Raw genomic sequence first — 72,089 nt, 5'->3', positions numbered from 1 at the left:
TATAAAGTAGAAAAATGACAAGAAGAAGGACTGAAAGATTACCTGTAGACAGATGATTCAGACATCCCACTTACTGAACAAAGCAAATTTTGATTCAAGTTTCTGCTGCAGAATGAGCATACCAGGTTGGGTCACATCCATGAACCCTAAAAGTGCTCTAGACAAAAAGCCATTGTCTCCTCCATGGGTAAATGCCTTTCCTGAAAACTTTGCAGCAGAAATCTTGGCTACCTTGGATGCTAAGGCAATCCTTCTACTGAAAATGAATAACATTAAATAATAAAGTGTTATTTGAAACATATAAACCAACATTGCATAGAGGATGCTGGGTGTAAACAATTTGAAACATATCTTTAATTTAAGTGCTAATTATCACAAAGTATTCTTAGCATAAATATTATTCATCTCTTTTGCTAATTCCAGATTTATTTTTTTTTTTTTGCTTTAGTTACTGAAAAACAGTCTGCTTATTTTTGATATTGTCATGTCCAGAACTGAACCCCAAAGTTTTCTGGCTCCAAAAGGTCCCAAAAAAATAGGGCCTTTCTGCCCATAATGTAAAATCACTGTAAACTCCATTTACTTCTTTCTTTTTAGCTAAACTGAACAGTTCTAGTGTTAAAATTCATATCAGCACTAAAGCAGCACAATTTCTTTTCTTGATGTGCAAAGAGGACCTCTCTGCCTTCAGTCTGGAAGAACTTCCATGGCTTCACTTGGTGAATGACTCTTGATCTTGTATGGTTTAATCAGAAAATTGCTTCTCTTGAGAAGGCTCTGCTCTATGAAGGATGCATCTACATGTGCACCAGCTTCTCAGCTGTAAAATCTATAAAATAATGTCATGGTGTTATAACAATCTACTGTGAGGACAATTTCTCTACTATTTTGAATTTGGATGAGTACTGCTACAAAAACCATTAGAGAAATTTAATCATAAAATATCTGGACTTGTAAGTCTGCCATCCAGTGTTTAGCATAAACTTTCTCCCTACCACTGACTTTTTCATTGTTTGGTCTATTTATTTTTTCTCTTGAGTTTGACCAAATAGAATTAACTCCTTTCTGTCTTCTGCAGGCATTCTGAATTGCTCTTATTCTTCTGTTTGACTATTTCTCTGTCTCTTTCAAATTTCATGTTATCTGCAAATATCATTAACATTGCAGATTTACTTTTTATTTGCAAAACACGCAGGATTAAAAATACAATGTTCTTGAAGGAGAACACATAAAATAATAACTTCCAGTGAAAAAAATTAACTCAATTCACAATATAACAATGACTTAAAATATTTCTGGTACTGCATAAGAATCCTGGACATACATAAACTTTTGAGAGAAACATCCAGAACTGGGTAGAGTACACAGACCCATTTCTTACCTGGCAATATCTGATTCCTCAAGGATAAATCTAGTCAAGCACATCTTGCTGACATCCTCTGGAATTCTGGGGTTATACACTAACCATCTGTTAAAATTATTTCATTGCATAAGAATATCCAAAGCTTCTAGGGAGTAAGACATTAAATTTATCAGCACAACTGTTCAAAGAATTTAAGGACAGAAATTCTGCAAATAATGAAAGCACATCATTTATTAGGGAAACAAATGTCATTTGTTGAAGCTGGGTTTTCTATCAAAGCCTATGGCTCTTAGATACCAAACTAAGCACTGAAAATCTTATTTTTGAAATGGACTTCAAAGGGCCTTTGTCTTGTGTCCCAAACTGGTAAGGCAGAAATAAGAGCACCAAACAAAATTAGTTTCAAATGTTTGTTGGAAACTTCTTATATGACTTCGAAATATTATTTTACATTTCTGATGTACAAAGCTTATTGTCCCTGCATGATTTGTGTTGTCATTTGAATCCAAAATGCAAGCTGGAAACATAAGGAACAAAATAAATTTTGGATTAAAGTAAATTAGAGACAAAGATTACTTTTGCTTCTTTTTCCACTACCTTAGTTCCACAAGTATATTGCATAGTGATGACTTTTTTTCTCCTGTTGTTAACTAGGTAAACACAATGTAGTATATGGGGTCATTTTGCAATGAAATAATGGCACAAAAATGTAAACTAGAATCTGCTCACAGAGCTGTACTGATCTTTGTTAAATTGTGGGTGTATTTGACCTTGCTAGATATTTGTGACATCCTCTCATCTCACTCTGCACAGTTAACTTTGAAGCGGTCCTAGACACAATGTCATCTGATGGCAATTAAATGAGATCAAACATTCAGAAAGTAATAGTGCACATGGATACCGTGATAACCCTTACAACATATTCATTGCTATCTAATAAGCAGTGTGGAGGAAATATAACAAAATTCTGAGAAAAAAAATCTTGTTCTGACTGATGCTGCTGCTCATGTCCTCTGCTTGATGCTCTTTCGTTTTTTAAGTACTGCTCTATCAATGCTTCAGGTTGAAAAAAAACATGCTCCTTTTAATTATTTCAGAGTTATTTCACTTTTGATCAAACAAGACAGAAGTGAGTTTAATTGCTTTAATGCTTCAAGTTTTAGAAGATTAGCTCTGGAAGCATCTAAATGCACATCCTTTCCTGTTTTTCCCTTGCTCCCTGTGAAGAAGGAGTTATCTGCCAGCCTCAACTAGCAATAAATTAAGGTACTCCCATACTGTCACAACAGTTCTGAAGATTGCTTCTTCACCACATTGTTCTAAAAAGAGAGTAAACAGGTGCATATGAGTGAAACAGGATATTTTAATAAATAATGAAAAACTGTATGTATTTCTCAAGTTGAACAAGGTTGCTCTTGAACAATTTATCATCAAAAACATTGTAATTATTGGTGTACAGAAGTATGTCTGCTTGCTTCTGGAACATAGAGCAACACAGACAATAAGTAAAATGTAGAGTAATATTACACAGCACAAACTTTGATCATTCCTCCTTCTCTGCTATGGGCTCTCTGCCTTGGGGAACACCATTTTCTGATGCCAAAATGACATCTACATACACTTGCCCATATCCTGGCATTCAAAGTATAGAGCCTACCACCATCAGAGTTTTCCCCTTGTTCTGGTGAACACAGGTGACCTGGGTATGGTTGTTTCTCTTCTTGCTGGGAAGCTTCCATCAAGAATTTTAGCCAGAATAATTTTGTGTTACAACAAAATGAAACGTGACTAATACTCTCACCTTTCCAGATCTGGAGAAGCTCTGGGTTCATCTTCTCCGTGCACACTTCTGCCATGCTCTTCCTTTGCCTCTTCTCATGTTTGTTCAAGGATTTCCCATTGGTGCTCTATTTTATCTTGATAAGGCACCAGATCTCTTGGTTTAGATAATTCCTTCACCTGTGTGACAGCTGCAGCTCAATTACAGCTGTCTCAGGGGACTGTGCGTCTCCACTCAGCTCCAAGCTGCCTCTCAGCCACCTCTGATGATGTCTCTCTTCTGTCTCTTTTTTCTCACCCATAAGGTGCTGAATTTCCCTGCCACTATCTGGTTAAAGCAGATTCAGCTTTATTTTCTGCCAATACAAAGAATGAGCTTGCCACTCTTACCAGATGCTCAATCTGTCCTTGAACCAAGGACACATGCTCTGAATTTCAATCATACACAGGTTGATTTGACTTCTGAGGGGCATGAAAATGTGGACAAAACCAATAATTATATCATCCATAATGCTTCCTGTTTTGTCATGGTGCTTTAACTAGTGATTTGATATAAATTATATTTAATTTGCTTTATTTGCATGAGACAAAGGATTTCATTGAGAGAAGGAGATGCTTTGATTAAGCTCATATTAAGCAAACACATTAACTATTAACTAATAGTACTTAATTTTATTTTTTCTTCCATTGAAAACAGTATTAAAGTAAAAAAAGGTCTCATGTGACAAAAATAATTTCTCCAGATTAGCCTTTTTAAATGATAAAATATTTTGACAACACACTCAAAATTTTCTTACACTTCAGTGACAGGCTACAGCTTCCTAACAAGGTAGCTGACTCTGCTGTATATTTTTAACAAATTCAGAAGATTGCTAATTGGTGCCCATACATTTAGGAAAAGCAGGTAAGACACTCAGCATGATTACAAGCCAGTTAATTTAACATGGAAAAATTCTCATTTAAGTCCAATGCTGCTATATAATTACAGCCAGGGATGATGATTTTATACAAAGCAGACCTTATGGACCAAATCTTATTTACTTGTGTGATAAGGTCAAAATTTTCTTTAAAAAAAGATATCTGTGAGGATTTATTTAAACTTTTATAAGGCATTTGACTTATGCATAACCAACTGATCATCTGATCTAAAATTCAACACTATGCTTTATAATAAAGCCCATGATAAGTGAACTAAAAGGGGCCCACGAACCCCTAGAAATAGTCATGAAAGGGAAAAAAAGATGGAACTCAAGTAATTTAAATATGATCCCTCAGGATTGACACTGGATTTTGGAATGTATTACATTTTTATAAACTATTTTGAAATAAGGCTAATGCAATCTTAGAACAATTACAGCTGACAAAAACAGGCGGGATGATAAAGAGCAAAGATGGAAGAGTTATATAGAATGATCTGAAGTAATTCAGCACATGAAACAATTAAGCCCACAAAATATTTTAATAAAATCACATTCACATTATACCCATAGAAAGAAAAGTGCAAATCCTGCCTGCAGAGTGAAGGGTGTATTGGCAAAGCAGTGACTTAAAATTAATCTGGAGTTAAAATGGACAAACAAATGATAAAGAGAATTATCTTATCATTAGTCTCAATAGTACAGACACAAGGAAGGTTATCATATTCCTTCAGTACATGAGCCTGAGAAAAATTCAGTGCATTTATTGATTGCACTGAAATGGAAATGATGCTTCCAGTTCTGGTGCCCACATTTGGAAAGTCATGGCACAAAACTGAATATACAACCATGAATAAATTTAAGCCATATTGCCTACCTTCTCAAGAAGAGACCTACTAGGATGCTGAGTCATTCCAGGAAAACCAGGAAGCAAAGGAATACAGGTCAAGTTGAACACATTCAAATTGGAAACTCAACTAATTTTCAACTGCAAGAGTGATGAAGCACCAAGACCTTCAAATCAAGACAGAGTACATCTTTGGAAGAAAGTCACAGACATTTTACAGCCCTCGGTTCTATCAATTCATTATAGCTTAATGAACAACCTGTCAAAAGTAATAGGAAACCAGCTTGAAGCTCATTGTCATCTGATGACATCTCCCATTGAGCTAAGGGCCACAAAAAGAAAACCATGACATTTACCAAGTTTTCAAACCTTTAAAGTAACACTTGAAATTGAAACAGATGGTTCCCTTCAGCTTAACCCATTCTTTTCCCTGCCTTGGGACACTTATTTGCAAAGAGCTTTAAGGAAAGACCACAGCATAAATGACACACAAACTCTATTCTGCGTATAAGAAAAATAGATTAGGCCAGATTTTCTATTATCATAAATCATTGAAATCACTCCTTTTTGGCTCAGTCTCACAGGAAAGGAGGAAATTCCAAAAAGCAGGGATTTGACAGACATGATTTTCCCATAACCGAGAAGAAGAATGAACATATCGCTCAAATAATTGCAAGATGATTCAAAAATATTTTGTGATGCTGTTGAAATGGCTTGGAAAGGCTTTTCAGGTTAGAAAGTGTGAAAGAAGCTACAAAAATTTTAAAATGTGCATAGGATCTATAAATTCAACCAAAAAAATCCAACTCAGTTTACTGCTTCTCATTTCTGTTAAGCTGAGATTACATCAGAGTCATCCCACACTGATGTTTAACTTGTACCTTAAAAAATGCAGAAGTAAAAATCCTCTCAACATTCCATTTTGGTCTATTTAATTCTTACATAATTTGTTTATTCCAAGGAAGGATCTAAGAAGGATCACTGTAAAGAGCCAGTAAGGGTGAAAAAGTAGTCTCTCCTTTCAGAAGATAACATTTCCTAGGAGAAATCAGCTGAAGCTTACATATCTTGTCACTGGAATGTTGTTCCAACAGCATTAAGGTATTAGAAATGAGTCACTGGCAATTCCAGAGAGCAACATGTAGGCTTGGGGGGAAAAGAGAACTACAAAAATTTAATCATGGTGTTAAATCAGCTCCATTGAGGATCCACAAAACCTTGCTGAGAAAGCCATCCATTAAGAATGCAGGGCAGTGGTTCCAAATCTTGTTTCCCTGGCTGTCTTGTTTTCCCTGAGTTTTGATAAATGACAGACAGCAGCCTCATAGTCACCAGACAAGCACCCTCAGGTGAATCCTAAAAACCTTCACAGATTTCTAGAAAATCAGCTCTTCTGACCAGCCTCTAACCTGTTGCTCCCATCTCTTGGTTGCCATCTCCTTATGACAAACTATGGCAGTACTAGGGCAAGCCTGGGAGCAAGTGAGGAATAAAGGTCTTGAGAATTTCAGTTTTCTCCCCACTGCCTATCATCAGGCTCTTTTTAACCAACACTTCTTGTTCCTAATTTCCATCAGTAGCAGGCATAATTTTTGAATCTTACAAAAAATGTTTCTTCCCATCCTTAATGTTCCCTGCTGGTTTTAGCTGTAGCTAGGCATTTTAATTTATAATTTTGTACCTAAGTACCCAAGCAATGCTTTTGCATTCTTCTTTTGTTGTTTTTCTTTATTGATGTCCACCTTTTCCTAGATAAAACCTTGGAGAAACCTTTCCTTAGTTCAGCCTCTAAGGGAAATTAAACACATAGCTACATAAAGAATGTTGAAACAACAAACCATGTTCAGCAGACAGACATGAATACACAGACTAAAATAGAAGCTTTCCTTTGCTGGAGTTTTCTTTTTTTTAATAGCCCTTTCAAGTCCCCTTTACAGGGGTTAGCTGCAGGAGCACAGAATTCAGATTAGGAAAAAGCACCATTACCAGACTCATCCTCTATCTGACAAGTGTTAACAGGAGAACTTTCAAAGTCAGACAAGCCCACTAAGGGCAACCAAAGGAGCACATGAGGTTTGAGAAACCAGCATCCTCCATTCAGATATATGAAGGGTGCCTTCTTTCTTAAAGCAAATAGCTTTTTGTGCTTTTTTCCTTCCCACAGTCTTTTTTATTTTAATCTCCTCTGATACATCAGGAGATTTTCTCATTATCTATTACCCTTCTTTTGATCCTATTAAGCTTCTGGCAGCAGTGATATCAAGAGACAGTAAGGTTCAGAGGTTAATTGTGTCTTGTATTTAAAAATTATTTCCCTTTTCCATTTTAACTGTGTTCATTTTTAAATAATGCTAAAATAGAAAGTGAAAAAATCTATAGCACAGTTTAAAATAAAAATGAAAGAAGAGAGAGTTAAATTATTGCACTCAAATAATTCTTTCCTGTAAGCCCTGAGGGAAACCTGATGTCATTGAGAACTTAATGTAAATTGCTACTGTTAAGGTTTGATTAAAAAGAAAATTTAAAAAATAAGTCATTTCATCAGCTCCTCAGCTGGTGTGAATCAGTTCAGTTCTTTGGGAGGTTTTGAGCATGAAGTGATTTATATCACCTGAAGATCATGCCCTTTGATCTTTAAATATCTAATAATTTTTATGAATCTCCTGCAGCCTTCTTTTTTAAATCATGGTGTACAGAACCAGACTTTCTATTTCACCTGTGGCTTCACCTCCTGCTTCCTGTCCCTCATCTTCTTGTTCATAAATCCCAGAATTAGATTTATCCCTCTTTTGCAGATCCTTATTTACTTTGTGATCTATTATAAGATCATCACCCAGTAACTCAACATGTTGTATTTTTAATGCTCCCTGCCTGCCTACAAACACACATCTACTCCCATGTATTGAGCACCTGAATTTAACTAAATTTCATCTCACTGATTTCAAATCACTCATGCAACTAATCAAGACAATTTTGAATTGTAATTGTGTCTCTCCCTTTCATTTTTTTCCTCCAGGAACCACCTCCTGCCAGCCAGAGACTGTCTTTTTTAGCTCCAAACTTCTGCATCAAAACAATTTCATTCAAGCAATGTAACAAGTGGCACAGCACTGGCCTACTGCTGGCTATAGAGCCACCTTAGGATTTATTACACCAAAGCTCAAACACAGATTGATTTCCTCTTTCATAATATACATATCACTGCATTGTGTATACTAACACATATATATATATAAAACATAAGGACCATCATCTGTCTATATAAAACAGAATGTTTTATTATTTAGCATGGTTGAATTGGATGATCTCAAATGTCTTTTACAATTAAATTAAAAATTAGCCCAGCTGAAACCAGCATAGCACCTCATGTTTACACAACTTTATTATTCTTAATGTATTTTCCTGTCTTATTATAAATATCAGAGAATCAGTTAAGTTGGAAGGGACCCACAGGGATCATCAAGTTGTACTCCTGGCCCTGCACAGCTCCATCCCCAAGAATCATTCCATGTGCCCAGGAGTATTGACCAAACTCTTCTTGAACTCTGTCAGGCTCAGTGCTGTGACCACTTCTCTGGGGAGCCTGTTCCACTCCCCAGTCACCCTCTGAGCAAAAAGCTTTTTCTAATATTCTACCTGAACCTTTACTGACACATCTTCAGGCCATTCCCTGGGGTCCTGTCACTGTCACCACAGAGCAGAGATCAGTGTCTGTCCTTCCTCTTCTCCTCATGAGGAAGTGGTAACTGCGGTGAGGTCTCCTCTCAGTCTCCTCTCCTCCTGGCTGAACAGACTAAGTGACCTCAGCCACTCCTCACACGGCTTCCCCTCAAGGCCCTTCATCATCTTGGTTGCCCTCCTTTGGACACTCTGTAATAATTTAATGTCTTTTTTGTATGGTGGTGCCCAAAATTGCCCCCAGGGCTCAAGGTGGATATGTCATGCTATGTGTCAGTGCTTGCTCATGCATAAGCCTGGGCTGATGCGAAGGATGCTTCCATATGGAGGAAGATTGTATTGCAGCTACACTCCTCTTCTCTGAAAGAAACAGTTTTATGCCTTCCATTTGCTTTTGACAGCTAATGAGTCAAAGGAGAATTGCTCAAAGCTACCTGACTTATGTTAAAAAAAAACCTTAAAAAGAACTGAGCATACCCAGATCTCAACTCTGCCTAAACACCTCCTACTTGTTCAGGGAAAATGCAGAAATGGTTGACACACTCAGTAACAAAAGGTACAGTCTATTTTCAGTGTCAGACAGCCAACAACCAGGACTAATCTTGTGGACATATACTATGCAATGCAGGCAGCAATTATTTCTTTCAGAAGGAACACAAGTGCTGTCCTGCTTTTCATCCTCTCTAAAAACCATTGGTTGTGCTCACCTACTGGGATTTATCTTACCTCCCTTTCTCTTCAACACCCACTTGTAGAAGGAAACACAAGCATATTGGTTTCTCTGTCACGAACATACAGCTGTTTCACCATTTGACTCTCTGTAACATGTAAACATGGCTCTCTGTAACATGTCACAGTCCTTGGCAGAAATTAGTTACTGTGCAAAGAGGAGCAAAACTTCTCCTGACCCTGCAGAAGGTCTGTCAATAATCCAGAGAGTAAAGTACTTCAAAGAAGCAGCTGGAGCATAACCTGTTTCTTTCATCAGAAACATCAGTGCCCTATTCGTAAGAATAGACCACTGATTAAGCTTTGACAAGTCAAAGGAGAAAACACACATAAAAGCTATTTCCCATCAGGGCACACATTTAGGAACAGTATTTGCAGCCAAAGCTGATTGCCTGTTGACAAAATTACAAAACACATCTGGATTTTCCAAAATTAAGCCCATAATCTACTAAGTACAGAGATGCAGTGCTGGGATGGATGAGTAATGGCAGCAAAGGTGTTCAAAGGAACCTGAAACTGATCAAGGCTTGGTCCTGTACCTCGAAAAAGTTAAGAGAAAATAACTCATGGCCTTTGCAGGGCCTTAATAAAGAGTCCTTTTTTTGGAGGAGAAAAGAGGTGATCAAAGTGTCCAAGTCCAGCTGTGATGCACTGGTATGGCTCCTTGGACCTGCCTCCAGGTCGACAGTGGTATGTGATAGATTAGCATTGGCACTTTCTTTTATGAACATCAAATGCCATTTATATGGCTTAGTATTTCTTATTATTATTAAAGTTAGAATCTCTCTACCTAAAAGTCACTCTTGCTAGATTGCTGTCCAGGGAAGTTCCTTCTCCATTTGCCCAGAAGAGATGTTGCTACTGCTTGGTTGGCTGTTCTTACAGTAGCCAACACCAACACTACTCATTTTCTTTTACTTTCGTCTTCAAACTAATGCTGCTGAGTCTTTTTATGGACATTTCCTAAGCTTTAGCAGCATTGCAATATGACACAGTATCATTAATAAAATGAGATAGAAAACACACGGTAGTACAAACGGAAGGACCCCTCTTAATCCAAAGAATAAATATTTTCTGAGGAAAGCATCAATGTTTAAACAGAGAGAGTGCTTCAGTGACTGAGACACCACGCAAATCAGCTTTGCAATCTGACACCCCGTGTCAGATGCAAATTGATGCTAAATATCTGGTGGCAAAGAGCAAGAAAGATGACAAGCTTTTTTATTTGGGAACTTGAGCTACAAGTAATTACCTGCCTGAGACACATTTTAAAAGTGTCACTGGCTGTGTTCAGCTGGCATCTTGCTGATTGTCCTTTCTTGTTCAATGCACATAAGGTACATTTATTATTATTATATTTACTGAGACACTTCAAGTTGGTTATTCATTTAGTTTTATAGTATTCTTTTGCTGGCACAAGGTTAAAAAACATCTTTAAAACACCTTTTTCTATCATAATGATAATTTTACCTCCAAAAGCTGGCACAGCAAGGAAACAAACAAAAAAAAGAATATAAAAAGGAGTTCACAAAGGCATTTAATTGCACCATAAAGACACTTCTCCACATAGGGACCCCCATGGACATACATTTGTACCAGTGCAAAGCATTTTCATGATTTGTTTTGTCCACTACAGTCACAGGGATTCCAAGAAGCCTTTAAAAATAAAGATTTTGATAGCTGTTTATCAGAAGGCATTCAGGAATTACAAGCTTACCAGAAGAGGAAAGCTGGCAAAAAGTACCATTATTTCCCACCTACTTCAACACCTAGAACACCACAGACATTTTTAAAAAGTATGGCAATGTTTCAGAGGGAAGGGGGAAAAAAAGATGCAACATTAAATACCCACCTTCTTAATAATAATTTGCATTTCAGTTTGACGAAAAATGACTTGACTGGTCTCTTTCATGTGATTAGGGCAATTATCAAAATAATGCCACTTGTGATGGAGTTACTTCACTTGGAAATACACTTCAGATGCTCATGTTTATTCAGAAGAACCTAGAGAGAAGTAAATGCAGGTTATCTTTTAAAGGGAGAAATACAAGAAGAATTCGAAAGAAAGATTCAGCACCCAATTGTCTACATCATCTAAGGAAATGCAAGGCAGCCAAGCAGCGCAGCTGGAGAAGCAGCCCCGGCGCCGCTGGACCCGGGATTGGCAGCTCCAGCTGCGCTGCCTCTGCTGCCTTGTCCCTTTCTCCACCTGCTGGTCACGCTGGAGAGCAGCACAGCACCAGCTTGCTCTGTAACAGGAGAATATCCAACTCAAGTGATCCTGCCCTCACTCCCAGATACTTCCACGGGCCACTAATAAAATTGTTCTGCTATTTTTTTTACTGTTAAAATTGAGATTAGAATCTCCGAAGAGACATCAGAGTAAAAAAAAAAAAAAAAAAAACCAAAACAAAACAGAAAAAGTGCAAAATTCTGATCATTGAAGTTTTTCAGAGAAGAGAAGACTCCTGTCACTTGAAAGCATTCTCCATCTGCTTCGATTCCAGATACAAGAAGGAATATGGCTGCTGGGCTAAACTCTGTAATTATATTCACAGCACTGTCAGATCACAGCTAACAGGTGATGTGTTCACTATGGGATTTAAAGTCACTGAAATAATCTGCCAAAACAAACATCAAATAAAAAGAAAACAAAATAAAAAAGCCAAACAAATAAACAAACAAAACCCCAAAACACACCTAAAATTACTATGTCTATTTTGTTCCACAGCAAAACAGAGATAAGGATAACAATGACTGTACCAGATGGATTTTCTCACAATGCACCAAAGGCCATTGGAGATACACCATGCTGGTGGAAAGTAAAAGCATTGCTCCTAGGAAGGCTACACAGTCAAAGGAAAGAAAAAAACATGATGTACTGACAAAAGACAGACATCTTGAAAAATGTCTGCTCTCTCAATATTTTGTACCTGAGAAAAGGGCAAGCAATTTTCCCTTCCTCTCCCAGCTCCATTTTTTTCCCCACTGGATTAAAAATTTCTAACGCGAAACAAAAAAGCAAAGCAAAGCAAAAAGGCTCTAATTTCACAACAGCTGTATCTCTGTGTACACCCCACTCATAATATAAATTAACAGTTAGAGCATTTCCCTTTTTGCTTATTCAGAGCAGGCTTTCCAGGAGAAGACCGTTTGGATTTTGTGTGCAGTGTCTGGCCGGCTGTCAGAGAGTGAGCCTGACTGGCAGCTTGATGGAGAGTGTTTGCACAGTGTGACAGGAGCATCCAGCTTCAGCAGCAAGTGCTCCTCCCTGGGCATCCCCCCAGAGCCCCCACACCTGAGCAAGGCTGGATGCACAGCTCTGAGCCAAGCACAGGAGGGCTCACAGAGAAATTAATGCAGGCGGATCCACTGATCTCAGAACAAAAATTTGCTGTGATGCCCCTGCCACAGAGGTAGCTGAAGCTACACTCACCTATTTAGAGCTGCTAAAACCTGTTACAATAAAATTGCAGAGGGAAGAGAGGAGCTGTGCTGCAATGAAAAATGCTAAGCAGTTTTCATCTAGTAGTACTGTAAAAGCACCCAGTTAGAACTGGCCTAGAGCAGTGTTTCTGAGATGGAAAATGAGCACTAACACACAGGCTCAGGCTGTGTGTTCACTGAAACCTGCTGCCAGCACACAGAGCCCACCAGGAAACCACTGCCATGGGGGCACAGACCTGCTGCACCAGGCTCCCACAAGAGAAATGTGCCAATGCCTCAGAGGAAAACTGAAAGATGCTACCCACAGTTCCTGCACAACACAACAGCAGAAAATCTTGATTGTGGAAACTATTGCTTGTGCTAATGTGTCTGCATTACATTCTGTGTGAATTCCCAATTAACCACAATTTTTGTATGAAAATACACTTTCAGTTACATAAACAGAAGTAATGAGCAATAACAAAACATATTGTCTGACATCAATTGATGCCAAATATTTATACATTTTAGTGGATACCTGTCTCATTATTTGTTTTAGCTGTGACTTGCTAGGATTGTTCCAAATTTTATATTTCATCTCTGTTGATTTTCAAATATCTCCGATTACTATGTCCTAAGCAAGGTTATTGATTGCTCAGTCTTGCCTATTTTATACAAAAAAAGCAAGATTCCAGCTCATAAAAATATGGTAAGATCTCCAAAGAAAAAGAGTTAAGGGAGATGTATCATACCAGGCTTGAGAGCTGAGCCTGTGCAAACCTCATGAAGTTTAACAAGTGCAGTCTATTCAAACTAGCATTTAAAACAAAATCTGAGCAAAAAGCCCCAAAACCCATAAGAAGCAGCATAATTATATTACAAAGCATTGCTAGAAACCTGTATTTACTGTCAGCAAGCAGTAAGACTTCCTCTAGAAATTACTCTAAATCTGGGCTAATAATTGAAGTACTGACAGTAATATTGTAAACAGACAACCCAAATAAAACACACAGAGAAAACTTTCTGGTTGAGGTGTATTAAAAAATCGGCTGTTCTGAAGCTATACATGTCTATCCCATAAGTAACAATATAGTCTTGGAATTTGCTGTCAGTTTAGGGATGAGCAAATAAATACAATCCTTTACTGATGTTTAAGGGCAAAGACAAACACATATTTCTTTGTTATTTCATTTAGAATATTTCTTCAGCCTTAATGAAACTACAGTTTATCTACAGATGGAGAGACAAAATCTCCAAATCCCAGAATTTTTCATTGCAATCTGACATCTAACTTCTCTTTATACTCTCACTCCCATGAGATATCTACAGAGCAAGTATTTATTCAGCCCCTATAAAATAGGCTTCAAATAAAGCTGAATTAACTAATGGGTAGTGATGGTTAAAACTAAGGAATATAATGACAGCATCACAAGAGCAATTGAAACTTTATTCCTGAAGTCCTTGTGGAGCAAGAGTTTTTTATAGAGTTGAGCTGATTCTTACTCCTTATAGTATTTCATCCATTGCCAAAGCTGGATTAATGCCATTTTAAGGCTGTGGATTACACAGGAAGCATCAAGATAGAGAATTTACATAAAACAGAACCACTTTATGCTTTCAGCAGTTACTTTCACATACAAATGTAGAATTATATAAGGTTGCCATTTGGATGCAAAAATGTTCTCTTACCATTTCTGCAAACAACAGGGAAGTTTCTGTATTTCCAGGAGATTTGCTGGCTAGCTCTCCACCTGCAGGGATGCCACACATGGATGGGAACAGCCCTCACACATCTGTGACAGAGCTGAATGCTGGCGAGTTGAGAAACAAAGCCTATACAGAGGAGGCAGCGTGCAACAGCAGCTATTTTAGTTATCATAGCATTGCACAAATGAAAAAAGTAATTTTAAAACTAATGCACTAGTCTTATCATGGGTATATTTGCAACTTCAATGAGTCAAGCACATATTTCATCCCCCTTTTAGTGTGAAGAAGGAAAAAACCCTCAAAACCAACTTTTTTTCCAGCTTCTTAACCCTGACTTCCTCCAAGCCTACCTAAAAGGCTCCACATGCAAGCTCTGGAAATCACCCTTTTCAAGTAAATACATCCTACCCCAAGGTGAATTATCAGGGTAGACACTTATGACTGGAAAATAACCCAAAGTCTGTTTTTCATCTTTGCAACATTTGGAAACAATCTCCATCTGGAGACAGCATAAACTTAATTTTACAGGAGCCTCCTCCTCAACAAACATACCAGTATGTTTACTGCAATAAGCATCTTGAGAGTCTTCTTACTCTGCACACAGCCAAACAAAGGCTAACTCAGGCAACCTCATCCTTTGATTACATTCAAGTTCACACAATTTCCTCTCTTTTCTCAACTCCTTCCCTCTCAATAGGCAAAAAAATTTTCTGATTCTTACAACAGTCACTACTCCATCAGCTGTGTTCCCTTTCTGTGCTGTCCTTTTCATGGGAGTTGCAGTTTCTCTGAGTTATTCTATTCTTTCCCTTCCCTGTTCAGTGAAGTTACCTTCACTGAACAGCATCCCACATGACCCTTAGTAGGAAATTCACCTCAGGATACTCTTTTTTTTTTTTTTTTTCCCTGAAATGCACAAATTCTGTACTGTCTGTAAGACAGCACTGATAAGAGCTGAACTCAGGATGTGATACCCAACACAACATAGCAAACCAGAGCTATGGGAAAGGCTCAGAGCCCACAACACCTGGCACTGCTAGGCCAGGTATCTGAACTAATTAGCATGTTGGATAACGTGGTACACGATCCATGAGAAAGATGCTGCTCCATTTATCAGGGTCATTGTGATCTAGCAAGTGCTGCTTCTTTCAAGATCAGAAGAAAAATGCAAAGGAAGAAAGGAGAACATGCAACACTTCAGTCAGTTCTTCAGTCTTATCCTGCCAATAGATTTGGAGCCTGTTCCATCTTCATGCAACAGACTGCACCCTGCTGCTTGAAGTTAGGGTGCATGGAAACTGTTTTGAAAAGTGTTTCCAGTGCCATTTTTCATTTTTCCTCTGCTTTGTATTCAATTGTTTCCTCCTTTCTTCTCCAGATTCCCTGAGCTCTTACAGAGTCCTCACATGGCTAATTCACTCTTACCCCTAGATCTCACCTCTATTTACTTTCTGTGTCATTGCTCCCACCTTCACATTTCTTCTTTAGTAACTTTCTTCTGTAATCTTCATCTTCCCCTTTCTTCAGTAGGTTTTTGCAATCAAAGTCTTGTCTCAGTAGATCAGAGCAGTTTCCACACTACCAATGTACAAACTGGGCCAGAACACAAGTCCTTGTCATAATTTGTACAGGCACATATTGAACTTTACAAGTACTTAACAAGTATGAACTATGACACCAGTTCAATGACTGCCATGAGTAGTAATTAGGTTCACTGGTAAGTTGACAGAATCATAGAACTGGGAAAGATCTCTAAGGTCATTGACTCTAACCATTTACCCAGCACTGTCAATTTCACCACCCTGTCCCTAAATGCCACACCTAAATGTCTTTAACACCTCCAGGCATGGTAGAGTGATTGCACCCTTTCCCTGGGCAGCCTGTTGCAATGCTTGACAAGGCCTTTGGTGAAGATGTTTTTCCTAATCCAATCCTTATCCAATCTAAACCTCCCCTGGTGTTGCTACTGGACACGAAAGAACTAGACGCACACCGCTGCTCCAAGGTGAAGAGCAAAAGAGAGAGTTTATTTTCTGACCTCAACATTTATAGTTTTCCAAAAGTGACAGTGGATTGGAGGGTGACAGTGCCACCTCTCCAATGCCACTGGACAAACTACTAGTCTATCAAGTCTCTCCTCCTTTATAAAGGAATGCAAAACAATGTGTTATCTCCAGACAGTGTGCGATAAAGTTCTCCACAAGGAGGTAAACATCAGAAGGCTTAGAAAATATTAGAAAAATCAGGGCGACACCCTGGTGCAAACTGAAGTAATTTTCTTTTAACCTGTCACTTGGGAGAATGATCCCCACCTGGCTACAACCTCCTTTCAGGCTGTAGAGAGTAATAAGAGCCCTCTGAGCTTCTTTTTCATCAGGCTAACAAGCCCATTTCCTGAGTTGCTCCTAACAAGACACATTCCCTACATCCTCCATTAGCTTCGTTATTCTTCTTAAGATGAACATTTAAAAGTTAAATCTTTTCACATTTTCAAGAAAATTACAGTCTACCAAAGGTGCTAAAAGTTGCTCAAGGTGCTAAACATTCCTCTGTTATCTGATACACAGAAACCTCATCATCCTAATATTATTAAACAGATTTTCTACTTTTATTCCTTATTTTGAGTAAGAAGTAAATAAGAAAAGGCAAGGTTGGATGAGGCTTTGAGGAATCTGTGCAAGACGTCCCTGCCCATGGCAGTGAAGTTGGAACTAGATGATCTTTAATGTTGCTTCCAACACAACTCCTTCTATGAATCTATGACAGTGTGGCCAACAAACAATTAAAAATCTACACCTACATCTGAAGACTTCCACAGTCATTTCCCAGAAAGTTTTTCTTGCAAATCAATTACTTTGAATCAAATAAAATGCAAGGAAAGGACTATGAAGGGTATTCTATAGTATTACTGCATACTAACATGGAAAGGAAGCTATCAAGCCAGGAAAGAGTGAAACCTCTCTCATTTCTGACTCCAAGACTCCCAAGAGCCACTATGAGTTATAAAAAAACCACAAATTCTCCTGTTGAGGAACACATTTAGTGCAGGTAGCAAGGTGAGCAGCTGCAGTGTGAGCTGCAGATTGACCTCTGAGTGGTGGGAGCCCCAGGCCAAGAGGCTGAGAAACGCCACCTTTGCATAGGAAAGAGCCTGGGGACCTGTGGCAGCACTGGACACTCAGAGATGAGGCAGGAGCTGAGGACTCCTAGACTTTGTGTGCTGGGCCTGTGAGAGTATAAAAGCCCAGGAGTTCCTTTGTACAAGGTCTCTCATCAGAGGCAGAAGCTTGAGCTGTTATTTTGTTGTTACACCAAGTTTAAATTATTTTAAGGATTGAGACACGTGAGACTGTGCTATGGGAATCCTGGGGCCAGGGAGTAAAGGAAACTTGTCTGACTGTGTGAGTGGGGGGTGTAGGGAGACAAGCAGGGCAACCCTGGGCTCACTGGAGCTGCCTGCTGTGAAGGGGCTTCAGCCCCAGCTCAGGTGCTGCAGGTGTGGCTGCTAGAGTGGCATGGCTGGACAGAGATGTTTACTTAACACTCTTTGAAAATGTGGAACAAAACAGGCTAATTTTCAGGGTTTGAAAATGCTGCATCATGTACTTTTGATCTAATTAAGGATCATGAGGAGTTTCCCAGGAAATTAAGTTTTTAAACTTTTCTACTTATACAAATACATACTAGACAAGCTGTGACAAATCTAAAAATATATATGTACTTTACTATACCTATTACCTGTTAATAAAAAAAATAAAGAATTAGAAATACAGGAGAACTTGTAAACCAACTGCAAAAGAAGATGCACAGAAATGAGGAAAATCCCTCCATATTGTGCAGATGTTCACACACTCTGCAGTCCCAAAATCAATCATAGATTCTCTTATGTACATAAACCTAAACAAAAGTTGCAACATTTTATTATTGTATATGTTTTTTCTTTTTAATCATCTGAGACTGCCTTAGCTCCTCAGTTCCATGGGCATATGGGCAAGCTTCAGAAGGTAAAGAACAACCATCAGGATGATGAATGAAAAACCAACAGAGGCGAGTTTTGAATGCTTCAGCTGAAAGGCGGCGTTTCACTTCAGGTTTAGTTTTACTTGGTGGTTTCTCTTTTCTCCAGTCACGAATATGAACTCTCCCATCCAGAACTAAGATTTAAAAACAAACAAAAATCCAGCTGTTAATAGACAACCATGAGAATTATACTGGAAAAAATTGTAGTGACATTCTGAGAATAAAAAACATTTTACAAATGGATCACTCAGGAAAAACCATCTGAGCCATTTGTAGAGAAACAGAAGGAAATACACAACAAACTGAGACAATGCAGACACAGTACAAAGAAGACTTGATTTCCCTGAGAGATGTTTCACTGGGATGCTGAATAGTTTGAGGCACCTTTGCATCATCTTTGTAGAGGTTTGTTAGTTCATTTTAAATATAGCAGTTGAGATCATTCAGACTAAAATCATCTGAACTCAGATTGCAAGTTCTAAGAAGTTTCGACTTCAAGAACTGTAATTGTATCCATGTTTGTAACTTGATGATTCCACATCTAAAATGTGATTACCAGCAAGTGTCTTCTACTATTTTCACAGTTCACTCACCCAAAAACACACTGCACCAAGGACATGACAAGTCTAATCCTTCATGTGAACCAACACTGAATTATCATCGGTTAATAAGGATTCAGCACTTTGGGCTTTTCAAACTCATTTGCTGTGTTGGGACCACAAATTGCACATGCACACACTTGTGAATCTCTGTCAACTCCTTAAACGAGTAAACAAAGCAGATGAAAAGAAATTAGCCAGAGAGGAAGAAAAAAACAAATGACAAACAACAGTGAAAATGAAGAGGGAAGAATCTACCACTTTTAAGTTTCCACGCTCTACTTTCATATTCTGCTTCAATCATACATTTTGTCTCAGACAATTATAGCTTGGGATAGATAACCAATACCATTCTGCTTTCTGATTATTGCTTTTCAAAAAGTAACAAGTCCAGTGAAAGCTGAATATCCCACAGTCTGCCCTGGATGAATTAATGTCTCCAGGTTTCCTTGTGATAGACAGACAGATCTGAACACATACTAAGCCAATCAAGAAGCAATTTCAGCTGAGCTTTAAAATCCCTCACAAAAGAGGAAGAAAAATTAGCAGCTATTTATTATCAAACATTGATATTCTAGAGAAAATTTGTCTTGTATTGGACAAGATACCTGATCTAAAGAAACTGACACTGATCAGTTACTCTAAGACCCACTTTCTGTTTGGTGTATGTGTGTACATCCATCCACTTCCATGTTTTAAAAGAAAAAAAAAAATCAGCAAAGATCACAAAAGAGCTGTAGCTATGTTCTTCTCTGTCCTCCTGGGCAGGAGCAATATCCCTGGAGACCACCAGAAGTTTCTTGTTATGGTGACATGCTACTAAGGGCGTAATCACATGGTCTCTCCCCAGGCCATGACATAAATTACTGAGATGGTCTGACTTAATCTGTCTTTTCATCATAGGTAATGTGCACACAGCCTCCAAGCCAATTTAAAATGCTCATTCCATTTACAATGTAACACACTGCAAAACCTATTTCAGCTACTCTTAATGACAGAAAACCAAATTCAGACACATAAAATCTCCACATGACCAACTCTTTTTAATGGATGGTAATTCAGGAGGATTTTATCAGCCGAGTATACACAAATCTTCAGTGGATGCTAAACTTGCTTAAGTTGACCACTGGCAACAAACAGGTTGCATACTCAGGATTACTTGCCAGGGATTAGTTGATCAGTATTTTACATAGGAGACATAGAACTGTTAGGACATAACACATTTTGAAATTTGAAACAGCTTTAATACTGATAAAACCTTGAAGATCTTGTATTACTGCAAAGCTACATTTTAGTTTTGCAATCTTCACACTCACAAAAAAAGCCCCAAAGCACAAATTATACAAGCACACTGTCACCATACGTTACAAGAGGGGAAATAAAAAACCCAACCCGAAAAACTGGTATAAACAAACCCAGCCAGCCACGGAGACTTGCTGCTGAGTTCTTTCTGCCACGCTACCACAAGCTACACAGACACAAGCTTTACAAACACATCAAGCCTCACAATTATAGGTTCTTAAGGAGGCTAATTTAGTTTCATGTCAGCATTTACACTTTGGGGCTTGGTGCAGTCAGACTAAGCCTCGGTTAAATGCTTTAGTAAAATTGCTCTGCATTTGACAGCCTCAAAACCATCAGTATTTCATAGGAAGAAACAAAAACAAAAGATCAAAGAATAGCATTAAATCAGCCATGTAAATTAAAGGCTTGTCTTTTCAGATACAGTCAGTGTCGAACATTTTGCTGATAGATGCCTTACCAATCTCAATTCGTAAGAGCTTTACTAACAATATCTCAGAGCAAAGGGCACGTAAACAATATTCAATTTTCCACAAAGATACAAAAAGTGGTTAAAAAACCACCACCATAGTAATTTTTCAGTTAATTTTAACTGCATAGAGAGGAGATAAAATAAATAATTAAGGAGAAAATAAAAACAAACTCAAAACTCCTCTACCTTCAAATACTTGATGATTGTTCTTGAGTAGCGTCTGCAGGCCTCCATATTCACTTTTCAGCTTTTTTAAAATCTCTTTATCCAAGTGTTCTGCTACTTCTCTCAAGGAAAGGCTTTCTGCAATAAAAAAAATACAGAATCATTAAAAACTTTTCTATATAAAACCTTAACACAATTCATCTTCTATATAAGGTAATGATTATGAGCAGAATGTCAGAATTATCTACCACGACTGCAACAACTTTTTTCTCACAATATGATGTATGGTACATATTTTATTTGCATATTGTAAAACAGCAGCTTTCATTTTACAGGACTCAGGTCAGAATTTCCACAGTAAGACACACTATTTATTTGCTCTGCTTTTTATACAGTAGCATGTAACCCTCATTGCAATAAGCATTGTTTAAAAGTATGTAGTTAGAAGATTCAGTCAGCAACATATGACAAACTATAGTGAGTAAATGATAAAAACAGATGCAATAAAATGTAAAGATGGTAGTAGTGATAACTGTTTATACAATTAATGGCAGCTTAACATTCTTTTTGTTCCTAAAACTAAACTAAAAATTCCTAATCATGTTGTAATCTAATGGCACTTCAAAGGACTTCTTATAAACTCTTACAGAATTATAACTAATTATTATGTTAATATTCTAAACCATCTTATTCTCCCCAAATAGGGCAGAGTTGTGGGTTTATTTGGGTTTGGCTAATTAAAAATCGATTCTATAATAGCATTTAAGTGTAAAGCAGGAAAAAAACTTACACCAACTTCAAAATCTTCTATGTGCAATAAAACATAATGGGGGCAAAAAAGCACCTTTGATTGCTATGTATTGTTCTCGGTGTTTCTTAAAAATCTGTTCACAAACTTGTAAACTTGCTGGAAAAGATAAGTTCTATCAGCTAAAGATGGTGTAAAGGAAAATAACCTCACCTCCTTGATTCCAGGTATTCATATTTCCACCCTGTTTATCAGAACATGATTTTTGAGGGGCTGCATTTAACAGCAAGTTCGCCACATTGAGAACCACTTCATCTACAAAGTCCCGAGGGAGGGAAGCACAATTTCTGACTTGTTCTACTTTTTCTCTGGGTTGAAATCCAGGCATCCAAATTGTACCAGCTGTCTCAGTCTCATCTTCAGGAGGTTCTGAGCCTGCTTCTTTGCACAGACCACCACAGTGATCTTCATGGTTAAATCCAACCCTTCTGTCACACGTGGCCACAGCACAGGTCCGACGGCTGTTAATAAACTCTGTTATCTGCTTGTCAATCAGAGCACGTTCTGCAGCTGGATAGGTCCTGCTTTTCCCAATAAAGCTGACCTATTTTGGCAGAAACAAGTAAATCACTATTGGAGTCCTGGACTTACACCCAGCCCCACAACCTCCACATGTTATGCAGGCTTCTCACTGAAGCCTGCATAACATGTGAAATCCAATATCAACTCAATGCTCTGTAACACCTTAGAGGTTTTTAATTGCAGTCTTTGAATATTGGTGCCCCAGAAGCAATCCAGTAAACAAATCATAATCCATCATGCTATACAATCACACCACAAAAATATTGTTCCTGACCCTCAGATTATTTAAAGCTGGACACCTCTTCTCACACAGAACATTTCACTTGAAATTTCACTGGAGAAAAAAAACAGCCAAATTAAGTACAAAAAAGTAAGACTGGCAGCTAAAAAAATTCAGGCAAAAAAATTATGGTTTTTAATTTCTCCATCATATAGAGTGACATAAGTGAAAATCCTGAAACATTTCATTTTTTCCTGTTTTTTTTTTTATTTTAATAGGGACTATACCTATAACATTAAGAGCAGAATTCCCAAGAAAACAATGAGTATTTTTTAATCTCTTTTCAGAGCATACTGTATCAAGTAATAAAGTTGACTATAGTCTTATCTTACAACAATAGCAATGAACAAACATCCATACACTTCAAACAGAACAGATTAAAAAAAAAGACAAAAGCCCTAGAGAGGCCAAAATTACCCTTTTTGTTGATGGAATTCTAAGGCAATCTTCTTCCACATGAAAGCCACATACAAATCCCACTTGGGCAACAAAATCAAGATATTCTCTGTACTGAGTTTTCTTGCTTTGTCTTCGGCTGTATTTTCCATGGAAATCAAAGAAGCAGCACGGCAGCACGAAGTAACAACATGAATAGGAAGACCTACAAGAAAGATAAACTGCTGAACAGTAAGTTATTTCAGAAAAACACAAAAAATTTAACAAACAACCTATCAGATAAAAGCAACAATGGAATTTTTATTAAGCTACAGAACTTCATGCAAGAATATTTACAACTTCCTCTTTCAATCAAAAGTTTAATTTAGTCACAAATACCATTTCACAAAGTATTTGATGCAGCAACCTACTTTGCCAACTTAGTCTGCAGAAGTAAAACTAAATTACTTTTACTGGTTGTAAAGAGCACAACAGCACAAGAGAAGGCAGAACCATTAGCTTGTATTTAAAAGAAAAAAAACACAACAAAAAAACAATCAACAGCTTCACATATAAGGAATAAAAACCAGTTTTGGTTTTAGAATTTCAAAAGCAAAATGCTGCACTGAATTCTATAAGAAAGTAAATACTGCATCTGCATTTCTCCACAGAAACACTTTGTAAAAATAATCAACTTGCATCAAAAGCAGCCAGTCTTAAAAGAACAACAGGCGTAGAACCAAAGCTGACAGTCTATATAGGCAATTATTGGGGGGGGGGGTGGGGGGGTGGGGTGTTTGGGTTTTTTCTGCCTGTTTTTTTTTTTTAATTCTTCCATCCCACTCCCCTCCCTCTGCAAAAATACCTAGCTGCAATTACAGGTATCCATGGTGTTAATTCATCTGAATGGTTTCCTATGAGCCAGTCAGTGTCTGGAAAGAGATGACTGTCACCTGGAATGATCGTAGCTTCCTGAAAAACAGAACAACACAGCAAGTGAATCCGATTACAGGTTTTTTTAAAGCATTTTATTTAAAGCACTAAGCAATAATATAAAGTAATACCAGCTGACAAATACAAGGTGAGTGAGCACCACACACACCAACGTTTTCCTCAGCAATTTTTTATAGCTACAGAGAAGTAATTAAGCAACAAACACCCACAAAACATGGGTCAGAAAAACAGTGGAATAACAACTCTGATGAAGATATCTAGCATTTAAATATATATATAAAATATCATACACTAAATTATGATTTCTTGCCAATCTCCTTCTGTCACTTGTATGCCTGAGCTCAGTTTTTCAGAAGAGCACTTAATTTGCTGTCTTGCAGCCTGCAGGACTCATACAGCAATTAATCAGAACACAGCTTCATTGTTATTTTCTCCTCCTTCACAGATGCTGCCCAAATCAAATCCTAGTATACAGAACATCACTCTTCACATGCTATCATTCACATATAATAAAACAATAACAAACAAAAGAAACCCCAAATAAAACCAAGAGGATGAATTCTTCATGCAGGCTAATTCAAATGTTCTATAGTGGCTATTATGTTTGTGTCTCGCAAATAAGTTTTCTCACTTTGACCTAAGTTCAGCAGAGAAAGTACTGAAAGATGCTAACACCATGCAAGTGGACACTCTTCCCTGAAAATGTGTATAAACATTAAAATAATTATTGGGCAAATTTGAAAAAATTTTTAGATTTGAATTTCCACAGTCCTTCAGGAAAAGTTGTGTAAATGACACCCATAATCTCTTTTTATATAGAACAGATATGTTTTAAGAGCTTAAAATTCACATGTACAAGCAAAGCAGTATCTGTATAGGAATTAAAGAATAAAATATAACAAAACCACTAATTAGAGAATTTCAGACTATCTAGGTTACTTTCAAAATCCCTCTTAAGGATCAATCTGGTGATTGCTCACTTAAAATTGTTCACTTTAAATACTACAGCTCATTTTTAGATATATATAAACATTTCAAGATAATGAATGTAACAAGTTTTTTTGGCAGATTACTGGATGTTAAATTACCAAGCCTTTGGTAAGTGCTTGCTTAAGCCTGATTAAACACATTGCTCATACTCCACATTTCAGTTTTGATCATTCAATTTAGGCATAACATGAATTATCAGTGCCCCACTGCCCATTTTGACAGTCACCCCTAATCAAATTTGTATTCACCATGTCTGATAGCAGTTTGGAAGCACAGAGTGCCACCTATTACATCCATTTAGGTTGTTATAACTGTACTGAACCACACAGGTGGCAACATCTACCCTGCAACTTGTGCTGAAAGCAAAGATTAAAACAAAATTAGCTTCAGGGGTAACAACAGGCTGTGAGCAGGTTTTTTCTTCTGTGGCTATAGGATCCACAGAAGAAAAGTTAGCCTCATAGTCTAACTCCTTTCAGCATCAATGATCACTTTCTTCAGCATATACTTTATTGTTTCTTTCTGGGCAGAGAAAGGAACGTGTAACACAAAGACAAAGAGACAATGCTGTTCATCATGATCAGATGTGCTGATCATTCCTGTTGTATTTAATACAGTACAACAGGAATGATGGAACATCACAGCTTGATGTTTTGGGTTGTTGAAGCTTTTCAGCGAGATCTGCTTGCAGACAGCAGTAAAGGAATATGGCAGTTTTGGCAACTTGTACCCAAAATGGCAGGGTGGCAAAGAGAAGGCTACACAACACCGAAATCTGTGACCTCCCATCTGTGAAAGTTGAGGTTCTTTCCTAATTTAATGAGTTAGCATCCTCATTGTGGAATGAACAATTCATAATATGTTGAATGAACTTTAAACAACACTGCTAGAAAATAATCACAGGTAGAAAATTATTTTACTATATTGGGAGCTGATAATTTTAACAGAAAAGAGTAAGAAATTTTAGACCTGAAGAACAAAAATCAGGAACACCTCACATCCCAAGAGCAACTGCTCATTGGCACCACGCTTTAATGAGTATCAGATTATTAGATTTAATCAGTATCAGAATCAAAGTGAATGTTCCTGTGCTCAAATTGTTGATAAAACTGATAACACGAAACTTGAAATATAAGCCCTTTTGCAGACTCATTTTCCTGTTCATTTTTGAAGGCTTTTATTGCGATTATTTAGGTTGGCTCCTTTGAGGTTCAACAAAAATTTTGCTCCCAAAACAGAACATAGCCCTAGAAGGTCAGAATCACTTTCATGTAATTATCACAAATTATGAGCGGCTTTATTATCTTTTATGAACTAGTGGTGCAAATAAAGCTGCTTAATACTGATCATCTGGTAAAAAAGAAAGCTTGTTTCATAGTGTGCATGTCTGTACATCCAAAAAGAAATCATGCCAGTGGTTCTTGGTTGAGAAACAAGCAAGTTGCAAACATGCAAGGGTACAATACAATATTTTTTTCATAATTCCCTTTACAACTTACTCCACCCCCAAGGGATATGGGTAGCAGCATAACAAACCCATGGGTCCCTTTAGACAACTGTGTACAACCCAGTATGCTTCCTACACTTGCATCAATACATCCTGAAACAAAGAACAAATGAATAAATGTACAGATCAGTAAGACTGACATACATTTGCATAATACCTCTAAGTGTGTCTCTGGTCCATACATGTCCCATATTTTTCTTCTCCTCACATCAATTCCTCTTCCTGGATGCTAAAATATTTGAAGAAAAATATTCAATTTAAGTACTACTTTTTTCAGAAATTTCAAATAGGTTCAGTAAATGTACATACTAACTTCAATTATTTCATTCATGTTAAAATTTAGACACATAACAAAAACTAACTTTGCCATTTCAGCTGAATACTTTTATTCCCTTTCTTCCCTTTGAAATATGAAGGGAATAACTAGGAAACCTTAAGAATATATCTGGTTCAAAATTTTACCTGGGCACACCTACTGAGACTGCTCTTGAAAATCTGTATCTCTACAAATGTTAAAATAGAGGTGTTGATTTTTGGTTTGTTTGTTTTTAAAATATCTAAACCTTTCACAAGTTGAGTACTACTGCAGCACCCACAGGGCTCAAAGAAAAATGTTACTCTAAGCAGTCCTTAGTAGAGAACCACTTTTCAGCTACTGAAATCCAAACATTTTTTTCCCCTGTCTGAATTAAAGGGAAGAGGAAATAGACTGGAAACTAAAGCAAAAAATGAAGAATGTGCAGTATTTGAAATCCAAGAATCTTGTGCAGAACTAAGAAAAATCAGTTTCTAAAAAAAGTCTCATAAAACTCTCATACATGATTTTTTTGACAGTGGATGTTTGTCAGCACTGAATGAATGACTGACTGATTGATTGAGAAATCCACACAGAAAACAGCAGCTTATGTTATACAAAAGTTTTCTGGCCACACAAGAATAGAAACCTTGTGCTAGGAGAACTTGGAACATTTCCCTACTCCCCCAGAGACATCTCTTTATCTAATAAGATATATTAATTTCCTCTACATAATTTCCCCCTATTCTCCCAAAAGTGGAAAATGCAATTTTCTGAATCAGACAGACCCAACTTCAATGGGTTTTGTTTCTTTTCACTGTTCTTTCCTTGCTATTTCAGAAACTGTGCCTAAACAGACTGAATTATGCTGTTGCCACATTTTTACTCCAAAAAGTACAGAATGCTGTTAGGCATTTTTAATTAAGAAATCTCAGGACTGCTTTAAAAGATATAGAAAAACATTTTATGATATCACATGTAGAATTCAGTTTGGATAAAAATAAGTTCATGAACACATCTTGTGAGAGAGAACCTATGTCAAAATTCCATATTCCTTTTTGCATAACTAAAGTACTCCATTAGCTTTCCCTTTTTCCTCTTAGTTTCTTACCCTGAAAATAGAAAAAATAGCCCTGAATTTAAATTAAATACACTAATTAAGAGAAATAAATGAATGGTCTAATCCTCTGGTAGGATTTTCCTTAGTAACTAGAGTGACAAAATCCTGTTTTAGCAACATGAATTAATTTATCTTGGCTATTTGCATGCCAGAAAAAAGGAAAGCATAACAAGAATACTGACATTAGTTTTTAATAAATATTTTAAAAAAGCATTCTATTTACCCCTTCATTGTTTAGAATATGAACCAGCAAACCATTTCCACATCCAAGATCTACAAATGACTGTTTTTTGGTCAACTCTTTTTCTTTTCTCTCTTCTTCCCAAAGAATCTAAGACAAGAAAACAAAACATATTAGACTTCTGCTCTCAAGTTTCCCTATAAGAAACCTTATCAAACATTATTGGAGATGAAAGAGGAAACCTGGAAATGCAGATTTGACAGAAAACATTCACTGCACTCACAGGTAAAATAAATTTAGAGAAAAAAAAAGGAAAACATTAAAAAAAAAACACAAAACAAACAAACAAAAAAAAAAAAAAAACCAAAACAGAAACCCACTGTTTATAGAGTAAAACAAGAATTATTTTGCAAAATGTTACTAGTTTTCTAAGTGCTAAGCACATCCTCCACTCTGTTTTGAGTAATCGGGAGTTGAAATTAATCACGGTTTACCACTCTGGGCTAGAATGAATACAAACATAAAGTAAGTTGTTAAAACAATGGGTACAAGAGAAGAACCGTTGAAAGCAAGGGAAGTACCAAGTAAACTTCATCAGTGTCTCTGCAAGAACACCACATGTGCATTTATATCCACTGCATTAAAGAAAGCGTTGATGGCAGAGCTGAAAATAAACCCCAAAATATTCTTTGTAATCACTTGGTGATATACTGGCACATGTAACATCCCTTTTACTGAACAAAGCAACAGTGTTACCTAGCAAGTTAACTGCCCCAAATTCTACACCAGCTGAAGGACCCCAAAGCTTTTAGTCAAATTTTTGTCCCTGATCTGTATATAAGTAGGTACTTTCAGACAGATATATAATATAATCCACAATTAATAAGCGGCTGTTTCTCTGCAGAGCACGGATTAACCTTTATCATTTTCCAACTCTTTTCCCTTCAATGAGAAGTTAGAGACCACACATTCATAACTCTGCATCTGATTTTTCACTATGACTACCAAAAATCTTGAAGAGCAGTTAACTATGAAAATTAGTATTTGTAACATTGTCAGTTTTGCTAGAAGAAAAGAAGCTGAAGATAAGCATAGTCTGAAAATCTCATGGATTATGTTTTTAGATTTACCAGTCATTGCACTTTGGCACTCCAGGCAGTATCCCAGAAATCCCAAATTACCTCCTTCACAGGTCCTACCTATCCTCCAATTCCTTCAGAGTTTTTCACAACACAACAGCTATGCCCTTGGCCATGCCCCTGGATAGTGGGTGATCTCAGTATGATTGGAAAATAAAATGAGGACACATGCAGATGCCATTAACCCATAAAAACTTAACACTGGACCTACTTTTTCTTAGAAAATTACCTATGTAATGTACTTCTTAACAATGAATTTCATACCCCTTAAAACAGATACCTGAACACTTTGCAGCAGGTTAGGTTATTAATACCCTACTTTAAGTTTTCCTTTAGATAAGCTGCATATTGAATGACTTTAATAACTTTCTGAAAACTACTGCTATATTAGTCAAAACATAATCACTGTAAACCAACATTAACACGTACAAAAATGTTTTCACTGCAGAATTTTATTGTGGCTACAACTGAATTCCTAATTTTCAAAACTGAGTATTAAGATGGTGGTAAAAAATGGTAAAGATGAGTCTATCACAAACCTATTTTCATAAGCCAGTATCCAAGGTTCTAAGGGGTTAAACATTAACTAACAAAATAAATTAGTCCTCAATGAGTATTGGAAACGAGCTAACTTACTCAGAAATACTGTTTTAGGTAAGATGCTACAAGTATAGTTCAATGTAGACATGCTCTTACCACGCTCTGGGTGGAAAACAAAAATATGTGCCTGCCTTTTAAAAACCTAAAGTTTCTAAGAACTGCAGGTGGCAGAATTTTCATAGAATCTTAAGTAGATAGATGCTTGAGAAAACTTCACCAAGCATTTATCTGTGCTTCTAGCATCTGCAGTTGACCTTATTACACTTGAAAATGGGATTTGAGCTGAAATTTTATAAAGAAAAGACATAGCTGTGAAAAACCCTACGTTTTTTATTTGTTCATAGTATAAAATGAACAAGTAATAGAAAAATTTATAAAACAATCAATCCTAATCTTGAATTGATCCATCTTATCACTTCTACATTAATGCTTTTGTCTTTTTCACTTAGAAATAAATAAATCTTGTGTACGTAGATGATAAATTTACTGAGAAGACTGCAAATCTTCATCATATCTGCACAAGGTTTTTGTTTACCTCTAAAATGATCTTCTTTAGAGAGGTTCTATTATCAGAAAATACAACCTTACAGCATATTTTTAGGTAAAGCAGTTGCCTACCAGCAAGTAAGTGGCAATAGCAACATCTTCATAAACAAATTTTTCAGGATCTGTCACTTCAGGCCACACCTTCAGGAAAAAAAAAAAATAGAATGAAAAAATAGATAAAAATTTATTTTCTGTATCATCTGAAATAACCTCAAAAATGCTCAGAAACGGTAATTTGGATACTCATTCACCTTAGTAGGTTTCTGGACTTCACAGATTTTGCATTTTAATCTCATTAAAATACACCCACAGAATATAAAGACTGTTTGATTTCAACCAAAAAATAAAGTTTCTAAGAACATTTTGGCTCCAGATGTGCAGGACACAACTAAACAGCTGCATCTGTTCTGTAACCAACCATGTATTTTTTGCTCAACTTTCTCACAAGAAAAAAAATATCTTATCTATACCTCTACAACACTGAGAACATGAACATTTGTAAATTCCTTTTCACAAGGGACAGAACTAGAATTATCCTGGCACAAGAGAACACGAAGAATCAAAACCTGAAGTAGGAACACAGAAAGTGCAAGTATTATCCCTAAGTGTTACTTTGTAAATGAAGAATTGAAACAAAAACTAAAATGCTCAACAGCACCAATTCTACTGCAGAACTAAAGACTGATTCGTTGCCTTACCCAAAACTCTAATTCTCCTCTCCTATGTATCTTCCAGTTAGTACAGAAATATTAACAGTAAAACATTTCAGCATTTTCACCCTATGTTTTACAAAAGCATTTACCAACTTTTTTGTTTGCAGCTAAAGCCAAGTTTGCAAGAATACAGACATTACTTCATACAGCACTCAGTTGCTCTTCAGGATCTCCAGGATAAGAAAAAAAAAAATTACAACGCTGCTGCTCTAATTCAAACACATATTAACATAGTATCCAACGGTTTTGGAGAAGGAGGTGTTTTATTTATGCCTTATAAAATGTGGATGACTATTTATTCTACTGACCTACTGCTCCCTTTTTATCACAAGTGATACATTCTGGAAAATGCCTAATTCCTCCAAATATTTATTGTGAATTTGGCTCTAAATGCTGCTTTTACAATTAAGTTCTTCCAAGTACTGAACTGTTCTATTCTCTATATATGCCAAAAAAAACCCAAAACACAAAACCAAAAAACATGCATTATAATTCAATTGCCTCTTTATTTAAAAAAAATATTGTTTTATTGAAAGAAGCAGCTTCATTGCACAAAGTAAAAGAAAAAAAATGGAAGGATAACATTTCTGCATTTATTGCTTTAAGCTTACCTTTACCATCTCTTTGTACTTTTCTTTGAGGTCCTGATAAACCTTGCTGTATTTTGCTACTGAAATGAGTGAGAGTGTACTTTTAAACTCACTGGGCTTTTGCTCCACAGACCATTTAGCCAGTTTGGACAAAAGTTCATTTCCAAGCCATGCTAGTTTGGGGTACACAATTCCATCTGAAAACCAATCTTCTGGAAATGGAGCTACAACAGATACAGACCTTAAAAACAAACAAACAAACAAACAAACAAACAAATAACTTAGTATAAATACAAAGAGAAAACAAGGATGAAGTGGAGAAAACCAGCAGATCAGAGATGTAAAACTAGACTGGAGAATAAGTAAATATGTAGAGAAAATAAAATAAACCAGTGAAATTACTAAATAATGGAACAGTTTCCCCTGAATTTTGTTAACTCATTATCTCTCAATTCAAACACAGTACAAAAGAGTCCATGCTGCATTTAACACAATAAATGAGGACTCACAGATGATGAGCAACCTGATCTCACAAGATAGACAAACACTAAACAGTGAAAGTCAACTTTTCAAATTCCTGAAAAATAACAGGCAAATTAAAAGAAAAATAAATCCACTGTCACAACTCGTTATTTCATCATCTATAACTTTTTTCTGATTTTTTTAGAGCATCCCCAATGCTTAGGACCAAACTGAATGGTCTACATTTCAATGACTAAACCTCAGGCATTTACAGCAACTCTGGTTTGATCCTCATCCTTACTAACACCCACAGAGCCATTCTCACAGGCACTGCTACATCCTCCTGATCAGAAGAGGCATATTTTTTCTAGACCACACATGGCTACAGTCAATGTTCACATTCAAAGGTGAAACAGATTTGTTTTACATTATTCTGGGTATTGTAGATGTTTCTTTTTAGAGAACACTGTGCACTCATATCATACCACTACTGTAATTTACTTATCAAAATCTAAATTGCCTACATACCAATATTAAACCATTGTGTGACTCTTGCAATAACTTACTGTTTGCTTCCTCTCTCACTCCCACACTTACCATTCCTCATCTTTTATGTGTTTAAGTTGAATTTGATAAATATTGCACTTTTTAACCAGGTATTTTCCTTCACTGTTTTCCTCCAAAGGCAGAAAGGTCACAGTTCCATTGTAAACATCTGAAAAGATAAAATAAGGGTTTATTATAATTGTCTGTAATGTCTGTAATGGCTCTAGCTGCAAATAAGGGGTTATTATTCCATGGTGCAACCCACCCTGGTTAGCACCAAAATGAACTTCTGCCTGCAAACCAGTGAGGCAAGATCTAAGACAACAGAGAAAGGAGCACAATGCCAGGAATAGATCTGTTTCTTGGTGTTCCTGACATCTGAAACTACTGATGATGATTTGAATTCTCCAAATTTAGCATTCTATGGCATGATGCTTCCAAAAAATCTAGGGCTGACCCGGAGTATTCATTTTTCATCACACCTATTTTAATAAAGTAAAAACTAAACAATAAGATTTTTCTAGTATACAAATATCCCACAGCAAATCCAGAGTCCTGGGAAGCAGGTGTATATGCAGAATTACTTCTGCTAAAAATTAAAAAATCTTTTGAGATATGGCTTACCCATGGTGACTTCTTCAGAATAATTTCTTAAGTTCCCAGTTTTTAAAATGTTTTTTTAATTACCATCAAAACAAATGTTCTTGCAAGTAAAAACGCTACACTGGCTACATAATCAATTTTCAATAGACTCCAAAATTTTCTGAGTTAGACAAGAAAGAATTAATTAGCAATAGAGTAAATGTCAAGTCTTGCTATCTCGTCCCATCCTTAGCAATTCCACTTCTAATATTTTTAACTGTAAAAAAAATAATTTTAAAAAATCTCCTAGGCTTTTTCTTAGAGATACACTTTACAGATGCAGCTCAGAAGCATCTTCTCTTAGCATCAAAAGAAAAAATAAATCAAAACTGCAACACATAATTTTTTTTTTTTTGAAAGGCACCAATTTTTTGAAGGGATCAGGTAAGAATCAAAGGCCTCCAGAACATCCCAAGTGTGGCCCACAAATGACTATCAGTCTTTGAATTGTAAGTTGAGCAGTTTCTGGAATTCTGATTCTTTCCAAAACATTACTACTAGAATTCAATTCATATCAACATTTTTCCAAAATTTCTCTTAAAAACAGTGTCAAGTTCTACCCTATGTAAGTTTCTTTATATTAGCAGGATTTATTGCAGCGTATTACTATCGTACAGTGTAAAAAAACATTGCAAAGCAAAACAAAAACAAACAAAAAAAACCCTTGCACACACAAAAACAAAAATTAAAAGAAAACCAAACAAAAACCAACAAGTTGAGATTCTTTTTTAATGTGAAAAATGCTAATCACTTGCTTTTTAAATTTTAAAAGTTTAATAGTAATACATTGGTTATAAAAATAGCAATATAATTAGAGTAATAATAATTTGGTTAATTTGGATTAGGACAATATGACACAACAGAAACAAAGAGTAACGGACAGCTGGGTACCTTTTTCTGGGCAACATAAGCCCAAAAAAGGACACTTGTTAACTGAGGATCAACTCTTAAAAACAATGATTTGTTGCATATTTTTACACAGCATACATGATGCATAAATTCCATTCAAACACAGGATTCTGTCTGGTCAGAATCAACTTTCTCCTCTTAATGTTAACAGCGTCTTCATGGTTGAGCAAGGTGGAAAGAAGTTAGTTTCTTCTGATAAGGGAGCAATAAATTCTCTTTCTCTGAAAGATTTAAGTGTCTTGTGGCTGCTATTTCGCTGCAAGTCCTTTCTTTAAAGAAAAATATCTTACATAGCATAGTTTCTATTTTAACATTATGCTATAACTTAAAACTATATTTAACACACTACTAAAAATTTATATGGCATAACTTTCTAACATAACACATATTAATTTTAATATTTGCAAAAAGCCAATTATAAAATGCATTTTTCACATTAAGCAATACTAAACATGAAGAAAGTCGATACAGACACCTCTACTTGGCCAGGCAGGTGCCACCGCTGCCTGCTCTGCTCAGTAATTCCGCATTTCCCAACACTAGAGTCAGTCCTGGCAAAGCTCTCATTAGGTCTGCGCTACTGCGTGGGCAGCTTGCTCACGGCAGGAGCTCCTGAGTGTCACAGCTCTCTGGCCTCGGTAATTTGTATTTCAACTGCTGAAACTTCAGTGCTTCCTGGCGCAACAACGAAAGGCAAAAATGAACCCTAAGCACACGATCGGGACAAAACTCGTTCCCACAAACAGGGGAGAAAAAAGGGTGTTTCTCTCATCTGCGAGACAATCCCTGAGGGGACAGGTCTCAGACAGCCCCGGCCCCTCACAACCGCGCTCCGGGCCCGGCCTCTCGCCGCCCCCAGCCGGCCCCGCTCACCTTGCACCGCCAGCTCCCGGGCCGGGGGCGCGGCGGGGCGGCCCCGGGGCAGCAGCGTCCTCAGCACGGCGCGGAGCTCGCCAGGCCCGCCCCAGGCTGTGAGGGGCGGCGGCAGAGCCAGCTGGCCCCGCACCTCCCTCCAGAGCCGGTGCAGCTCCGCGGCCCCCGCCGTTCGCCCCTCCTGCCCGCCGTCGTCCCCACCTGCCCCCGCGGTGACGATGGACGGCGATATCTCCCCGCCCTCGCCAAGGGACACCGTCCCCTCCGCCTGGACAGCGGCGCCGCTCAGTCGCCTGTTGGCCACCTGCGGCTTCTGCAGCCACACGCGCACGGCCGCCCAGAAGCCGTGGGGCAGCGCGGCGCCGCCGGGGTCCCGCACGGCCGCCGTCCCCACCGGCCCCATCCGCCGTCCGCTGCCGCCGCGCCAGGAGGCGGAGCGCGTCGCAGGCTGCTCCCGTCAGTTCCCGAGGCGGAGACGGCGCCGGCCGCAGGTACGTACCGGGTCCCCTGGCTCCTGCCTGCGGCTCTGAGGCTCCAAGTGCTGCTAGAGACGCTGCGGTGCCGTCCTGCGGCTGAAGCGCAGGGAGCCGCCAGCTCCCAGCAGGGCGTGAGGCTGGAGGGTTGTCACGGCATGTGCTGCTCTGTTTGGGGAAGGACTGTGCCGCTGTGACAGAGCAAACTCCAGACCGGGACGGCTGACTAACGCCCGGCAGTCAGCCCGGCCCATCAGAGAGACATCTCGGTACACCTTTTTTAGCAAATAACAGCACATTATGTAGTCTGGTTTTGCCCTGTCTGAGCAGAAGCCGTGCCCCGCCGCGAATTCGGGCCGCTCGAGCAGCGGCCGTGCGGCGAACTCGACAGAAGCGGTTCGTGCCCTGCCTCTGCCTCTGCCCTGCCTCCGGGGGTGTCCTGCTCTGGGCCCTGCCAGCAGCAGATTGCTCGGAAAGGGAATATAAATAGAAAAAAAAAAAAATATATATATATATATACACAAAATATATAAACAGAATATAACAGAAAATGAATACTGGTTATGTCATCTCTTGGCCATAAGGGTACAGTATCATTATTCTTCGCAGCTACCAAGTGTCTAAAATATGTCATTATTACATGAGATAGTTGAGGATAGTGCCCTACAAACTGATCTTTGCCCTCGTGATTTGTTACCCGGTTTTGGTGCCCGGGTATGAATTTTAATTACTAGCAGGAGCACTTTCCATGGAAAAAGGTTTCCAGCTCAACATTTCACAGTGAAACTGCAGCAGTTCTTTGCAAATTGAAAATAATTTACACACGTTTCAAAATTTCAGAGCAAGGCTGAAATTAACATTGAAGTTGTTCTTTAGGACAGCCCATTGTTACTTTCCTATTGCAACCACCTGTTTTGATTTCTTAATTAGTTTTGAAACTCTTGACTTGGAGCCCAATTATATTAAAACATTGCGTGAAATTGGAAAATTTATAATATATTTTAAGTACAGAATGCTTTTTTAAATGAACTCTTAAGTTTTCTCGTTTGGGTAATATTGCTGATTTGCAATGTAATTAAAGTTAGATGCAATAGCTGCAATATTACAATGTAATTTTTTCTCTTTTATGAGTAAAAAGCCTCCAAGTGCTGCCTGATTTACCTGTTTTCCAATTACAAGTGTAGTATCTGTTTATTTGGCTGGAGATTGAACTTTCTCAATGTCCTTTTTTTTTTGGGTTTTTTTGTTTGTTTTTTTTTTTTATTTTCTCTCTTTCCAAACCGATTGTGCAGTACTGCAGCTTCCTAGAACTGATTTGGAAGTCACATGCAGAAATACTGTCCTGCTGGTTCCTTCTACTATGTTTGTACTGTTCAGAACTAGAGCATAACCTCCATAAAAGACTAAGGGTGAAAGAGAGGTATCACAGAGATATATCAAGGTGGTGGAGGGGGGAAAAGGGGGTTGAAAAAGCAGACTGATTTAGTAGTTTCTGTACTTTACTATGTTTAAAGTCTGTAGTGAGCCCTTGGCCAGCGCTGGGCCGGGATGTCCTACCCATACCTTTGAGTTGCTTCTTTCAACCAGTCCCGTTAAACCATGACCGGCTTCTGCTGCCCTGTCCGATGGTTTCTGCTCCCTCCAGGCTCAGCAGCGATCTCTGCCGTGTGTGGTGCCCGGGTTCGCTGGGTGTGCCGTGAGCAGCAGAGGGCTCTCCAACACCAGCTTATGGAAGCAGCAGAGGCTCAGCCTCTATTTCTTTGGGCCAGGTTCTAATGAAAGGCACGATTCTTCTCTCCCGAACCAGTTCATTTGTACCTCCTGACAGGGAAATCCTGTAGGGTATGAGCAGTTTTGTAGTGCTCTTGCCTGACCCATAGATGCACACAAAGTTGCCAGCAGACTTCATGGGGCCTTACTCCATTTGTTGTTTTAGACATGGTGTTTTCTTTCCTGGGTCTTTTATCACCCCCTTTTTTTGTACACAGTAAGGTGACAACCAGGGGTGTCCCTGTTTCATATTTAGCTCATATTTCAGTAACAAAGACAATGTAATTCGTTTACATTGGGTCAAAGGCATTTTTTCTTACTCTGTATCAAGTCAGTTGAATTAGAAAAAGGGAAGAGCAAGATTTTAGTTGCCTCTGCAGTGCTGTACTCATGAATTTGAACAAGTCTATGAATTCAATTAACAACATTTTTAATTTCATTTTATAACTAAAAAACAGATATCTGTTTTGCTTTAGTTGGTGTTTTATTTTTTCTTGTTTGCTGCAGTTTAGCTAACAATGAATCAGAAAGAAATGACTGGCAACCGAAATTCCTGGGATAATTTGCTAGCAAATTTCCCTCAAGGCCCACTTTCCAGATATCGTAAGAAAGCTTCCTTCAACTGGAAGGAGATGGCAGTGTTCGTCGATGGTGAAGATATCATCCAGCTGAAGGTAAACTTGGCAAGAATTGTAAGCATGTTTTCATTGTGGAGATATCGGTAGAACTAAGTATGTTTTTTTTAAAGGGAGTATAGTTAATAATGCTTTGTAAATATGGAGCATTAAGAAATTTGATTTGCACAGCCAATTTTCAGAAGAGAGCTGAATTTTTAAGCAATCTATTCTGCTGTGTCATAAGACTCATTTAATTACTGAACATCAATACAGGGGAGACCAGCAGGTGCTACATTTCAGAACTTGAGTGTTCATTTCAAACTGAGAAATAACTATATTCTACCATATTTCTTTACTGTTTGCATTAAATCATAGATTTTGCAAGGCTATTTATGGAGAGCTAAGTTCAAGCCACTGTCAAACAGTATTTCTGTCTTTGACCTACTTTCCTATGTTCTGTGCTTGCATTAATGCTTTTGCGGCATTGCAATTGGAGATTAGCATGTGAACCTTGCTGAAAGCTAACCCTACCAAGAAAAGAGATTAACTGCAGCACAAGAGATGGTGTGGAAATGCAAGTCTTGGAGATGTAGGAGAAGAAAGAGCTAGCTTTCTGAAGGTGGTGTAGATTTACATAGATTTAAGTAATCTTGAATCTTCACCATAATTATAAAAATCCTAGCAGGTAGATCAGAGAAATCAAAAAGGCCTGGTTTTGCATCTGACTGGTATGTGTTAGAGCAGAGAAAAAACCTCCAATTTTCTGTGTCTGAACAAGTTTCAAAGCCATGTGGGCATGTAGAGTTGTTTACACAGAGAAATGGAATGACTGCCTTTCAAAGGAAAGCACAGGAAGTCTGAGTTTCTTCCTTCTTATGTGAAAGAAGGTGTGGATGTCTTGAAGACACAGCTCTGGGATAAAAAAAAAAAAAAGCCATAATATATTATCTAATACAAAAAGGATCCAAATTACAATAGGAAAAGATGCACATCCTCACATTGGAGGGCTGCATATGGTGGTTCCATTAAATGGAGCCTTTTTTTGCTTTCATCTGCAAACAGAGCAGTTTGGTAGCTTAATGGTTTTACCATCATGGCATATTTCTAACTGAATGTAAGCCCTGGAGTTTTACCTTTATCCTCAGACTGAGGGACCTTTGTCCCTTGGATTCTGCCAGCAGCTCCATGTATTGAGGTAGTGAAGCTGCTACACAAAGCAAGTAAGTTTTACCATTCTGTTCTTGTAGATTCAGAATGAATCACTTCATGGTGAAGGAGATGTCTTAGCTACATGAGCTGTATATATGACAGATAATTTAAATATATTTCCTAATTCTCTGTAATTTTTGCTTTTTAAGTTTATACTTTCCAGCAAACAATTGTAGTTTGAGACCCAGTGTTACTCTAGAAGGAAGTTTACAGGTTTCATTAACGATTTTAGGTCAATATTCTCATTTCAGTTTTTTCCCCTCCAAGAACAGAATCTTCTCTGCTCTGGAAAATGATCCTCTCTTTGCACATCATCCTGGAGAAGATTTGTGCCGTGAGAAGAATCAGGAGCTGACCTTCCTGCGCTGTAAAAGGCTCTTTGAGTATGAGTTTCTCAGTCAGCAAGAGATGATGGAGAACCCATTAAGGCTCTTTAATATGGTGCTCTGTATAGGGATGTATGATTGGTCTCTATGTCTCAAGTTTTTCTTACATTCTGGTGTAAGTACAGTTCAGTGGCTATAGTGGTGCATGTTCAAATTTAAGTAACTTATAATACCATAATTTTGTTTCTTTATGCCTATTTTATCAAAATTTGATCTTTTCCTTGTCCTTTCTTTTCAAGAATGGTGTTAAGTTTTGACTGTTTAGAACAGTCAGAGAGCTGTGGGTAATCTTTGTTGTTAAACCCCTGTCTCCACTGGAATCCCACCTGGAAACTAAAGCTGAAACTGTACAGACAGAGATAAAGAAAAAAATTTTGATGTCTTTTTTTGTTTACTTCTCTGCTTTCTCTCTAAGGTAGCCAAAGAACTTGGTTGTTGGTAGCTGTGTGTTTGCTAAAGATTTGCAGGTATCAGAAACTTACCTGCTTGAGCCCCAGTGTCTTAATGAAGGGTAGAATCCAGAAGTGATGGAAAGCATTTTAAAATTTCTCAGTGGCATCAGTGGCTGAATTCTGTTAATCAGTTGTTTCCCAGATGGGTCTCTTACAAAGAATGCTCAACATAGATGGTCAAATATTATCAGTTGAGTAAATTAATTAATTATTACTAGTCACAAAGCTGGGAAGCATCTAGGAATTAGAGTTTTGTTGTGGGAATATCCTTGTAGGAAAACTGAAGGTAGCTTTCAAATCAGCATTGTTTGATCCTGAAGCAGCGACTGTCAGTTCCCAATCTGTTTGCAGTATAATGAACTAAAATAGTCTTTAAGTTTTCCTTTGTTCAAGGGAATATCACTTAATACAAGTGGAAAATACTTCTAAGCAATTGCAATGAAGGCTTTAACAGGTTAGAGCTGGGACAAGTTCAGTCATCTCTAAAGGAGCCTTGACAAGATCAAATCCTGACTTAACTCCCCCAGCTATAGTCTAATTATTACTGTGCAGCCCACTTTGCCTGGTCTCTTTACTGGAATCTCTATTAAAAGTCATGTGCAATTTGTGCTTTTCATCACAGGGCACAGATTTCATTCATTATTCTCTTTTACAGACATTTGCAGCTTCAATTATGAGTGCTTCTAAGAGACTTGCACACATTTTGAAACAAGTTTTTAGCATGGAGGTAATTTTTTCTATTAATTTGTGAGAAGTGGACACTATTAGAACTGTGTTTGCACTATTTGCAGTTTTAGTGTTATTTCTGATCTCTGTACATACCTAGGTACCTCTAAATAGCAAAAGAATGGAGGAGATGGCCATGGAGCAGATTCAAGCATTGAGCTCTGACTGTCCTCACTACTAACTCATAAACCATTTCCTGGATATGTTTTAGACTGTACAAGTTAACATGCAGACAAAATTTGGGAACTTTTCCCCAAAGTCAGTATAGATGACATTACACCAGTTCAGGCTCTCTCCAGAGTCATTTAAGAGTATCCTGCTAGCATACTCTTAACCTTGATGTGTTGCCATAAAAATTCCATTCTAATGCTATAAAATGGAAAATAAAAATGTCTTAATGCCAAAGAAACACCACATGGGGACTTGGGTTCACTGGGGACTTTGGACCAAGCACTCTGCAGAATAAATGCAGCCTGTCTGATACAGAAGAAATCCTAAACATTTTCTCCAGTCTAGGCCATGTGGACAGCATTCACTGCTTGGCCAGACCCTCTGATTTTGCAGGATAAATATTTTGATTGCACTTTAACTGAGCCTTGAGCTTCTTTTGTTGCTCTTTCACTTCCTGTTTTGTTATGGTTTGTTTGGTGTTTTTTGTGTGTTTTTTTGGTTTTTTTGTTGTCGTTGTTTTTTTTTTTTTTTGCCAAGTTACTCTCCAATAGCTGAATTTGAAATAATTTGAAAATGTTGCAGTTTCAATTAATATTATAAAGTGGTCCTGAACTGTGCCCTCTGTCTCCTAATTTAGATTTTTGGATGTTTTGCTCTGACTGAGCTCAGCCACGGATCTAACACCAAAGGCTTACGGACTACAGCCACATTTGATCCCAGCACTCAGGTTAGTCCTTGCTGCACACTGTCAGCCAGGCTTCCTTTCCATACAGAACTGGGTGAGAAGGAGTTGGTCCCTGCACAGGCTTCAGCTCTCACAGCTGAAACAGCTCTGTCAGTTCTTTACTTGAACTCACAGCTCAGTTTAAGCTAAGATCTAGGAAATGCTTCCCAGTCCATTAATTTGCATTTCTTTTTTTAACTGCTTAAATGAGCAATTAAAAAAGCTGAGTTTCAGTCTTTACAATGAGATAATGAGCTTTTTGAACTCTATTTTTTTTTTCGTTACTACATGTGTTCTCTCTAAAGTTGAACCCTGTAAGAGAGATTTCAGGTGCTGGGGTGCAGTATAGAATAAATCCTGGCAGTTAATGAATGTTTTCTGAATATTTTTGAATGTATTCTAAATATTTCTGAATGTTTTTCACCAGGGAGGTGAAAAAAAATCGGTGACCTTATTTTTATTATTTGTATAATTTTCTTTTTATTTCCTGGTTACAGGAATTTGTCATCAATACACCTGACTTTGAAGCTGCAAAGTTCTGGGTTGGTAATATGGGGAAACATGCTACTCATGCAGTTTTGTATGCCCAGCTCTATACTCCCAATGGACAGTGCCAAGGATTACATCCCTTTATTGTACAGGTAGGATAGCAATATTGTTAGTCATTTTATTCTTTTGGGGAAAAGTGGGTTCAAATTAAAGACTTTGTAATGTTTTTATTTATACCTGAACAGCAGATTATTTATTTAATACCTTCACATTTTATTGGAATTGTTACCAGGATACTTTTTTTAAAATGTTCACTGATTTTATGAAGGTTGTAGAGCTGGTTTTATACTGTCAGTTTTCTGCAAGAACTTCAGAAAATAGAAAAGAGCTCCAGATGATATTGGTACTTGTATAGATAGAACTCATATGAAGAACTTGTATAGATAGAACTCATACCTGTGTCATATGAAGTCCTGAAAGTCTTGCGCAGGACTTAAGATGATTTATGTCTGCCAATGTTTCAGGCTGATCTGCATGAAATCTGCAAACTTTTACCGGAGAAATCATTTTATAAAATTAAAGGCATCAGAAAATATGTTGGTGCAATACAAAATTCGTACATGGTAAAATGTACTAGACTAGTTGCAGACTGAACAAAGTTTGTTACAGAATTGTAATATCTCAAAGCTGATTGTTACGTAAAAAATTCCAATGGTTTCTGCCTTGTTTACACCTGAAGAAGGTTTCAGTGCTAGTCTGGTGAGACCATTCATCAGTGTTAAGTGATATTTAAAACAGTGATGTAATTAGTGTCATCTTCCAAAGTAATTTTCATTAAAATATCTATGTCCTGAATAAGAGGATGCATAAGTACAAGTTATATGCAGGATTATGTGCTTGAAAAAAACCAGAGAGGTGTCTTTATCATTAATATTGGGGTACAAGTTGGGAATATTTTCAACCTTTTAAAAATTCAGTCAATAACTTTCATTGCTCTGTTACTGAAATGTTTTGCTTCACTTCTGTAGATTCGAGATACAAAAACTCTCCTACCAATGCCCGGTGTTATGGTAGGAGACATAGGAAAGAAACTTGGACTGAATGGGTTGGATAATGGGTAAGTCAATACATTTGAAAGAGAAAACATTCTAGGTTATGTCACACTGTAGTGGTGCAAAGATCCCCCTGTATCTGTTCTGTCCTTACTCCTGAAATGTTCACTAGTGGTTTAAAATTGTTGATATTTCTAAAAAAAAACCCCAGACTGGAAGATCTTGATTTCCAGTATTTTCTATCTGAATAAACAGCCTTTCTCACTCTTTAAAATGTGAATTGCTTCTGGTATTCTATATCCCCAGGCAGTCTTATAGTTACAGACTCTTCAACAATAATAACGGGGAAAAAAAAATCTATTAAGTTCTGAGTAAAGAACTTGATCAGCTTCTGTACCGATCTGGATGTAAGACTTTAATTATTTTTTCTGTTGATTTCCAGCCCACAGGAAGGCTAGTGGTGGTCCCCAGACATGATTTATTTTCAGTAAAGATTAAGATAAATGAGACCAAAGAGAGAAGCTATGTATCTTGTTTAAACTATGGGATATCTTGACTGCAGACAAGAAAGAGAAGGCTAGGTATTTTCTTCTGTATTGTGTGTGTACAGTTGAAATAAAAATGTACCTGGTTCCATTTCTTAGTCATGGACTCCAAGGGCCTTTCTGTGTCTACTTTAATAACCAAAGGTGTTTGATGGGGAGGAGATACAGTGAGGAAACAAAGGTGGATTTTTGCATTAAAACAGTCAGATTAGTTACATAGCTCTGTATAAAGACACTAAGCTTTAAATGGTAGAGAAAGGTTTCACTTCTTTATGTCTCAAATTTACTTCTTTCTGTTGATTCAGTTTGTTACAGGTTTATGTATAGTCCTTCAAAACAGATCATTGCAGTAAACACAGTAGAGACATCTGAAAGTATCCTGCTTTCAAATATTATGGCATTGTCTGACTTTCAGAACGTTGTAGGAATTTTATGGTTATTTAGCTCATTACCATTGATTCTCTGTTTCCTGAAGACACAGAAGAAATAAATTTTAAAAACCTCAAATAATTTAAAATTAATTTACAGAGGAAAACTGTTAGAAAGACTTGGAAAATAGGGATGTTCAAAGTTTGGTGGGTATTTTTTTCTGCTTCTGCATTACAGACTAGTGGCCACCAGATGGCACAGCAGCATGGGCCTGAGTAATCTAAATGTTATTCAACTACATATTTCTATAGAAGTATTTAAATTCTGCTGTTCATTCTTATATTGCAATATAGATTTATGTGCAACATGGGAATGTAGCGTATGCTTGTTATGTTAAATCTATTTCTCCATTATCTACTGGAAAATAGAGTATTTATTAAAATACAGGTAATAACTGAATAATTTGAAATTATAATACATAAAATACTCTTTATGTGCGATTCCAGTGACTTCCTATCTTAATGTCAGATGAAGTCCCTTATCTTAGTTGACATCATATGTCATTTAAAGCTGTCCTAGGGCATTCCTGTTTACTTTGTATACGTTGTTTTAAGAAAATTATTACTGCACTTCAAACAGTAGGTCCCAAAGAGCCCCAGTCATGGATATAGATCTCTTAAATATGCATTAAGATGGTCCCTGCATCATAAATCTTAAGACAGCACTTGCAGATTAAGAAAGAAGAATGAGGGAGCCCAAGGTTACCCATAGATACCCCTCATTTAGCTAAAATGTCCAGGACCCTCTGTTCCTGAAATACTTCAGCTGCTTTTTTTTTTGGAGAGGGCTAAGATTGCAGGCAGGCCAACATTGTTCTCAAGAACCAGGGAACCAAGTTTTGTTCTGCAACCTTCCTGCTCACACTGAGACGTCAGAAGCATCAGGGCTTGGAGATGTCACCTCGCAGAGGTACATGAAGGTCTGGATGGGGACTGAGAGGAAGTTCTGCATTTCTTTGCAGAGACAACAAGCCATGCCACCCTAGAAAATGGACTCTTAGTTGCATGATCTGCAAAATACCAAGATACACAGGGAGATATTTCACCAGATATGGCCCTGTCACAGTGTCCTCCTTGGCTGTTTAGCAATCTTACATCTTAATTTATCTCAGAGAAAGCATGGGCTTGTGTTAGTCTCCACTGCATGCACTTCCAGCTTAATTTGAATGTGTGTGTGAAGTCTGGTTCAGCTACTGTGAACACTTAGTAAATCAGGTCTCTTTCCATGTAGTTACACTCAGGATATGTGGTCACAGTGGAGGTCACATGTCTCTGACAGAGATGTTTGCTTTAATTTCTGTGCTTCAAGAAATTTATGCTAATAATTTTCAACATCAATACAGAGAGTTAAGTTCCTGAACATTAATGAAGGTCGTGGGGAAGAAATTCCAGAGCCTCCTTAGAAAATGCTATTGGTTTATGCTATGTAAGAAAACAGAGTAGTTGATTGTAGTTGTCCATTCTGGCTTTGAAAAACAATTAATCTCTTGGGTTGTTTGGCTGAAAGCTGGTTTCCTGCTGATGCAGAGTATTATGTTTTTACTAAGAGAGAGAATTTCAGAACTAATGTGGGAATTTTTGCAGTGTAAATACATTTCTAAAATTATCTTTCAAAGTAATTCTCATAGTTTCATAATTTGAATGTCCAAAAATTACACGGTGTTTGCAGGTCTTTGTAACTTTAGCTGCCCTGACAAAAAAAAAGACAAAATCATTGTAAAATATTTTAAAATATTTTTCTTTCTCTAGGAAGTTTACAATAATTTGCGTAATCAATGCATAAAGGGGTAAAAATTTTGGGGTTTTTTTTCTGTTTTTTCTTATAGAGAGTTTAGACTGGGTTTGTGTTTTGTTACCAAAGTTAAATCAGACTGCCACCAGGGGATGCAAATGCTTCAGTCTTTATTTTATAATATTAAAATGTCCACTTGTTGCTAGTGCTCTGGCAGTCTTTGAAATATGCTGCTCACTGAGAACCCAAAATGGTAGTAGCTGAGGAAAAAAAATTACTGAAGAGATCCCTGAGTATTTGGGATTTCAGGGGCTTTTCAGTAAAATGCTTGGCAGGCATAAGGAGTGAGGGAGTGACAGACACATAAAGCAAGAGTTGGGCTATGTGTTGATGTGCATTTCTGTTTCCTTCCTTTGGTGTGGTTTTTTCTTTTTTTTTTTCTGGTTTTTTTTTGAGGCAGGGGGGAGGTGGAGAAGAATGTACCTTAGCTACTGGTACATTGCCCAAATTGTCCATTACTTCAGTGCACATCAGTAAATCATTGACACTGAATTGGTGGTGAACCAGTTTCATGTCCAGTTGTAACAAGCAGCAAATTTCTGCTGAAATTTGCTGCTTGTTACATCTCCATTTCTCCAGAGATGGAAATGATGCCCAACTGTATCTGCATGGGGAAGAGTGAAAATCAGCTATAATTGTATTTCTGAAATAGTGCTTCCCATGCCTGTCTTTGTAAAACACGTTCTGAGCTCATTCAGCTGTGTCCACTGATAACATGTATACAGTTTGTTCAGCAGAGAAAACCCTTTGTAAGGGAAGAACTAGAGAAATAAAACTGTCATTTTACCTTAAGCCTTTGTAGGGGAGGAAAGGGTCTTTCTAGAGGAAGAATTGCTAACTGGATCTATTGATAATTGTGGGCTTGGGAAAACTGGTGGGGTTTATTAGCTGTTAAATAGTCTTTCGTGTGCAATTAAAATGTAGTCAATCTTTGCACACATACAACACACTAAGATGTTCAGCATGTTCTGTAGCAATCAGTGAGGCCAGATTCAGTGTTCTGGATACTGAAAACAAAACAGAATGCCCAAGAAGAAATGGGTAAGTGGGATTTATTGGACAGCAAACAATAAATTGTGTAAAAGGATCCTTCAGGAAAGAGGTAGCTGAGAAAGCCCTCTCTGTAATTCCTTGTATATTGACAAAGATGGGATACATCCCAAGCCTTTACAAATTGCATTTAAATGGTTAATTTATACTTTGTTTCTTCATTACTATTTCAGCATCACTACCAATAATACATTATGATGCTGCTATTGCTAGTTTAAGGACAGAACAATCAGTCTAGTCCTTTTTGTCTTCTCGTATTTATCCTCCTAATGCTCATTTAGATTTTGCAACTGTTGCAGTTATTTCACCAGGAATATAGGAGCTATAATACATAGTTGAAGTCTAAATAGTCTTTGGAACTTCATCTTTCAATCTGAAACAGTAGTTCAGTGAAGATAATACCCATAGTCAGCTTCTTTGTTTATTTTCTTCTACTTGCACACTGCCTTTTTCTTTCTGCTGTGATGAACATTTACGTAGCTTTAGGGGAACTGGAACTGCATGAAAACTAATGAAAAAAACCCTACCAATTTTTGTAGTCTTCAGTCAGATAATTTGTCAGGTCTGGTTCACTGCAAGGCCTTAGGAGTGGCTGTTTCAGTACAGGAAAAAGAACAGAGATTGAAGAAATCAAGTCTAAAAATCAGCTTTTTTTCCCAAATAAACAAGCTTGGGCTTGCTTAATATTTTTTTATTGACTTACAGCCTCTGAACCAAGTATCAAACAATTGTAATAGCAATAACAACAAAGTGACTATAGATGAAAAAAAAAGTTAAAATGCTTGTGCCTGTATTTACGTTATCTGAATACACCCTGAACAGTTTAGTCCTTCTGAAAAGTGCCACTGCCACAGTTAAAACTAGGTGTTTTGCAAACACATATTGCCTGTTTACAGTTTAAGTTAAAGCTGTGCTTTTTGCAGCAGAATCATTGACATTTCCCTGCTTTGCCCCCCTCACACAGTTTCTGCAGTCAGGGTTGGACACTGTGGGTACATACACTGTTACTCAGCTGTGGTCACATTGCTGCAGAGTGCTGCCTTATCCCCTCATTTTTGTCATGTTCATGTGCCTCAAAATTCTTTAGCAATAGCTACTTCACACTGAAAGGCACTTGATGTGGGTGGAAATGGGGAAAGGTAGATTTAAATCTGGTCAAATATTTGGTTTTTGATGCTCAGAACTACAGCTTCACATCTGCAGTGAACTTCAACCAGCCATTTTTGTTCCTTAGCAGAGCTCTGCCAGCTCTCAACAGCTGCAGGAGTCTGCACATCCAGAGCTCCTCACAACACTGACGCTTGAACTGTAAGAACTTTAGTGTGAGTGGCTCTTTGTGTGCCTGTGAAGTCCATTAGGTTAGGATTAGGAGGCCTATAAACTATGTTGTTTTATCATTGTTATTGAGCATTACTGCCCAGAGCTGCATTCTTACATTAGATCCTTGATTGTAGAAAATAAAATACTGCCATGCAGTTTTCCCCACTTTCACTGTTACTCTTTTCAGCTCTAACCTTTTTGTGAGCATCAGTCTAGACTATGTGGCAGTTTTCTTTCCTTCTGCAAGTTTTTCATCAAGCCTCTGAAGTGTTATTCTTCCCAAGGTTTAATGTACCCCATTAACAGCCCTGATATCAATTGACTCACAGCCTTCCAATACCATTCACCTGCTTTCTGTTTCTGTTTGGAAGTCTGGCATTAGAGATGATTGCACCATCTCTAAGGTAGTCAGTAACAAAAGCTGGCAGAAAAGGCATTTTAGTGAGTCTGAAGTTCACCAAAGCATGTTTGAGCTATTTGTACTATAGGTAACAGTTTATTACTTTAGTACTGGCAAAAGGAGCTCGTAGCTTTTCCAGCTGCTCCTCTTTTATCAGCATTACTGCACACCAGATGAATTACTATTGCGTGATTTAAAGTCAGTGAGATTAACTTAGTTTGAAATGTTCCCTAAACTACTGGCCAAGGAACCCAAACAAGAATGCTACTATTGGAATGGCACTTTACTCTGCTCAGCTGCTCTTGGTAGAAATCTATGTGATACAGGTTTTTTTTATCTGTGGTAAAAAACTTGTCTACATGATGCAAAATTGCACATTGTTGTAGAGGCCTGTGATGTCTATTTAAAGTGACAGCTGTCTGTCTGTCTTGCTGAGAGGCCTTAATCTCAGTCACACTATCTGCTGTGCTGAAGAGGCCCTAAGCAGGACAGCTTTTAAACCTCTGGTCTTGTCATCACTGTGTGAAATTGAGCCATTTTCCAAACTTGCTAGTACATGATATCCCCATGACTGTGTATACAGTTCCATTATTGTAAGATATTTCTTCAATTCTTTAAGGAGATTTTTCCCCTAAATGCATTGACAGATGTGGGCCAGGTCTGTGCTTTCTAGGCTAATAACCATTAAAAACGTGATCATTGACTTCATTAAATCTTACTGTTTATTTTTAATACGTTCCAATATCAAGTTCCAATTGGCCAGTATGTCTAACAATTCCCAATAGCAAAGTTCTTGGAGAAGGAGCATAACAGCAATTGGCAGCAATCTCACAAGGTTGCTTAACCCACCAGTCCTGTGAGGTTCTGCTTTTATTTTCAACACTTGTGCAAAATATCTTATTCTTTTACACATGGAAATTTTCTCTTGAATTTTTAATTGCTAGTTCTGATGCTCTGCTTTGCTTCTTAAAGTCTTTGCCATCTGATATGCATATCCACATATTTTTATATAATATATCTGTAATGGATAATATCAAGGGAAAAAATCTAAACTTCAAAAACCTGTTACTTGAATTCATTTTGATTGTAGGAAAATAGGCTACCATATAATGATAGGAAATTCAATATTCTGGATCACTAGCTGTGAGTGAAGTTATTAAAGAAGGGTGTGCTTGTACTTTTTAATCATAATAATTTTAGGTCATCTTTTTATGTGATACAGAATTAGCTTCCTTATATTTTTGTCAGATTCTAATAAAACTTTCTTGAAATTTTTTCATTCTTTCCAACAGAAGACTTCCCTTAGAGTTAACTGTTTGGGATTGTATTACAGCAAGTGAAAGTGGGTAAAATTGTTCAGGTCATTTTGGGAGCTGTTCTGTTCAGCACACATCTGTCACATGTTCATGATGAGTAGGCTTGGAATTCCTGAAAGTAGGCAATTGGTGTATAGGTTTATAAAGTAGTAGCTTTCAATTTGCTTTTTATGTGTCTCAAGCACAGGTCAATATAAAAAAAATTCTATAACTGCACAACTTTTCTTAGTGAATGCACACTACAGTGTAAAACATAACACATAACAGAGGATAATTTGCCATTTTATTCATTGTCATTGTCTCCCAAGTAACAAATGACAGAACAAAGGGAAGTGTCCTCAAGTGGTACCAGGCGAGGTTTAGGTTAGATACTGAGAAAAAATTTCTTCACTGGAAGATTTTAAGACATTGAGACAGGCTGCCCAGGGAGAAGGGGTGGAATCATCTTCCCTGGAAGTGTTCAGAAGATGTGTGGATGTCACACTTGGGGACATGGTTTAGTGGTGAATGTGGTGCTGCTGGGGTAAGGGTTGGACTCTGATATTGGAGGTGTTTTCCAGCCTAATGACTCTATGAATGCTGCCATGAAATCTTACCATTCATCACATAGGAGGCTAAGCATGTTCCAGATATGTATTTGCAGAGAGAAAGCCTAAAATCTGGAACCCTTTAAAATATGATCCTAATATGATTGTATCATCTCTTAAATTTAGGTCAACTCTTCCTTTAGTCTGGCTTATAATTCCAGTTTTTATCATCCATTGAATAGCTTCCTTCTTGGGAGGGATCCTTATAAACATCCATGGAGCTCTCTTAGTTTCACCACTCTGATTTTTAAAATTCTCATTTGACCTAGTGGCTTGTAAAAAATGATGAGCTGCTGGTGTGCTGTGACTGGCAGGCATCCTGTCAGGAAAATATTCTTCAGTAATTAGTGTCTGCTTCACCATTTGAACATATTTGTAGCTTCCTGCCTTATGTTTGCATTGTAAGGTCCTAGGAGGAAGCACCTCCTTGAAATTCTGTGGATGGACAGTAGCTGTGAAAAAAGAGTGTAAGCTAGAAACCTAAACCTTGCCACACACACACTTCTGTAATTAAAGTAATGAGTAATAATAATTTAAAAGCTCAAGTTCTTTCTTAGATGCATGCTATTTAGATGCTTAAAAATATTGGTTGTTGCACAGTTTTAGTTGTGATTCTGTTTGGGATATAGGAAGCAGTGAATGTGAATTTAGCCAAAAGATCTTTCTAGAAAGATATATTTTATTTTCAGTGATATGAAAAAATATTAATGTAGATGGAAATCAGATTTTTGGAAAATCTGAATTTGCTTCTATTACATAGTAGTCTCACTGAAATTGGCATTTAACAAAGCACTTATTGGAGTTGTTGAGGCAGCTGGTTCTTGGTTAGGATAGCATGCCTTCCTCTGTGTCTAAGTCTGAAAATACTGTGGATCTCTAAGGCTGAATAAATTCAGTATTCAGATATGTTTCCTTGGAAACAACTCATAATTTAAAAGCACATGCAGCAATGCAGCCCTTATGTAATTTATTAATGTGGAAGACCTGGCTCTCGTGAGCCATATTAAATAGATCAGCCTTTATTGGCAGGAAAAAGGAATTTTCTTTGATTACAAATACAGCTTCTCAAGTGCTATTAGATAGTGAGATATTCATGAGTGGGGTGATACTGCTGCTGTTGTGCCAAATTGTGTTGCCCATTTGGGTGAAGCAATTCAATCACTTTCTTCCTGAAGAATATGAATACTCAGGACATTCTCCCTGTCTTAAGAACTTCCATCTTTATTTCTGCTTTTCCTTTTCTAAGATTCCACATTTCAGGGAATAGAATTCCTAATTTGAGTTTAAACAAAGGAAAATTTTCCTTTCAGTTCCTTCTCAGAGCACTATTTCAGCTATGTCCTTATTTTTATTGCAGTAGAATGAGTGATCCTCACAGGTCTGTATTTTAGACTCATAAAAATATATAGTGCCTCTATTCCAAAGCAGTCTCCAGGTTGGAATAAACAACAGCTCAGTTAAGAATTGTTTGAGGCAGGGAATTATTTGGAATGAGAATGGCCCAGTCCTGTTCTAGGTGGCAGAAGGAAGTTGTTCATCTTCCCAAGCCTTTTAACTGCTGAGATTCCAACCTAGGCAACCTAAGTCATGCAGCCTGAGAATTCATTTCAGCTTTCTGAGGTGCCAGTGAAAGTACCTGTCAAACTGCCTGGGTACAAGGTCTCTAATAAGTAACTTTACTTGTCTCTTCCCTCAACCAGAATACATTACTTATCCTTCCATTCTTTTTCACTTCTTTCCTTACAAAGCTGCTAAAATGGTCTCCTAGAGCCAATGAAGTGTTTTGGTTTGTTTGTTTGTTTGTTTGTTTTGTAAACATCACCTTTTTAAAACAAAAAAAAAAAACCAAAACTCAGAAGAGTTATAACAAATAATTTCTCTTCTTGAATTTATTGTACTGCTCTGAATCTGAAACTCTTTGTTGTCCCAGGCATACTTCCCTAAAATTGCCTACCTGGCCTGATGGGGCTCTGTTTTCAGTTCACTGACATACCTGAGATGATTTTGCAATCCCTTCTTTCTTTTGGCCTTTTTTTCTGTAATATGTAGACATAGATTTTATATTGTTTGTATATTTGTTTAAACAGATTTGCCATGTTCCACAATGTCAGGATACCAAAAGAAAACATCCTGAATATAGCTGGAGATGTCACAGCTGAGGGGAAGTACTCAAGTTCTATCAAGGTATGAAACAAGAATTTGTTTTATTCAATATACAAAGATATAAGTATGTTGAGAGTCAGAGCAATGGTCCTCTTATGTCAGGAAGTACTGGATACCTGAACTTAAGAAGGCTGTTGGCATTTTGCATGAGGTATGAATGTTGGTTTTTTAATTGCCTTTCAGAGATGTCTCAACTCACCTTGCTGACTTTACTGAACTTTGTGTTTTTTGCATGACCCCACTGATCCCAAAGAGTTTAGAGTTTGAATGTGTTCAGGCAAGACTTTTCTGAGTCTCACCTCAATGCCTCATCTGAATGAGTTGAGACAAAATTGTCAAAATTGCTTCTGCTCATGCTTCCAAGTTGCATCTCTGTGGGGGTAAAATGAAATGTTAGCCTCAGCATTCATTCGGTGCATTCTATTCATTCAGGAGGCTAAAGAACGTTTCAGTGCAGCTCTGGGATCCTTGTCCAGTGGCAGAATTGTGATCACAGGACTTTCCACAACCAACTTAAAGCTTGCCTTGGCCATAGCCATTCGCTTCTCAGCAGCTCGCTGTCAGTTTGGACCAACTGAGGATGAGGAAATACCTGTCCTTGAGTATCAAACACAGGTAAATACTTTGCAATTCAATCGACAGACTTCTGTATAATGAAAACCACATTCAGAGCTACTGTAGGTCACAGTGAAATTAAAATTGTCTGTATCACCTGAAGCGTCATTCTAGTACAGCTGTGGGGGTTCATTCCAACTCAAAACCTTCTCCTGGCATGACCAAGCTTTTAGAACAAGTTCTTGGAAGAGCAGAACAAAAAAATTCATGTTTCTCTGAAGTAACTGGAAACATTTGTCTTCTAAAATAGTAACCTTGTAAGAGAAAGACTGTCTTACATGCACGTGCAAAAGTACTGCAGTTGTAGAAAGTAGCATTTGTTTCAAAGTATCAGTGCTTTTCTTGTTGCTGTGCTAAGTTTCTCATTTGTAGCCTGTATGCTTTAAAAGTTTAGAACTCAATGACATTCACTGTGGAAAACTCTCAAGCTACTAGTGATTTAAGAGGATTATAACCAAGGTTTACCTGCAGTTGATGCTGGTGAGAAACACTTTTTGCTCTGAGAAGAATAAAAAAACTGTATGTAGAATAACTGTGAAAAGGGGAAAACTCAGATCTGATGAATGACAGAGGTTATTACATAAGAAGTGCTGAAAACAATCCTGCTCAGTTGGTCCTTGCACTGTGGGTACCTTTTTTCAGGTTGACACTTATCTTGCTATGTTGAAAGATTTCTTGAGTTCCTACAAGCTGGTGGAAGGTGCCTTCCTTCCACCATTTCTCAATTAGGCAGGATCTGCTTTCCCCTGTTCTTTTAGTCTCTCAGTTTTTACCAGTTTTGGCTTGTTCTGTGGGTTCTGCTTGCTGAAACTTTCATTCCCTTCTTCCTTTACCACAAAGACTTTCAAGCAGTTTTTCTTTTCCTTCATGAGCCCCATGAAATGGTTACAACCTCTGTCATGTTTGTACTGAGGAAACTTATGAATCGTGACTGACCCTAGCATGCCAGACATTTTATAAACACATGGCAAAAATATGTCTTTGGTCCCCAAAGTCTCAGTGAACTTTTTGCATGGTTTAAAAGAATGCTTATCAAAAATTCATGAAATGTGAGAACTAAAACAATATAACCATAACTTGTATAAAGAGAACTATAACTACCTATAACATAATTAAATGTAATTAAATTATATTATAGGTGGTTCTTGTTCTCTTCTCCATTAAGCAGCTTTCCATTTTGAACACAGTAAAAATTGACAAGTTGGTTCAATATAATAACTATTAAAAGCATAAATCAATTTGTAATCAAATCAATTTAATTCTTTTTTTTTTCCAGCAATGGCGTCTTTTACCTTATCTGGCTGCTACATATGCCTTAGATTATTTCTCAAAGTCCCTGTTTGGGAACTTTATAGAGTTTTTTGCAGGTGTTTTGACAAAGCAAAGGAGTCAGAGACAGGTGAGATGTTTACCCATTTCCTCTTCACTGAGTTCTTACTATAATAAACTGGAAACTGTTAAATGGAAGACCAATTTAGAAGTCTTATACTCTCTTACTATCAGGAATGATAGAGGAATGTCTCAGAAATATGGGGCATTCAAAGTACTGATTGAAGTTGCATTAGAATAGCATTCAGATTAGTTTTGAAGGAGTGATTAACATTTTATTGATTTCTGTGGGATTGAAGGTTGTGTTCTCTTGCAGAATTTTTTATCATAAATATATTATGATGCTGTAAATTCAGCTTATAACTGTTGTAAATGATTCTACAGGGAGCATATATCAAAGATTTTCTGAAAATATCTTAAATCCTCTGACTTAAGTTTTAAATTCAAATTCATGCGTTAAATATTTTTAGTGAAAAAAGTTGACTTCTGAGCATTAGTACTGAATTTTTCTTCCAAAGTCAGCCCACTGGAAGTCATCCCTTTATAGAGGAAATAGTTTTTTCTATGAGTCTCTGTGCACAGACTGATTCTTATCAAATTAACTGCAGTATTATATTTTTGCAGCATATAAATTTTATTTATTTTTAGAATTTTTGGCAATAAAAATTTTAAGGCAAACATACTGGCTGTGTATTGCTCAGGTCTTTTTTAAGTCTTCAAGCTTTTTTCAGCTGAAGTAAAGCTCACAAAATAATTTGTACTAATGGTAGGGTATTTTAATTTCTCCTCTTTTCACAAAACGCAGAAGAATCTATTTGATTCAGGTTTGATATCAGGTTTTTACCTGATACTTCATCTCTGGAGGTCTGTGGTGCAGTCACTAATCTTAGGGGAAACAGTGGCTATCATAGAAAAGATCGTGTTAGGAAAGAATCTCATTGTTGAAAATGTTAAGAATGTAATTCTTATGGATTCCTTTTGTTCTACAGGAGCTCTTAAAACAAACAACATCAATCAGGGAGGTGCTCTTAAATAAGCTTTTGTTGTATCAAGCCCCTATCTCCAAATGAAAGCAGAATTCCAAATGCATTTTCAGAAGAAGGTCAACAGAGTTAGTGTAAATGCAGGCTACTGTGATTCTCTGGAGTTTCTGAGGGTGCATATAAAAATTTTCCTCCTCTTTGCGAAACTGTTGCTTAAAAGATCAGTGAGAACTGTGTAAGGCAATAAACATTATAACTATCCTATTGCTGGCTGTGGAGAGAGATAATGCTTATGTCACAGAGGGAATAGAAGCCTTTTCTGGACAGGCCACCCTCAGCCACCTGCTTCTCCATTTTTGGGAGGGAAAGCTTGGCAGGTGATGAATTAGCTCACTCAATGCCGTGCCTGCTGGTACAGCTGAACTGAGATGCACCCATGTGCCCATTACCTGACAGAAATTATTGCTGTCTCATATAGGAAAGTTGGTGCTGAAGGTTCCTCAGTTGTGGCAGGGTTTTTCTGTGGCACCAAAGAATATGCTTTGCACTTATATAGATCTCAGAGAGTTTTATGTCTGTATTGCCAGTTACTGTTCATTATAAAGCAGTACATGTATCTATGGCTTTAGCTGGTCACCAGCTTAATTTCTATAAAAGGTATTCCTCATTTATAATTTGTTTTTCACAAAGGCTGATTTGGGACGTGAGATTCATGCTTTATCTGCTGCCAGCAAATCACTGGCATCTTGGACTGCTCAACAGGCAGCCCAGGAGTGCCGAGAAGCTTGTGGAGGGCATGGTTACCTTGCCAGTAAGTTACAGATACTGCATGCACTGATCTGATAGAGAATGGTTATTTTGATGTGTTCTTTGACTGCTGTTGTGCTATGATTTCTGAATTTTACCAATTTGTTTAGAAAGTATTTTATCCTCATATCCATATTTTTAAGTTTTATTTCATACCTGAAGTCATAAGAAAACCTCCCTAAACTCATATAGGATCTGCACCAGCTTTTGGAAAGACTGTACAAGTAACTCAGTCTCAGTTTTAAATATGAAGATGCAGACTTTATAGATGAAAATTTCTCTTGTTAAGTTTAATGCAACACTTTTCTAGAATCTTTACTGTACAAGGTAATCAGTGAATTTTCAAGCTCATTTGTTTGTAACAGTAGTTTTACATACAGGAATAGACAGCATTTTGTCACAGAATAATTATTTAACCTCTCTTAGCTTCTACTAATATGTTGACTTATATTAAACCGTGCACTTGTTCTTAAGTGAGTCGTCTGGGTGAAATCCGAAATGACAATGATCCAAACTGCACATATGAGGGAGATAACAATGTCCTGCTTCAGCAAACCAGCAACTACTTAATGAGCTGGATGAATTGCATAAGAGGTAGGTTTTAATTGTGGAAACTTACTGTACCCAACAGTGTGTAGCTAGTGGAATTGGGAGGTAATTTCCTACTGAAAGCAATTGACAGTCATTTAATAATTTTGTGGAGCATAAATAATGTGCTTCAGACTCCATCATATGGTACATTCAGAATACAGAAACATTTGCTGCAAGAAATATTCTTTCTCCTGTCTTGCAGCAGCTGGCTAGATGTTTTGCCATCCCTAATCAGGTTAAGCCATATCTTATTCTCTGAGAAGTGCAGTTTAGTTCAAGTGAATTACCTCAGCACTGCATCCAGGTCTGAAGAGCTGTCTGCATGGGCAGATAGTCATGGGCCAAAGGGGAATGGTTTTAAACTAGAAGATGAGAGATTTAGATTAGATGTTAGGAAGAAACTCTTCTCTGCAAGGGTGCTGAGACATTGGCACAGGTTGGCTAGAGAAGTTGTGGATGCCCCATAGGATAGGGCTTGGAGCAACCTGGTCTAGAGGTAGCTGTTCTTGTCCAGAATGGGAGGGTTAGAACAAGATGATGTTGAAGGTCCCTTCCAGCCCAAACCATTCTATGATTCTGTATTGGTAAAGTCATCATAAGTCTGTTTATTGTACTTGGAACAGTTCATATCACCTGACTTGGTAGCAATATCCATCACCACATCTTGTAGCTCTCTAGATTTTGTTTCAGTTTTCCAGCAATGAGTTTCACTAGCATCTTACAGAGCTGGAAAACTCAGCAGTTGGAGTTGAATCTTATGGGGAATAATTATAGGCAGTGATGTCAGGTTTTTCCACACTTGTCTACCAGTCCTCTTTTGGCTTGACTAGGCCATAATAAAGTAAGTATTATGGTCTAATTGCATCTGGCCTGTCAAGTGTATGCATGGCTTTGTAATAGGCTTTTTGTTCCAAAAAGTCTGATTTCTTTTCTCATAAATCATTTTTATTTTCTCTGGTATTTCAGATAAAGCTCCTTTTGAATCCCCTTTGGGAACAATAAACTTTTTGCAAGACTACCATCATATTCTTGGCTGGAAATTCACAGCCATTAGTGTTGAAGATTGCATGGACTCCTCAGGTAGGCTTCTGCTGTCATTAAACTGATTCTAGAATTTTAAATTCCTTTCCAGTGGAAAGGATCCAGAGATTTGAGATTCAACCTCTGCTGCATATTAGATATTTGTCATATTTGCTGACATTTTTTATTGCATGCATTTTTATTTACTAAGAACATAGTTTGCATTTCAAAATACATTCTGTTTTCCCCAAATTCATTTCTGGAATGGAGGATACCATCAGATATTATTTTTTCTCTTTTCTTCCCTTAAAATAGCATCTCTGAGTTAGTGTTTTTCACCACTGTACTGCTGTTTTCCAGTTCTAAGGGGATTGATTGCCACTACCATCTATCACTAAATTAGCTTATTTTAGAAAACCATACAAGGGATTTACAAGCATGTTGAAAAGACATGAAATTCATCTGCTTTTAACAGATGCTTTTTGTTGTATAGAGAAAAATTATTAATGGTGGAAAGAGTTCCCTGTAGTTTTCCTGCTTTACTCTGCTATAATCAAGTCAAGTATGATATTAGATGCTGTTCCCATTTTTGTATCACTGAGCCCAGATTGGCCCTTGGACACAAAAGTTAAAAAGAATACCAACACATAACGAGGGAACAGCTCATGTTCTGTCCTCTCATGCAATACCTACTGAACAAGACCATAGTTTAAAAACTGTCTGAATCTGTTTCTTGATCCATTCTGTTAGAAACTGGACTGTTAATCTAAATGCCTTAATTTAGGCAGCATGTGAACACTCCCTATACCCTAAGGTATTCTCTACATGAAATCTTCAGCTAAGAAACAGGCAAGCTGGATTCATGCAAGGACTTCATGCTGAGTAACGTTTTACTTTAATAGTTCTAGGCTGCTCTTAGAAATAGGACACAATTATGTACAAAGGTAGTAATTTAAATGTGATTATATTTAAATTACTAAAACAGTATTGTGAAAACAGTATTGCAAGTCACTTGCTTCCTGTAATTCTGGACTGTCTTCTGTTCTTGTATTCTCAGAAGAGACTTTGTACCTTGCAGGCCTAAGTCTTCATATGAAAAAAATATACATTTATTCAAGTAAGAAGTCTAAACTGAGCTGTGGATACACCTTGTCTTCCAGCTTGGGGTCAGTTTGAAGTACTGTATGGCCAGACATGATTATGTCTTCACTGTACCCTCAGAATCTGACTGTTCTCCCCAGATATTTATTGTGTCTACATTAATGGAAAAAGTAACATGTCAATGGAGTGATTAATTAAAGGTTTCAATTTTCAACTCAAGTAACAAAATCTGGGACTGCAGTAGAATTTTCATGTGACTTCTTGCATCATAACTATGAGTGTTAAGAATTTTGCTTTTTTCTCTTTCATAGTTCCTTTAGCAGCTTATAAATGGCTGGTTTGCTACTTGCTCCGAGAAAGTGACATGAAAATGAATAAGGAGAAGCAGGCCGGACAAAGTGATTTTGAGGCAAAAAACAACTGTCAGGTAATACTTAATAATCTTTCTTATTTTATTCATTTCTTTTCATCCAGGTCTTTCAGTTTCTGTTAGTTTTATCTTCTTTTATTATAAATTACCATTTCCTGAACCATAATGCAGCAAGTCAAATAACCAATAAAACTTAATACCTGACTGTGTGCATTGCATAGAACATGATAGCATGAGGACAGTCACCATCAGCAGAAGTCTTCCAGGATATATTCAGGATATATTTCCCTTCAGAAAAGTTGCAGGCATGTGCTGTTTGATATCTGCAATTTTGAAAGCACAACTTCTGAAGACTAATCTGTTAGTATTAAATACACTGCAGCATCTGATTATTACTTCTCCATCTGCACTTGTGGCCAAATACATAATGTAGGAAAGAATCTTGCTCTGGAAGGTAGGTAAACTAGATGACCTAATAGGTCTTTTTCATCTCTAATTCCTATAGTGCAAAGTACTCATGAAAGATACCAGACTGACCGCATTGGAACCTGAAAAGGAAACATTGACAATTTACATATAGCAGATCCACTCTCCCACCAGAGAGTTTTAACAGCTAGGAATGGCTTAACTCCAATTTTCAGTATTTATCCCCAAGCTCACCAGATTCCTCTACTACCTCCATGAGAAAAATTGGCTCACATCCAAAGAATGAGCACTTGTCATTTGTCACTGAGAAAGGTCAGTTCCCTGAAGATGGTTGGTGTCATTTACTTTATCTGTAAAGCTAAAAAAAAGCAGGAAGGAACAGTCAACATTAGACCCAGCCTGGCTTCAACAGGGGATAATCTGTGTGAAACCACTGGTAGAGGGGAGAAAATCTTTCCTGCTTTTACCCTAGAAGCAGCTTATTAGAGAAATTCTTCAGGCTCAAATCAATGGGAAGTGCCAGAAACTGCCAGGCTGATTGTCAGTTACCCAGGTTTTGGTGAAGCTGGTGCAGGGGCCAGTGCAATAGAGAGAATGGTGAGCTCAGAAGTATGAAGACTGTCTTATCTGTTATATTTAAAATTCAAAGAGGTTCAGGCACACAACTGCTTTTGAGGTAGGCCTTGGTATACTTAAGGTCATTAGTTTTTCTTTTCTCCCTACAATTCATCCTCAGGACAGCAGGACTTTTTATTCTAAATGTCATGCCTCAAAAACATTTGAAAATTATTTACAAGCTATGCTTTGAAGACATGTACATATTTGATTTAAAACTTTCTGGGCATGAAGAAATACTTTTCTGTCAGCCCAGTGGTTGACTAATACAAAATATTTATTCATGTTATGGGGGATCTGGAAGAAATTCCTAGCCTATCCCTAGGTTATTTTGGTTTGAGCACAGCTTGATAGAAACAGTACAGAAGTGCAAGCAATGGGAAAGAGGAAAATATAATTATAGGGGAGAGCAACAGGAAAACAATTCTTAATGTTTCATTTGAGATGTTAAGATACATTTCGTTCTGACTAGGGAATTAGCATATCTCAAAAAAACATCTAGTAAGGGGGCAGTCCTCCTTAATGCTGTAGAGACTAGAGGATGTGTATTTTGCTGTTTATAAATATATCTGAGCTTGGACTTAGGTGTGCCACTGGGCAGCTGCTGTTGAGAGAGACAGTGATCTTTGGAATATGCTTTCTTTACAGGCTGTAGTGGATCTAAATGCAAGGATATTGCAAGTATTTAAAGTAAAAGAATTAAAACTAATCAACTAGTTCTACATGAAAAAAATTAAACACCCAAACCTTAACAAAACAAACTTAAAACAAACATGAGTTACATCATTGCAGCAAGTCAGCTAGAACAGCAATGGCATCATATTCCCCTGCTGTTCACCAGCTAGAATGTTGTCAGTCAGCAATCTATTCCATGGCAGCACATATAGCAAAGTTGAAGTACATAAATGTAGACAAGTGTTCCTATGTTAGTACACACAATCACTTTGCATTAACAGTAACTGGTGGCTTGTCTTTCTCATCAGATAGTTGGCAATGACTAGTTGCATAGTTCCTTCAAAACATACTGCAATCTATTGCAATCCATCCACAGAATCCACTCATGCTGACATGATCAGATTTTTGTTTATTATTTGAAGGGATTGTAATAATTTTTCAATAGGAAGAATTTTATCCTCTTTATAAAATTCTGGATCATATTAAATAAATATAAACCTATCTTTTTCCTTCTAGATTCATGTAAGTTTCTTAACAATCCTAAAATCAGCAGACCTGGTTTTACATTGTCTTCTCTCTGATGTAGCTTCTTGATCCCATAAAGCCTGCTGGGTGCAACAGCCAAATTACAGTGGTAATAGGCACTCAACCTTACTTCTAATAGGCATTTCATGAGACATTCCACAACTAACCTTTGCACAGACATTGTGGAACGTGTTTTCTCCTACTGCTAAAATTTCTCCAGCTAGATCATCACACTGAGTCATCAGAACTTCACTTCTGCTGACTCACCAGACCAATGCCATTCTGCACAGGCTGAGGACTGGTTGTTTGTGTTTTGCTCTCAGTGCTCTCCCTCCCTGTCTCCTCAGGTGTACTACTGTCGCTCTCTGGCTCTGGCTTTCATTGAGCACACAGCCTTACAGCGCTACCACGACTACAGCCACGATGCCAGCGTCCCAGCAGCTCTGCAGCCAGTGCTGAGGGATCTCAGTGCTCTCTATGGGCTCTGGTCCTTGAGTAAACACCTGGCTGTGCTCTACCAAGGTGAGGCCAGCTCCCTGAATGTGCTGTGCATGTCACTTTTATAAAAAGTACAAAAAGTATTCCCTGGCCGGGGCAGGGAATCCGAGTGATGATTTATGGTACAGCATTTTCTTACTGCTTGTTTAATACAAAACAATCATTCAAATTTTCAGGAGCAGGAGTCTGCAGTGAAAAATTAACCCAAAAGGCTCTCTTACCTCAGAGATGATAGAGATAAGAGGTTTTGCTGTGATCCAGTGCTTGTGTGAGAGGATGAGGGATAGGCTGCAAGATGCTGTAATGTAGCTCATTGCTGCAAAAGGCAATAGCTTAGACTAAATTTTGCAGTCAGCTCATTAATGAAAGACTGTCAGTTCAATTACACAGGTGCAGCTACTTAGTCTTGACTACTGAACTCCTGAACTTGGCAAAATTTTTTATCAGTTTAAACTTAACTGGTATAAGCTTCTCTGTGAATATTTTTAAGGTGGCTATGCTTCGGGTGAACAACCTGGGAAATTTATTCAGGATGCTATTCTGAAGCTCTGTTACAGGGTAAGCCTGTTTATTGTGATTAAATATATAGTATATAAACACTAAAAAAAAGATACATGGCTTAGAGTCATCAGATTATTCTGTACTTCATGGGGTAAGTTAGCAGGATATTACAGTAATGGTTTCTGAATAATTTTCTGTGAAGTTTAGCAACTCATTGACCCTGAATCTAGTCTTAATTTATTTGTCAATAAATGGAAAACAATATGTCCTACCAAAAAACACCATAGCATTTGTGGCCTTGCAATCTTCAATGGAAAGCCAGTGAAATGTTTCAATCCAGTTCTTTTTATTTCATTGTTGGGTTAGTTTGTGATTTTGTTTTTCTTTTTTCTTAGCACAAAAGCTTTCCAATCTGCAGCATATTCTTTGCAGGTCAGCAAAATTTCAAAGAAGAATCTGGTCATTGTATTTTTAAAGTCCCAAAATATATGTGTTTATGCATGTGAACAGTGCCATATTGGTTAAAATGTATTTAAAACCCTCTTGGTAAAGGAGGAAATAGAGTCTCTTTTGGCAGTTACCCTGGGATTGAAAAAAATCAAAATAAAACTAGGCTACTTATTGTAGATTTCTCTTAAATTATCAAAGCTGGTACTTTTTGAAAATAATTCTTATGCTGCTCTGTAGTTTAGCCATAGACAATTACAGAAGTGGTCAAATGTATGTGTTTTGGTTTTAAACAGTTGAAAGATGATGCAGTTGCCCTGGTTGATGTCTTTGCTCCTTCTGACTTCATTCTCAATTCTACCATCGGTAAAGCAAGTGGAGAGGTAAGAAAACTCATTGTAAATTTTGTAACTTTATTCATGAAGAAGATTATTACCTGTGATTAGCCTTAACATATTCCAGACATTTCACAAGTACAAAAGAAAAGAAAGACAATTTTTCAGTGGAACATACTACCAGAGTTAAATTGATGTCAGCAGAAAATGAACTTTTTCGCTTACTGGAGATAAGATAAGCTTCAATGGGAAACTTGTACAGTATTGCTGTATTTTGCTGTTGTGGGCATCTATGCACTGAACTGGAAAAGAGCTGAGAGAAATTTTTTGTTGTAGTTACACAAAGCTAAAGTTAAGAGCATAAGGAGGGCCATATTGGATTCAATTCACAGAATACTGTGTAGCTGACTGGGATGGATGGCCAAAGAGAACACTGGGAAACAGATGAATTAGTGAGGTGCTCTTTTCCTGATGTCTCGGCTGTTGGCAGTTTAAGAAATGCCTCATGCCATAGGTTCTGTTTGTATCATTCTGTTTAGTAGCCACAGATGTGGCTGTTTTCCGTTTTTTCCCATCCATTTTCAAATTCAGCTGTCATTTGGCTTATATCACACCATCATTTCTACAATTTAGTTATGAGTACTGTTAGAAAATACTTCCTAGTCCCAGTTCATATCTATTTACCATCTATGGGAGCTTTTTCATTCCTCTGACAGACCTTGTTTTCCTTCTCTGTGAATTTTCTGCTTCTGCCATATCCTTTCTGAAGTGGCATAACCAGACCTACAAGCCGGACTTGGGATGTGGGTGCACTATGGAGTTGGCTACGACAGCTCCTGGTCCCTCCCTGCCTTTTTTTTTTTTTTTCTTTGACATATTTCAAGATCTGTCTTTATTCCAAAATCTCAGCAAACCAAAATTCTTGCTTACTGAGCCAAACCTATTCATCAGGGCCGAGCTGTGGGATAACTATTCTGCAGAGACCAGTGTCACAGTACAGTAGTTTGGGTTGGTGTGGATGGATGCTGCAGACAATCCCTGGAGCCTGGGGAGCCTGCCAGGATGTTTGACAGGAATGCTGCATCAGACTCCGTGGTTTTCAGTATTTCATGTGGATTCTTTTCTGAAGTTGCCCCTTGTTCCCATGGTGATCCAGAAATACAGAGGGCAGAACAGATGTTTCTAAGCTGACCTAACACAATGATTACTTTGTTAGCAGTCTCTACAAATGGGGCAGGAAAGGCTGTCTCTTCCTATCCAGCCATCTCCTAGAGGGCTGTAATCATCACTGGAAACTTTGTTTCCATTTCTGTAGGTTTTTTTGTGGATTAAATGAATTCAAGAGGTCATGGGAGGGAAGCTCCAAAGGTAACTCTTCAGAGAAGGAACATAGTTTGTTAGAATGCTAAGAGTATCTGTATTGGCCAAAAGCCCATTTTTACACATTTTTCTGTCTCTAGCAGAAGCTGTGAGCAGATGCTATAGGCAGAAATATAAAATATGGTACAAGTACACAGTGATTCATTACTAGAATAGTATCTCCTTTCTAGCAGTCACCTAGAGATTTCTTATCAGTAGCTGATAAAGCTGTCATGATGGATTTGGCTGGCTCCTCATTGGGTACCTCTTAGCTCTCACAAATGCAGAAGCCATAGTGACTTATTAATATTAGATGTTAATATTAGGAGTATAATATGTGATAAATGCATGCAGGAATCTAAACACTTCCTCATGTACTTAATTTTTTATTAATTCATTGAATCATTGAGAAAATAATTCTAATCAGTGCTATTCAACCCATGTTCTACAGAATTTAGGAAGGTTTTCTGAATTGTCTGTAAGTCTGTGGTTTTCAACTTGTGTAAATATTTTCTACTGAAATTCAAAAAAGGCTGCCAATCCCTCACTCAAAATACTTACTAAAGATCATTGTCTCCTGACTGTCTATGTTTAATCCTCTATTCATTGTTGTCTTTGCACCTTTTAAGAACCAATGCAAACATTTTAGTAAAAATTGCAGTATTTTAAAGAATAGATTATCCAAGTATAACAAAAAAGTGAATTTAATTCAGGATAAGTTGTGTTGTGCTGCAGTGGAGTGCCTTGCACCATAAGCCAAGGTCATAGTTAGAGCTGAGGAAAAGTTTCAAATGTTTTAATAGGCAACTTTAAGCCCTAAAGAAGAGTTCAGATTCTCTTTAAAAAGAACTTTGATGGTGTGGATAATTTCTCCATAAAAGTTCTGACAATCTCAGCTGAAGTCTGTTAAGGTATTTCCACATTTATTTCAGGATTAATTAAAACTTGTTAGACAATATTTAATCAAAATTAGAATGGAATCAGTTGTTAACATTAGCCTGTGTAATTAAGGTAAAATAAATTTAATATTAAATATATTCTATTTCAATATTTATTTAAATCATCACAGATATTTAGGGCCACAGCATCTTTTGATGAAGAAAAATGGCATTTCATTTACCTCACTGACTCCTTTTTTGCTACATTATTATTTTGTTTATACTGTGCTCTCTTACTGCTGATAATATGTTCTTTCTTTCCTGATTTTTCTATAAAGTTATTTAAAGTTTTAAGCTTTTGTTAATTATGAATTAACAAATATTGTTAAAATTCTACTTTTGCAAAGTTTGCTTCTTTTTAACTCTTTCACAAAAAAACTGCAAATTAGTAAAATGACAAATAAGCAATCTGCTCTTGAGGGAAGAATTTCTTATGCTCAAATCAAACAGTTCACACTGGGAAAGAAGTTCTGTTACTTTCCAGAAGTGTGTTCAAACAAAGATAACAACAGCCATCCATGAGTGCTTTCAGACACAGCCCTCAGGTTTGGACAGAACAAAGATTGGCTTAATATAATCTTGTTTCCAAAATTCTGCCTTTGATAGTACAACTCCTGTCAAGTTGAAAACCAGAGATAATAAAGGTTTCTTGTTTCCTGCTTTTATTCAATGATGGTCTAAATGATTTTACACAGAAATCTGATGTTTACAGTACTTTGAAATTTTGTTCTTATTGTTCTGTTTGTTCTTGCCTGTACATAATTATTCACATTTGTTGTCTAGAAATTCAATCAAAATCTCATTTCAGCCAATAAATTAACTTAATAATTTATCTTGCAGAAGTTTTGTCTCTTCTCTGTGCATTAATCCTTTTTTATTATTATTTTGCAGTTATATAAAAATATGTGGGGAGAGATCCTTCAAGGCAACAAAGCTCTGAACAGACCTTCGTGGTGGGCAGAATTTTGCATGAATAAACCTGTTATAGGCAGGCTGAGGTCAAGATTGTAAACCAAACAGCTTTTTAGAGTCTGGATGGGCCTGAGATGGATACCTTGTGACAAACATCAGGAGGAAATGAGACCAAATGAATGCTGAAAATGGAAGGGATTTCCATTGAGAGGTGCCAAGTTTTAAAATAACTTTGAAATCAAGTCCAACTTAATCTGAGAGACTGTTAAGATAATAATGACAGGATCAAGAGCAATGTGTCTGCACACTATACATATTTACTCAATTAAATTTTAAAAAATGAAGATTTATTTTAATCACTGCTTTGAAAATTTATATTAAAAAGATTTTTCCAATCACTCTCTTGTTGTTACTTTCATATTACATAAGATAAATAATTAAAAAAAACATTTGCCACCAAGGATTATGAATAAGCTGATAAAGGCAGAAAAAAAATTAGGACAGGCTGGACAAAACCTGTATTAACTATGATTATAGTGGGAAAACATTGGAGGAGCATCTTCCCCTCTGCTCCCCTGTCCTCAGATTGCAGAGAACCAACCTGTATTGCCTTTCAGAAGACCAGAAAGGAAGAGGTCAGGACAAGCAATGGTTTCAATGTCAGCAAAGGCAGGTGTCTGTCCTTGGAGGCACAGGATGCCTCTGGGAGCTTGCTGGCTGCCCCAGTTCTGAGGAACCAAACAGTGACGTGGCACTGTGGGAAGATGGCTCTGATTAGTGGCACACCCTGTGTTGTCTTAGCTCAGAAGTGGGAAATTGGAAACAATCACACTGTTAGCTTTCAGCTGAAAAAAATGTTCTTTTAGTAAAGATAACTTCTTAGCCAGACTGACAGCGGTATGAAATGTTAATAATTTTACCACATCAATTTCAAAGTCAATTTAAAATGATCACCCTCAAAACACTTCAGTTTAAAAGCAAAAAAGCCAAACAGAAAGTCTGAAATTCTATTGCTGTTGTTTATAGTCCCATTGGAAAAATGGATAAAAGCTATCCTATTAAACTGTATTTTTTCTCCTTAATTTCTTTTTCTTCACCAGAGATAGTCACTGTTGCCTGTGGTTTTTCTGTCTCTATTCTTTCTTCCTTTCTAATGAGGTACCTTAGCTCAGGATGTCCTAATAGAAGCTCTTTTTCTTGCAGTTGAACTCTAGGGAAGTTTAACCTTTTTTGTTTAAAAAAACCAACCCAGTATGAAGTGTTTATTTTCTTTGAACTGTTTTGCCTCTTTTAATGAAGTCCAATAGGTGGCATCATCCTATGGAAGAAAAAATAGATCAGTTAAACAGCTAAACACCTATCATTAGGTGTTATGGAGTCATGGAGTCTCATGATTATCTTTAGGAATTTTCCATATCAATGGGGAATCCAACAACTGTCCCAGAAGGAAAGAGGCAGAGCTTGTAATGTCCAGTATCCAATGTGAACACCAGGAACTCTGGCAGTGAAAAAGGCAAAGGGAGAAGAGATGCCATGCTGCATTAATGCCATGTAGCACTGATCTGTCAGTCCTCATTCTGCACTCTCAATGCTGATCAGCAGCATTATTTTGCTGTCCTATATGTGTGTGATTTCGCCATCACCTCTGAGCTCTCCATAAGTGACTCAGTCTTTTCTTCCCTCCTTCCCCACAGCTGGGAAACAGCTGTGTGTAAATCTTGTGTATAAACTGTAAGTCTGTTTATGAGGCCTTGGTAGCCCAGAAGAAAGCACAAAGGTGTTTGGCATATAGCTTAAGCCAGCTTCATCCCAATAAAAGAAACCACAGCAAAAGTGTGTCACAGTAGCAGAGACCTGGAGACCTGATGAACCACAAGGATGCTCACCAAACACATGACAAGATAAACAGATGCCCTGTAAAAATATATCCCTAAGCCCTTCCTGCTAATCTTCTTTATTGTGACTATTCTGGCAACAGCCAAACTCCCTTATACAAGCTGTGCCTCTCTCTGATGATAAGGGCTGTACAAACTGGCAGGAAAAAGTGCTGTTTGTTCTGAAAAGCTTCTAACTTCAACTAGAGCAAGCACAGCAGAGGCTGCACCAGCAAGGACATGATTATGGGCAGGCAAAGTGGGGTACTCAGTAAAATAGCTCAATTATGGACCCTAAATATGAAATGTCACACAGCCTGCAGTAAGCTTAGAGCTTCATGGAACCTTGGACACCTGGTTGATGGCAGGATTTACAGACCTGAGCACCAAAACTGAAATAAGTAGAAGCACTGTGAGGCCTTGGGTATTTACTCATTAAAAAATCCTGCATCCCCAGGCACTGGGTGCTCACCAGGGCTGTTTGCAAGCTCAGTGCAGGTGTTCAGCAGCTGTCAGGCTTTGCATGCTGCAGCAAAGGCTGTCTCTCTTTACTCTGACACCAGTACAAAGCCGTGGTGCAGCAAAGGCAGGCTCATTCTATGGGCAGAGCCACTCTGCACTCAACATTATTAAAAGCAGTATTTCCTGCATGAATGCCTGGGTAACTGTGATCAGGTTTGACTATGAATTTCTGATCTGTATTTTTAGCCAGATCTGTGTAATCGAATGAGAAGAATTTCCTCTGAAGTCAACAGCCAAAGGTTCCAGAGATCTTCTACATCCAGCTTCTCAGAGCAGGAAAATTTGTAACTTTGAACTTGCAGAGTTGCAGCGTGGAAAGAGAAAGATGTCATGAAATTTGGCATCCAATTATCTACTAAATCATAGAGTAATAATTCAACAGCTACCACAAGATGTCATTATTATATGCAGTTTCTTCCTCTTTGTAGAACATTAAATAAAAGAGACCTCTGGCAGAACAGAGAAGTCATTTCCCTCCCATTTAAATTGCCAAATAAAGTTGGATATGTCATTTTATCTTGGTTGGGGAGCTGGGTCAAATTCACTCGAATAGCTTCAGCCCAAAATAATTTGGCCTTGGGGATCCATCCTTTTAAGCTGCCACATGAAGGCACCAGAATGCTGAATCCAAGTTAGTCTGAAAGAGCCCTAAGACTACTTCCCCAGTGCCCTGTGCCCTGCTCCTCTCCTGGACAGTGGCAGTTTTCTGCTTTGTGTCTGTCAAACCACCTGCCTGCCCAGGGTATTTCAAATCAGGTACGTCTTCTGTGGTAAAATACTTCTGCTGGTGTGACTCAAAGAAAAAAAGTTTTAACAGAAAGACTGAAATTGTTTATGTGTGCCTGAGCACTGAATGCACAGGCCTCCGTTGCTGATGTGGCAAGATAAATACATTAATATTTCATGTCACCTTTTAAGGAGTGGTAGTTTCAGGAGGAGTGCTTTGTGGTCAGGTGGAAGCCCTGTCATGCTTTACATCTGCAGTTCTGTAGATCCAGAGGTGTTTGTTTTCTGCAGGAATGATTAGACTCATATGCTGCTCTTTCTGTCTGAAAGTCTCCTTCCCACTGTAATTAATGATTTATCGCACATTCTGCAGGGATGTAAGTTCCTCTTCTGTTTTCCTTTGTTCATATGTTTTCTTTAGTGACTTAATGTGTTTTCAAACACAAGTGGTGATTTCACACCAGCCCGTGCTACCAGCGTGAGCAGTCTGTCTCTCTGTTCCAGCCATATGGACATCACAGGGTGTCCTCTGCTAGCACCACACCTCCACAGGCCTCAAGGGTTTTGTTATTCCCAATCCTCATTAGCCTGAGATCACAGTGAGATCATTTTAGCTCAGTTCAGTAGCCTGAAGAGCACGGCAGGGCGAGGGGAGCTGCTGCATGAGACATCCATGTGATGGTCTAATCTGAGCCACACGCTGCAGCCAGGTGGGGTCAGCTGGATCACAGCACTGGCACTGGAAACAGGAGCACAAAGCTTCCTCCTTCTTCTCCAAGCAAGTCAAGGCACAGGTTAATTAGGTACAGCAGAGCATTTCACATCAGTTCCTTTCAAGGCAAAGAGAGAGGTAAATGCTGAGAGCAGCAGTTCTGCTGACTACCTTGCCTTGTTTTATTCTCAAGTGTTTGCAGCCTGGTTGTGATTGTTCAGCATTGCCTCAGCATGAATCCCTCTTGAAAAAATTCAAGTTCCATCAGGATTTTCTTCAGTGTGTTTGTCAAATAATAGACTAGTAAGTGCATGGCTAGAAAAATTCCCAGTGTATTTCCTGAAGGCAATTTCCACATTTTGACATTTTTTGTTTGGTCAGTCTTAGTGTAGAGCATCTGCTGAGATTTGCCTCAGTCTCCAAGAACCCAGCATCATTGTGCACTAGCTGCCTTCACCTGCCCATGTTCTTCCATCCTCCTGCCCTTCCCAACTCATTTCACTTGTCATCTTTGCTCTACTCAGAGTTTTGCTAAATACTTATTTTTGTCAGCTTGTAAAATATTCATTTTTATTCCTTGTTTTAAGCAAAGGATGTTTTTAAATTACATGTTCTTGGATAGAAAAAATGCTTCAATTCTTAATGTCAGTTTTTTTAGAAGGGCAGCATATTTGCCCTGGAGTGATAGCCAGGAGTTAGAAAACAACCTGCAAGGACCAGCATGGATCTGGAGTTTGTCCTGTGGCTGGGACTGGGACATGACTCATGCTTTCCACATGTGATCCATGGGCTAGGACAGCTTCCTGGGCATCCAGAGGAAAGCCACCATACTGCCATTGTATTGTAAAGCACATACTGCACTTACCACCTCCTCACCACTGCACAGGGCTTTTGGGGCAGCTGTCCACAAGAAAAGGGCAACCATGGCCTGAAAATGAACCCTCTTTTAACAGTGTTTTGTGGGTTTTTTGGTAAGATGTAAGAATCAGAACAAAAATGTCTAGGCAGAGATAATTTGCTATGGCAAAAATATGAATAAAATGGTAATAAAGAGGCAGAAGAAATATTCAGCAAGTGGTTCTGCATTGTATTTATGTGTTCTTATCACTGAGATGTGATGAAATACTTTCCAATCCCTCAGTAACCCAGAAAGCTGTTAAGCAACACCTACTGTGGTAAGCACTAAAATCAGCAGAGCCATGTAACAAAAGATGGTTTTATCTTATATTTAAGAGTATCAAAGAAATTCCACCAGGCTGTAGTTAGCTGTTCTACAAATATTTTAAAGGAACAAAAAGTGACAAACTTGATTCTATGAAAAACAAACTAATGGAAAACCTAAAGGGGATTAAGTCAATAAAATAATTACTATATAGCAGTACAAAAAATATCAATAAGAAGTTTTTAAAAAAAATACAGTCTGTCAGACAAACCTGATCTAACTCCTGGTATTCTCAAACTCTGATTTTTGCATATATCTGA

The 72,089-nt window shown here is 37.7% G+C and overlaps 2 protein-coding genes across 6 annotated transcripts; one reads left to right on the top strand and one right to left on the bottom strand.

The window, feature by feature from the left end:
* Positions 1-16,445: 16,445 nt before the first annotated feature.
* Positions 16,446-35,524, bottom strand: TRMT44 (tRNA methyltransferase 44 homolog). Of its 3 annotated transcripts, none has more exons than XM_050973690.1 (11): positions 35,057-35,519; positions 32,684-32,801; positions 31,646-31,865; positions 30,394-30,462; positions 28,079-28,186; positions 26,598-26,669; positions 23,855-23,961; positions 23,032-23,215; positions 21,966-22,356; positions 21,026-21,142; positions 16,446-18,600 (listed from the first exon to the last, which is right to left on the bottom strand). In XM_050973690.1, exons 1-11 carry the CDS (start codon positions 35,457-35,459, stop codon positions 18,368-18,370), a joined length of 2,022 nt encoding a protein of 673 aa, XP_050829647.1. In that variant the 5' UTR covers positions 35,460-35,519; the 3' UTR covers positions 16,446-18,367. The 3 variants fall into 3 exon arrangements, with proteins under 3 accessions (XP_050829647.1, XP_030095068.2, XP_050829648.1); XM_030239208.2 differs by having other exon boundaries at positions 35,258-35,517; XM_050973691.1 differs by lacking the exon at positions 16,446-18,600 and adding an exon at positions 18,813-19,225 and having other exon boundaries at positions 35,057-35,524.
* Positions 35,407-67,171, top strand: ACOX3 (acyl-CoA oxidase 3, pristanoyl). 3 transcript variants are annotated; one of them, XM_050973688.1, is made up of 18 exons: positions 35,407-35,547; positions 37,807-37,973; positions 39,393-39,626; positions 40,619-40,690; positions 41,498-41,587; positions 42,082-42,225; positions 43,102-43,190; positions 52,651-52,747; positions 53,159-53,341; positions 54,618-54,740; positions 56,344-56,464; positions 56,935-57,054; positions 58,018-58,131; positions 59,484-59,599; positions 62,131-62,305; positions 62,772-62,839; positions 63,526-63,612; positions 66,753-67,171. In XM_050973688.1, exons 2-18 carry the CDS (start codon positions 37,818-37,820, stop codon positions 66,870-66,872), a joined length of 2,109 nt encoding a protein of 702 aa, XP_050829645.1. In that variant the 5' UTR covers positions 35,407-35,547; positions 37,807-37,817; the 3' UTR covers positions 66,873-67,171. The 3 variants fall into 3 exon arrangements, with proteins under 3 accessions (XP_050829645.1, XP_018780173.2, XP_018780177.1); XM_018924628.3 differs by lacking the exon at positions 35,407-35,547 and adding an exon at positions 35,558-35,798; XM_018924632.3 differs by lacking the exon at positions 35,407-35,547 and having other exon boundaries at positions 37,827-37,973; positions 39,398-39,626.
* The last annotated feature ends 4,918 nt before the right edge of the window (positions 67,172-72,089 follow it).

The sequence above is a fragment of the Serinus canaria genome, chromosome 4 (genome assembly GCF_022539315.1).
Source record: "Serinus canaria isolate serCan28SL12 chromosome 4, serCan2020, whole genome shotgun sequence".
Taxonomy (NCBI): domain Eukaryota; kingdom Metazoa; phylum Chordata; class Aves; order Passeriformes; family Fringillidae; genus Serinus; species Serinus canaria.
This window is presented reverse-complemented; position numbering and strand designations above follow the sequence as displayed.

Excerpts from the sequence above, each read along its gene's own strand:
- TRMT44 (XM_050973690.1), bottom strand. The coding sequence starts at position 35,459 with ATGGGGCCGGTGGGGACGGCGGCCGTGCGGGACCCCGGCGGCGCCGCG. Across the intron at positions 28,187-30,393 it reads CTATTGCCACTTACTTGCTG|ATTCTTTGGGAAGAAGAGAG; the intron begins GTAGGCAACTGC and ends TTCTTGTCTTAG. Across the intron at positions 23,216-23,854 it reads ATACCTGTAATTGCAGCTAG|GTCTTCCTATTCATGTTGTT; the intron begins GTATTTTTGCAG and ends TCTTTCTTGTAG.
- ACOX3 (XM_050973688.1), top strand. The coding sequence starts at position 37,818 with ATGAATCAGAAAGAAATGACTGGCAACCGAAATTCCTGGGATAATTTG. Across the intron at positions 40,691-41,497 it reads AACAAGTTTTTAGCATGGAG|ATTTTTGGATGTTTTGCTCT; the intron begins GTAATTTTTTCT and ends CTCCTAATTTAG. Across the intron at positions 56,465-56,934 it reads AGGGCATGGTTACCTTGCCA|TGAGTCGTCTGGGTGAAATC; the intron begins GTAAGTTACAGA and ends CTTGTTCTTAAG.